The following is a 60,948-nucleotide window of genomic DNA, read 5'->3' as shown; positions in this document are numbered from 1 at the left end:
GCGACGGCACCCAGTAGTCATGTGGCACAACATCGTGCTCCTGCGTTAGCACTCCGATGATCACCCCACGGCGCGGCAGCAAACACACCACCATATTGACGCGGGCTTCCTGATTGGTGCGAGGCTATAGCCGTTGGAAAATTAGGCACAATTTTCATGATCAACTCCAGAATATAAAACATGATGACAGCAACTACTAACATGTGAAACTCGAACATACTAGATGCATTAATCAACATGAGTAGTAGCAGCGCAAATAGTAAAACATCCATCGCTAAACAGATCGAGATATGTCGCACGCACCGATCCGGTGGAGGTGGCGATGGAGGTCTAGCAGATGATGTCGCAGCAGTAACGTTGTTGACGACATGGACGATGGGTCGAAGTAGACGGCGTTGAAGACGACGGTAGGCAGCACCGCCCGACTTGGACAGAAGGCGACCCGTGATGAAGAGCTTGAGCAGTCGCGCAGAGCGCTTCCCAAAAACCTAATTCGCCCTCTCCCGTACAGGATCGCAAGGATGAGCGGTTCCGGAGACCTGCTTTCCCGTTCGCCGATGCACATCGGCATGCGGGATGGAGTAGGCTACGATGGCCCACGGTCCGGGAGCGACCCGAACCGAATAACTGCGACACGTCGTTGAGTCGAGTCGAGACGAGCGAGTGAGGAGGAGGAGGAGGAGCGCGCGTGAACCACTCATCTTCTCACTCACTTACTAGTGGTGGAACAACCCACCTCATAAGATGGTCTAACTTCCTCCCAACTTTTCATGTGAGACTAAACTTTCCACCTCTTGCCACTCCCTAGTGAGCTGCCACCAACTTTGGCTCAAACTCACAAGACTGCCACTATGTGGGCTTTGAGATTTATAGCAAAAACTGAAATCTAGTATGGGCCACTAAAAATGGCTCGGCAGCGAATGTCTCCCCCGTTTGGTGCTCCAGAACATCTTGCCACGTGCACGAGTGAGTATTTCTCCAGCTTGGGGACCAAGGGTTACCGCGGGACGACGATGCACACCATGATGAGCTTGGCGGCGAGAGTGGTTCTGGCTTCAAGACGAGTGGTGATGGCTCTATATTATACAGAGTATTCCAAGCTGTTTTTGATTGGTTTCCTAAAGCTTTTCCTCCCAAGTGACAACACGTTGTTTAGTTTTTTCATCACTAACAAAAGATAAACTATCTAGTAGATAATTTTAGTGACACTACCACTCTACCAGGATTCTGACTAGTGAAAATTCAGGCTAAATTATTTTCTAGGTAGTTGCATAAACTGAGTGACCCACTTGTAATTCTGGCGATGTGTGGTTTGACTAGTAGAAGATTCATGACAGAATGTGTTGGATATAGTACCACAGAGGCAAATAATAAAGAGTGCTTATTATTATATATCAATAGTTTATAATAGTTTTATGTCATGCCATAACTGTATCAGTCGGAAACATTAATATATGTGTGGTAGTGTAAACAAACCAGAGCCCCTAGTGAGCATTCGCAAACTAGTTCATTGAGATCAATCGATGATCGAGATTTCCCAATCATAAATACATATGTCATTAACAATGGAGTCATATCATTGAGTGAATGATATGGTAGACAGTTCCAAGTATAAGTATTCTGATGCGATCAAAATCATATCAAGTTTAACGTTATGATGTATATAAAAGCATAGTAATCTAATCCTTAAACCGTGAGATCATACCTAATCACCGTCACCGGAGACAGCTTAGACTGCATCAAATGTCACTATCACCGTGTATGTTGACATGGCTAACCCTCATGAGTCCGGAAATGTGCCCCGTGAAGTTCAGGAAGCCGCGGTGGAGCTGATCAAGGCACACGGGCAGCCAAGAACTACCGGAAGGCCGACGCACTTCAGAAGGTCATAGCGGATGCTGGATACAGGCACTTCAAATTAACATCAATTAACTATCTGCTTGCGTATGGTGTCAGCTTCTGAAACTTTTTATGACTTCCAATAGCAGGCAAGTTCCTAACCTGAGTGGTGATCAGGTTCTTGCAAAGAAGTACTGGATCAGACTAAGGTTTGTCCCGCTTCTTGTGGTCAATCGATGTTCGCGGACTGTGTTCTAGTTGTACTGCAGTTGAGATAATATGGAACGAAACAATGCAATGCAGAGGGATCGATGCACCAGAGAATTCGATGTTTTATGGTAAAGAGGCAAAAGAGGAGATAGTGAAGCTCGTGCAGGGAAGAACCTTAAAGATTTCCGTATACGATACTGACCCATACGGTCGACTAGTTAGGGCATCTCCAACCGGGCGACCCAAACCGCGCCCGCGCGTCCGGATGGGTCGAGCCAGACAAAAACGTGGCCCAGCGCGCGGACCCATCCCTAAAACGGATGGCCGCGGCGTCCGGGACGACCCAAACCCGGCCCAAATCTGGGGCGAGTTTGCGTGGCCGCGGACGCCGAATGCTGGTCGCTCGCGTCCGCCCCTTGTCCGCCCATGGTCCGCGTGTCATAGAAATATAAACTTCTTTTTCATTGGAAAGAACCATTACAAATTTTTTTAGCCTACTACTTCTATCCTAATACGTACGGAGCTGGCGGCCTCGCCGGCGACTCCCTCGCCGGCTTGCCATCGGGGCCGTGGATTTCACTCGACGCGGGCGGGCTGTACGCGTGAGGATTCCACTCCAACTTATGAGCTGGGCGGCGCGACGGAGGACTTCATCCTCCTCCTTTCCGCTCGCGCGCCTCGGGCGCGCTCGCGCTCCGCCTCCTGACGCGGCACCACCCGCTTCCCGCATAGCTCCAGTTCCTGCAGGGCGGCGTGTTCCACAGTGGTGCGCGCCTCCAGGCGGACGCAGCCGGCGGCCTGGGCCTCGTGGTTCCCGTTCCGCCGCCACATGCGCTCTTTTCGGCCGCGCTCCGCCGACGCAACAGCCTGCCGGGCGCGCCGCTCGGGCGAGGGCATCTGGATGAGGTGCCGGGCTGCTCGCATAGCGAGCAACTCGTTCTTCTGCCCGAGGAGGTCGCCTAATCGGCGGCGACCGGCCCGGCAGGTTGCCTCGTGCTCCTTCGTCACGCGCGTGAGGTCGGCGAGACGCTCCTCGATGGCGGCGTTGATGTTGGCCAGCGCGAGGTCCTCCTCGTTCATGGGCCCCTCCTCCGCGGCGGCCGCGGCCTCGTACCAGCCGTCCGCGGTCTCGTGCCAGCCGTCCGCGGCCGCCTCCATCATCTGCGCGTCCCCTCGCTTCTTCGCCGCCGGCCTCGGCAGCGACGCGGAGCGCGTCGTCGTCGGCGGCCCACCGCACCTCCACGCGCTCCTCCTCCTCCGTCCGCGGGAACCTAGCCCGGGCGGCGAGGGAGAGCTTGGCCCACGTGGCCTGCAGGGTGTTTGGCATGGCGCCGGAGAAGGTGGAGGGGGAGAGGACGGTGGAGAGGGTGTGATGAGATCTCTGGCCGCCGCCGTCTTTTATAGCCGGCGGCCTAGCGGGAAACTTGGGCGCGAGCGCGCGCCAAAGGGCTTTTTGCGCGCGCGGGAACTTTCCCGCGCGTTCCACCGTCCACCATTGATGTCTCGTCGAGGCCTGCCATGGCGCAGCGCCGCGCAAGGAAGACGAACCACGTGGCGCCTGTTTGGGTCGCTGCGTTGGGTGCAACGTGCGACCCAAACGGACACGCGGACGCGGGCCGCTGTCCGCGTGTCCGCTCGGCCACCCAAACAGCCCAAACCGGACGCGTCCGTTTGGGTCGCCCGGTTGGAGATGCCCTTAAAGATGTTGAATGCGATGGGGTCTTCGTGCAGGTAGAAAGTCATACTTTTTTGTTTGAATTTTGAACTCTCAGTATTATTATCACATTGGGTTATACATACTGAAGTTTGTATACCACTACCAGCTATGGCCAAAAGAAGTATTGAATTCTCTTTTGATCCTGGCTTCTTCTTTTAAAAGACCTCTAGCCCTGCAGTTGCATCTTTACAGTGCTAGAAATGGAATGTATCAAGACTGAAAAATGGCGTATGTATCAGCGAAACATGCTTTTGATATTGAATTATGCCACTGACAATACATACTTATAAGCTTGTTAGCAATACTTCGCGACACTCTGACTAAGAAGAAAATTATTTTTAGGTACATATTTGATGTTAAGTTCTGCAAGAAAATTCTGAATTGCCTCATCTAAAAACAACCTACTTACTGGAAGCGGTGTTTTGGAACATGGGTCCATATGGTTTCTATATTTCGAAATGCATCTTACATACATTTTAAATTTAAAAAAAAATTAAAACTAAAAGTTCGCACGTATATCTTCACGTGCTACGTGCTCACAAAGTCGTTTCATAAAAAATCGACTTATCATGTGACGTGTGTAAAAAAGACAAAATTCAGTGCTAAAAATAATGGTTTTCACAAGATAAACTTTCTCTTTTTTATATAGACCACACAAAATATTGGTTTTTCGTGAAACTTGACGAGCGCACGTATATTATGAAGATGTACATGTAGAATTTTTTGTCCAAATTTTTCGACATTTCGAAATATAATTTTTTAGTAGAGGGAGCATACGCCCCGGGAGCCGAATTGAATTTCCGCTACTTTATAACCTTCTTAACTATACTTTGTGACATTCTGACTAAGAAAGAACTAAGTTCTCATCTTGCTTTTGGAACAGGAACACATGCTGAAGAAAGGGCTCACATGGCACTACACTGCCTACGACCGACGGCCAGAGCTCGCAAAGGTAAGCAGTATGACACACCTGACAGCCCCGGTTCACTTGACTGAATCACTGGAGAGCAGTAGAGCACCCTCTGAACCCACCCTCTGAACATTTCTCCAACCATATATACACCTGAAAAGGCCTTGACGAACTGAAATTTATGTCAGTGGGAGAGCCAGGCGCGAGCGAGCGGGCTGGGCTCGTGGGCGCTGCCAAACCCTGAGAAGCCATGGGAATGGAGGAGGGAGAAGCGCATGAGAAAATGGTGAGTCAGTCAGCCGTGACCCATGGCCATGAAAAGTTGAAGACAGAGCTTGTTTGATTCCATCTCCAGAGAACAATAGCTTCATCAATGTTGTACTTGTACCTCGACATTTTCATCATGTTGTAACAGCTGATGTAGAGTGGAGCAGAAAGCATTGGGTGGTGTAAATCTCCAATTTGGGATGCAGGCATTTTTTGAGTTAAATTGTTGTAAACATGTAATCTTACGATAACAGAGTCTGATTGACATATCATCAATTTTAGTTTTTACTGGATAACATGAGTACTTGATTTTCTGAGCCCTTTTCTCCGCGGGAAATGACGCTCTTGCCTCTGTACTGGACTGAACCCAGCATCGACCGAGCCCATCCTGGGTCCCGAAGGACGCGAGCAGAATCCGCTGGTCGCCGGCGCACTCGAAGCGGCCGGGCACGGCGTCATCGTCGGCGGCGATGTCGTGGATGACAACGTCCGCAGGTGGGGCTGCCGGAGGAGCCGCCACACCGCCCGCGCCTCCGCGAGGGCCGCCCTGGCATCGGCGAGCTCGGCCCTAGCGTCGGCAATTTCTGCCCTGGTCGCCGCGAGGCGCGATTCCGCGCGCTCTGCTGCCTCCGCAACCTCCTCCTCTCCCGCCGCCTCCAGGTCCAGCTAGTCGGCCTGAAAGGCGGCGGCGACTAGCTCCTCGTCCTCCTCCGGGTGGGCGTGGCGGCACATCTGAACTACCTGATCCCAGCTAAGGCTGTGCTCGGCCATGGATGGATGCTAGGGTTTAGCTTGAGGTCTGCCCGTCACCTCCGCCGCTGTCCAGCATATATAGCCACGGCGGGGCGGGAAACGGCGTTGCCGCGCAGGTTGTTTCCCGCGGGCGCGAAACGCCGGCGAAACTTGCCAATGTATTGGACACGCGCGGGAACACCCGTCGTCGCGCGGGAACAGTTAATCGCTGTCGGCAGTCCTCGACGGACGCAAAACGCCATTAACAACCTTGACGTTGTTCCGCTAAAAAAATGCGTCCGCAACGCTGGAGGTACCCGACGCAAACGGACGTCCTGGGCCGCATGGCGTCCGTGGACCGACGCAAACGGACACAATAGGACTTTTCGGACGCCGTCGGCTTGGAGATGCCCTTACCTAAAGATTCCTCTTGGTCTAGTTCACTCATTTTCTCGTGCCATTTGGCGGCTAGAGCCTAGGAAAAAAAGGAAAACCAAATCACATGAGTGGGTCGATCTTAGTCTTCCTCTCACTATTTGTGCCATTGTTCCATATGGACAGTAGGAAAAAAAGAAAACCAAATCACATGAGTGTGCATCCTTTATGCCAATAGGGCATGATGGTGTTGCAGAGACTAGGTGTAATTGGTATCTCTGCGATATTAATATATGCTCTTTATAAAAAAAAAAAAAACTACAGTATTATGTTTCCTTAATAAAATGTGTGTGTGGGGGTGGGGACTTTTGCTCTAAGAAATTAGTCCGCGTCCCAGCTTCTAAAATTGGTGATTTCTGTCACCGACACACGGCCGAGGCTAGGTCACTGTCTCGGCCAGGGACCGGATGGAGTATGAGAGTGCAATGATGGCCTTGTCTACATCTCTGTAGATGTGTTGCTCCTATATAATTTGGTAAGGATAAGAGGCAACATGCATGTTTCGATTTATTTATCTTCTGTCTTTTCAGTTTCCATTGCTAGCTCAGGGTCAAGCTATCTCCTTCTTCCCATGATGGCATATTGGCATTGCCTAAAGATTCCTCTTGGTCTGGTTCACTCATTTTCTGGCGGCTAGAACCTAGGAAAAAAAAGAAAACCAAATCACATAAGTGGATCGATCTTAGTGTTCCTCTCACTGTTTGTGCCATTGTTCCATATGGACAGTAGTGGCCCGAGCACATCGAGTGGCGACCATTCCATCGCCAGAGGCGATAACTGTTCCCAAAGACAAATTCACAGCCACGGCAACCCTGCTGTCATAGCCGCTAGTTGTGATGAATCTGAATAAAGGGAAAGCTCTACTGTTATATGTTTATGCGATAGGGCCGGACACATAAGTGACAACAGATGCCACACAATCACGTTTTGTGGCGGCAGACATGAGACATTCATGGTCGTGTCTTGCACCGTACAAGTCAAAAGAAAAACAACGTTGGCTGTCAGGCTCCTCCTAGGACGATCGATCGTCGGCAACCGTCGTTATCCGCGTAGACTGTGTTGATCGCTAGCGGCTGCCATGTTTGACGTACGCGGGTGGAAAGTGGGTACTCACAAACCCTAAATCTTAGTACTTATGCTAAATGGTTGTGTGCATCCTTACCAGAGGTTGAGAAGTGAAATTCTCACCACTTTTTACAGCCCCCTCCCGAACCCTAAATGCCTCCTGTCGTCAGGGGCGGAGCTAGACAAAAAATAACCTAGTGCACTACAATATGGTAGGTGCAGAAATGGCAAAAAATAACGTTGTTTACCTTGATTCCAGAGTGAAATTGTCGCCCTGGTGCACTTATGTTGAGTGAACCTGTTGCACATTGTTATTTTTTTAACCCAGTTAGTTGAAAATTTCTCATCACCCTGGTGCATGTGCACCATGCAAGGCCTATGTAGCTCCGCCCCTGCCCGTCGTCGCCGCCGGTAGCGCGGGACGTGGCAGCGGCGGCGGCCTCTCCTCATTGCCGCGCTGGGGACGGCGGCCGGGATCCCTCGACGCACGCTGCGGCCGGTCGGACGTGGAGGTTGCTGGGCGGCGGCGGCCAGACCTTGGTCTGCGCTGCGGCCCCCCAGCCTCCCGTCGGCTCTTCACCGTGGCACGCCGGTGGTGGCTGGTGGTGGGCGGCGGCCAGCCTTGTTTTGCGCCATCCCCCCCCCCCTCTGGCCGGTGCGTGGAGGTGATCTCGGGCTTCTCCCATGACACGAGGTCGCGCCCGGGGTAGCAGCCTTGGGTTCGACGGTGTAGGCGGCCCTCTTCTTCGCCGGAGATGGTCGGGCTGCAGATGGTGGTGGTGGGTCTTTCGATCTGTCACCGCGTCTTGGCGGCGAGATGGAGAGGTGTGGAAGCCGGCGATGGCTGATGTCGCCGGTGGTGGGCTGGCGTTCGGCTGTGACAGTTCCTAGGGCATGTGCGGTGTCTCCGGACAACGCGATTTGCGCTTGGTGTCTCCAGCGGCAGATGTGGCCAGCCTGGGATGGTCACCGGCGTGGGGGCCCAATCTGAATAAAGGCGGCGGTCCTAGGGTCTCTCTTGGGCGAAGATGAAGACTTACCTGAGGTTTGCTACTATCGATATGGCAGGAGTGTTGAGTTCCGGAAGGCGCCGCCGGTGAATGTAACAGTGCTTTTTTTTTTGCCTGCAGTTTGCTGGATCGGTGGTATTCAGTCGTGCGCATCCATGCTTTTATTCCGGCCGATTGGTTCTGGAGGGAGCGGCGCGAAGCTCTGGTCTGTGTTGGCATCAAGTGACATTTTGGTCCACGATGCAGTCAGATGAAGGGAATAACATGAAGGCCGGAGAGGAGGACTAGCTAAGGGAGGTTCAAGTCGCCGCATTGTTGACGAACTTGCTTGGTGTCCCGGGCTCCGCAATAGTCGTATGGAAGTGAGGGCGGCAGCATAGGTGAAGTTCAGTGTCCTACCTTTCAGGGTGAAAACCAAGGTCTGGCATTAACTGGTTGTGCATGGCAATGACCTTGTTGGAGGCATTGTTTTGAGAACGGGGACTATCTTCAGGGTGAAAAACTAAGATCTTTGGTCGGGCGACGACAGCGCTGGTGCACAGTTTCCCTTCTTGGAGGCGTCGTTTCTGGAGATTCTATATTTCAGGTGTTGTTTTGGTGGTGGTTGTATTGTTGTTGCTAAGCCTAGGATGCTATCGCGGGACTTTTGTTTCTTAGTTTATTTTATTTTTTTTGGTTGTGTTCATCCGTACTATCATTAGGGTGTTGTGTTGTTGCAGAAGCTGGATGTAATTGATATCTTTTGATATTAATATATTCCCTTTATAGAAAAAGTGTTTGACGCGGGTTGCAGTATGTTTGGCGCTAAGCTGAAGAAAACTAGAGAAGGGTAGTCATGCCAGGGGTTTACTGAAGACAACGTCGTTCCTTCGATTAGATGCGGATCATCATGGACATGTTTGGTTGCCTGGGCCGAAATCGTGCATGCCTGGCGCAGCCAGATGGGCGCTCCTGCGCGTTTGGTAGCATGTGCTGCACCGCCCGAACAGAGTTGCAAATTGTTTGGATGCCTGAAGACAACGTTCCATCTATGTTCAGCCACATCACATGTGTTTGGTGCCATTTTAGGCACCCTGACAACAACTTCTCCTCACCACATTTAAATATGGTGACCTTACCATCATATAACGGCACACAAACAGCTCAAACACGATTATAAGCACAGCAAACACTTATACACAACGAACAGAGTACTTCACACGTCCTAATCTAGCGTTAGAGTGGTAAGACGCTTGCCTAAACCTGGGGGCAGACTCCCCAGGTCCAAAAGTAGTGTTCAAAAGCCTCCTAGAGGCCAGCACAACAATGAGATATGCACAAAAGTAATGTTTATCAGCCTCCTAGAGGCCAGCACAACTAACAGGATCAGACATAAACATAGGAGAGCAGCAGCACCTTAACGGCGAGGATCCGCAAAGGGCCCTCGCGGTGCCTCTTGCAGCCGAAGACGCTGGAGCAGGACGTCTCCTTCCTGAAGAAGGCGAACTTGAAGTCGTCATCCCGAGGGGTGAAGACGAGCGTGTCGTATACGTGCATCAAAATCCTGGCGCAGAACTCGCTCCAGGACTTGATGAACCCGACGCACTGCCATGTCCACTGCAGCTGCACCTTCCACTCGCAACGGTCGCCCAAGTACAAGCAGACCTTCACCGGGGGGTCATTGTTCTTGAGCTTGTACTTCCTGATCAGGGGCTGCTCCATGTACGGCGGGACGGCGAGGGCACGAAGGTCGTGGCTCTCCACCTGTACAAAGAACACCAACATACGCGGATTGGCAGCGTGCCCCAGGTCAGCAGGACGGCCGACGTGAAGCATCGGCGGTGTGATCTGGTGGTGGGCTTCCATGAACGCTACGTTGGGATCACACAGCTGCACACAGACGGCATAGTCGATAGCGTCCAGTATTGGCCCGTCCGAGAAGAATTCTAGGAAGGGCCAGTTCTGCACAAGCACAAGGAAGCAATGCTAAGTTCAAGCAGTCAATGGCATGGACAAGCAAGCAATGGCATGGACAATCACAAGCAGGCAATGGCATGGACAAGCAAGCAGTGGCATGGACAATCACAAACAGGCAATGCCATTGCCAAGCAGAAGCAATGTCATGGACTTGACATTGTGCCAATGCCAAGAACAAGCATTGTGAAGCCAATCATGGTGCTTGAGCTTGGCATTGCCAGGTGCTTGAGCTTGACATTGTCAAGTCCATGACGGTGCTTGAGCTTGGCATGGCAAGCATAAGCACATTGCAATGAATCCTATGTACATTCACATCTACAATGTCATCTAGTCGACGTAAACAAGTGACAACGAGATTGAGTGAAGGTACTTACGATTGGGTGGATCGACAGCGCCTCGCTCTGAGGAGGAAGATGACCAAATCCGGGTGGAGGAGGAGCGCCGGAGCCGGTAAGTAGGTCCTCAGCTCCGGCAGCGGTGCAGCGGTCGGGAAGCCGGGCGCCGATGGTGCTGTCGTCTGGCGCTGAGCACGAGGTTGGGTGAACCCCGACGGCGGCAGGACGGGAGGCGCGCCATAGGGGGCAGGCGGACGCGGCATGCCCCATGGCATCGCCGCCTACATCGGGGTGGACGCGAACCCCGACGGGGGCTCCATCTCCCTGCTGGAGCTCGGTGCACCGCCCGCCATTGCGGCCTCCCTCGCCGCCGAAAACCCTAGTGGGGACGGGGCAAAAAACCCGTCCCTGATGGATCCGCCGATCGAATCCCGGCGGCTTGAAGAGTGATACGTCTCCGACGTATCGATAATTTCTTATGTTCCATGCCACATTATTGATGTTATCTACATGTTTTATGCACACTTTATGTCATATTCGTGCATTTTCTGGAACTAACCTATTAACAAGATGCCGAAGTGCCAGTTGCTGTTTTCTGCTGTTTTTGGTTTCAGAAATCCTAGTAAGGAAATATTCTCGGAATTGGACGAAATCAACGCCCATGGGCCTATTTTTCCACGAAGCTTCCAGAAGTCCGAAGACGAAACGAAGTGGGGCCACAGGGTGCCCAAACCCTAGGGCGGCGCAGCCCAGCCCCTGGCCGCGCCGGCCTGTGGTCTGGGGCCCCTGTGCCCCCTCCTGACTTCCCTTCCGCCTACTTAAAGCCTCCGTGACGAAACCCCCAGTACCGAGAGCCACGATACGGAAAACCTTCCGCAGACGCCGCCAACGCCGATCCCATCTCGGGGATCCAGAGATTGCCTCCCGCACCCCGCCGGAGAGGGGAATCATCTCCCGGAGGACTCTACGCCGCCATGGTCGCCTCCGGTGTGATGTGTGAGTAGTCTACCCCTGGACTATGGGTCCATAGCAGTAGCTAGATGGTCGTCTTCTCCCCATTGTGCTATCATTGTCGGATCTTGTGAGCTGCCTAACATGATCAAGATCATCTATCTGTAATTCTATATGTTGCATTTGTTGGGATCCGATGAATAGAGAATACTTGTTATGTTGATTATCAAAGTTATATCTACGTGTTGTTTATGATCTTGCATGCTTTCCGTTACTAGTAGATGCTCTGGCCAAGTAGATGCTTGTAACTCCAAGAGGGAGTACTTATACTCGATAGTGGGTTCATGCTCGCATTGACACTCGGGACAACGGATGTAAAGTTCTAAGGTTGTGTTGTGTCGTTGCCACTAGGGATAAAACATTGATGCTATGTCTAAGGATGTAGTTGTTGATTACATTACGCACCATACTTAATGCAATTGTCTCGTTGCTTTGCAACTTAATACCGGAGGGGGTTCGGATGATAACCCGAAGGTGGACTTTTTAGGCATAGATGCAGCTTGGATGGCGGTCTATGTACTTTGTCGTAATGCCCAATTAAATCTCACTATACTCATCATGATATGTATGTGCATGGTCATGCTCTCTTTATTTGTCAATTGCCCAACCGTAATTTGTTCACCCAACATGTCGTTCGTCTTATGGGAGAGACACCTCTAGTGAACTGTGGACCCCGGTCCAATTCTCTTTACCGAAATACAATCTACCGCAATACTTGTTCTACCGTTTTCTCGCAAACAATCATCTTCCACACAATACGGTTAACTCTTTGTTACAGCAAGCCGGTGAGATTGACAACCTCACTCGTTTCGTTGGGGCAAAGTACTTTGGTTGTGTTGTGCAGGTTCCACGTTGGCGCCGGAATCCCCGGTGTTGCGCCGCACTACATCTCGCCGCCATCAACCTTCAACGTGCTTCTTGACTCCTACTCGGTCCGATTAAACCTTGGTTTCTTACCGAGGGAAACTTGCCGCTGTGCGCATCACACCTTCCTCTTGGGGTTCCCAACGGACGTGCCAACCACACGCATCAAGCAAATTTCTGGCGCCGTTGCCGGGGAGATCAAGACACGCTGCAAGGGGAGTCTCCACTTCTCAATCTCTTTACTTTGTTTTTGTCTTGCTTATTTTTATTTACTACTTTGTTTGCTGCACTAAATCAAAATACAAAAAAATTAGTTGCTAGTTTTACTTTATTTGCTATCTTGTTTGCTATATCAAAAACACAAAAAAATTAGTTACTTGCATTTACTTTATCTAGTTTGCTTTATTTACTACTACTGAAATGAGTAATCCTGAAGTTGAAGTTCGTACGTTTAAGCAACGAGGGGGAGAATGTTTGAGAGATGCTTGGTATAGAATTAGTGATGCCCATAATAGATGCACTAAGAAACACTCCACCATTATTTTACTCAGGAATTTTTATGTTGGTATCTCTAGCTGGAATAGATATGTTCTTGATAGTCTCGCAAAAGGTGACTTCCTAAGTACTCCTGCATTAGAAGCTAGTTGCATTATTGAGAGTTTATTTGGAATACCCCCTGTTGATAAAGTTAAAACTGAAATCTCTCTTGAAGATGTTATGAAAAAATTGGAAACCATAGAGAAAAAATTTCCAAGTATTGAAGCTGAATTGGAAATGTTACTTGATAAAACTGATGAACTTGATAAATCCTTAGGAGGAATTGATGAAAGAATTAGTGTCCTAGGAACTTGTGTTGACCATGATGATCAAATCAATAGGATTGATGAACTTGAAAAAGCTATGGGAACCTTGGGTTCAACATTTTCTTCTCTTAAATATAAGGAGAAAGCTTATGTGGGTAAGGAGCAAAAGTTTATGTATGTCTCTAAAGTGCCTAAACCAAGGAAGTATTATTATAGGCCTAAAATTGACAAAGCCCTTAGTACCACTGCGGATGGGGGAGCTCATAATAACGATACACCACCCTCCGATAATACTTGATACACACTTTCTGCGCCTAGCTGAAAGGCGTTAAAGAAAAGCGCTTATGGGAGACAACCCATGTTTTTACCTACAGTACTTTGTTTTTATTTTGTGTCTTGGAAGTTGTTTACTACTGTAGCAACCTCTCCTTATCTTAGTTTTGTGTTTTGTTGTGCCAAGTTAAGCCGTTGATAGAAAAGTAAGTACTAGATTTGGATTACTGCGCAGTTCCAGATTTCTTTGCTGTCACGAATCTGGGTCCACCTCCCTGTAGGTAGCTCAGAAAATTAAGCCAATTTACGTGCATGATCCTCAGATATGTACGCAACTTTCATTCAATTTGAGCATTTTCATTTGAGCAAGTCTGGTGCCATTTTAAAATTCGTCAATACGAACTGTTCTGTTTTGACAGATTCTGTCTTTTATTTCGCATTGCCTCTTTTGCTATGTTGGATGAATTTCTTTGATCCACTAATGTCCAGTAGCATTATGCAATGTCCAGAAGTGTTAAGAATGATTGTGTCACCTCTGAATATGTCAATTTATATTGTGCACTAACCCTCTAATGAGTTGTTTCGAGTTTGGTGTGGATGAAGTTTTCAAGGATCAAGAGAGGAGTATGATGCAACATGATCAAGTAGAGTGAAAGCTCTAAGCTTGGGGATGCCCCGGTGGTGCACCCCTGCATATATTAAGAAGACTCAAGCGTCTAAGCTTGGGGATGCCCAAGGCATCCCCTTCTTCATCGACAACATTATCAGGTTCCTCCCCTGAAACTATATTTTTATTCCATCACATCTTATGTGCTTTTTCTTGGAGTGTCGGTTTGTTTTTGTTTTTGTTTTGTTTGAATAAAATGGATCCTAGCATTCACTTTATGGGAGAGAGACACGCTCCGCTGTAGCATATGGACAAGTATGTCCTTGGTTTCTACTCATAGTATTCATGGCGAAGTTTCTCCTTCGTTAAATTGTTATATGGTTGGAATTGGAAAATGATACATGTAGTAATTGCTATTAATGTCTTGGGTAATGTGATACTTGGCAATTGTTGTGCTCATGATTAAGCTCTTGCATCATATGCTTTGCACCCATTAATGAAGAAATACATAGAGCATGCTAAAATTTGGTTTGCATATTTGGTTTCTCTAAGGTCTAGATAATGTCTAGTATTGAGTTTGAACAACAAGGAAGACGGTGTAGAGTCTTATAATATTTACAATATGTCTTTTATGTGAGTTTTGCTGCACCGGTTCATCCTTGTGTTTGTTTCAAATAAGCTTTGCTAGCCTAAACCTTGTATCGAGAGGGAATACTTCTCATGCATCCAAAATACTTGAGCCAACCACTATGCCATTTGTGTCCACCATACCTACCTACTACATGGTATTTTCCGCCATTCCAAAGTAAATTGCTTGAGTGCTACCTTTAAAATTCCATCATTTACCTTTGCAATATATAGCTCATGGGACAAATAGCTTAAAAACTATTGTGGTATTGAATATGTAATTATGCACTTTATCTCTTATTAAGTTGCTTGTTGTGCGATAACCATGTTCACTGGGGACGCCATCAACTATTCGTTGTTGAATTTCATGTGAGTTGCTATGCATGTCCGTCTTGTCTGAAGTAAGAGAGATCTACCACCCTATGGTTAAGCATGCATAATGTTAGAGAAGAACATTGGGCCGCTAACTAAAGCCATGATCCATGGTGGAAGTTTCAGTTTTGGACATATATCCTCAATCTCAAATGAGAAAATTATTAATTGTTGTTACATGTTTATGCATAAAAGAGGAGTCCATTATCTGTTGTCTATGTTGTCCCGGTATGGATGTCTAAGTTGAAGAATAATCAATAGCGAGAAATCCAATGCGAGCTTTCTCCTTAGACCTTTGTACAAAGCGGCATAGAGGTACCCCTTTGTGACACTTGGTAAAAACATGTGCATTGTGATGATCCGGTAGTCCAAGCTAATTAGGACAAGGTGCGGGCACTATTAGTACACTATGCATGAGGCTTGCAACTTATAAGATATAATTTACATGATGCATATGCTTTATTACTACCGTTGACAAAATTGTTTCATGTTTTCAAAATCAAAGCTCTAGCACAAATATAGCAATCGATGCTTTTCCTCTATGGAGGACCATTCTTTTACTTTCAATGTTGAGTCAGTTTACCTATTTCTCTCCACCTCAAGAAGCAAACACTTGTGTGAACTGTGCATTGATTCCTACATATTTGCTTATTGCACTTATTATATTACTCTATGTTGACAATATCCATGAGATATACATGTTACAAGTTGAAATCAACCGCTGAAACTTAATCTTCTTTTGTGTTGCTTCAATACCTTTACTTTGAATTATTGCTTTATGAGTTAACTCTTATGCAAGACTTATTGATGCTTGTCTTGAAGTGCTATTCATGAAAAGTCTTTGCTTTATGATTCACTTGTTTACTCATGTCATATACATTGTTTTGATCGCTGCATTCACTACATATGCTTTACAAATAGTATGATCAAGGTTATGATGGCATGTCACTCCGTAAATTATCCGTGTTATCGTTTTACCTCGCTCGGGACGAGCAGTAACTAAGCTTGGGGATGCTAATACGTCTCCGACGTATCGATAATTTCTTATGTTCCATGCCACATTATTGATGTTATCTACATGTTTTATGCACACTTTATGTCATATTCGTGCATTTTCTGGAACTAACCTATTAAGAAGATGCCGAAGTGCCGCTTGTCGTTTTCCGCTGTTTTTGGTTTCAGAAATCCTAGTAAGGAAATATTCTCGGAATTGGACGAAATCAACGCCCGTGGGCCTATTTTTCCACGAAGCTTCCGAAGTCCGAAGACGAAACGAAGTGGGGCCACAGGGTGCCCAAACCCTAGGGCGGCGCCGCCCACCCCTCGGCCGCGCCGGCCCGTGGTCCGGGGCCCCCGTGCCCCTCCCCGACTTGCCCTTCCGCCTACTTAAAGCCTCCGTGACGAAACCCCCGCACCGAGAGCCACGATACGGAAAACCTTCCGCAGACGCCGCCAACGCCGATCCCATCTCGGGGGATCCAGGAGATCGCCTCCGCACCCCGCCGGAGAGGGGAATCATCTCCCGGAGGACTCTACGCTGCCATGGTCGCCTCCGGTGTGATGTGTGAGTAGTCTACCCCCGGACTATGGGTCCATAGCAGTAGCTAGATGGTTGTCTTCTCCCCATTGTGCTATCATTGTCGGATCTTGTGAGCTGCCTAACATGATCAAGATCATCTATCCGTAATTCTATATGTTGCGTTTGTTGGGATCCGATGAATAGAGAATACTTGTTATGTTGATTATCAAAGTTATATCTACGTGTTGTTTATGATCTTGCATGCTTTCCGTTACTAGTAGATGCTCTGGCCAAGTAGATGCTTGTAACTCCAAGAGGGAGTACTTATGCTCGATAGTGGGTTCATGCCTCGCATTGACACCTCGGGACGAGTGACGTAAAGTTCTAAGGTTGTGTTGTGCTGTTGCCACTAGGGATAAAACATTGATGCTATGTCTAAGGATGTAGTTGTTGATTACATTACGCACCATACTTAATGCAATTGTCTCGTTGCTTTGCAACTTAATACCGGAGGGGGTTCGGATGATAACCTCGAAGGTGGACTTTTTAGGCATAGATGCAGCTTGGATGGCGGTCTATGTACTTTGTCGTAATGCCCAATTAAATCTCACTATACTCATCATGATATGTATGTGCATGGTCATGCTCTCTTTATTTGTCAATTGCCCAACCGTAATTTGTTCACCCAACATGCTGTTCGTCTTATGGGAGAGACACCTCTAGTGAACCGTGGACCCCGGTCCAATTCTCTTTACCGAAATACAATCTACCGCAATACTTGTTCTACCGTTTTCTCGCAAACAATCATCTTCCACACAATACGGTTAACTCTTTGTTACAGCAAGCCGGTGAGATTGACAACCTCACCGTTTCGTTGGGGCAAAGTACTTTGGTTGTGTTGTGCAGGTTCCACGTTGGCGTCGGAATCCCCGGTGTTGCGCCGCACTACATCTCGCCGCCATCAACCTTCAACGTGCTTCTTGACTCCTACTGGTCCGATTAAACCTTGGTTTCTTACTGAGGGAAACTTGCCGCTGTGCGCATCACACCTTCCTCTTGGGGTTCCCAACGGACGTGCCAACCACACGCATCAAAGAGCCAGGACGGCGGCCCTCCGGGTTGCGACGCCGGTGGGCCTCGTGCTCGCGAACGGCGATGGTCGATTCAACACCGACACGCGGCCAGCATCGATCTGCGCCGCCGAGTCGCCGCCTCCGGCCTCGTACTCGCGGACGAGGCGCATGAGCGCCTCATTGGACCTGCTGGCCGTCGGCCGCACGGCTGGATCCGTCGGCGCTGGAGAGGATGGCGGAGGAGGAGGCGGAGGAGGCGAGGAGGCCATGGCGGCGGTTGATAGGACAGGGAGATGCTCTCTGTGCCAGGAGTGAATGGGGAGAGAGAAGGAACGAAGCGGTGACTGGAAGTGAGGAGCGAGGACCAAGACAACGCGCTGTCTCCCACGCTTCTCCACGCGTGCAACCGTTGCACGCGGGCATGCAAAATGACACGACAACGGGCCTGACCCCGGAGAAACTGCTGATTCAGGCGTTCCTCCAGGGCCTATCCTAGGGGTGCTTTGAGAACCGGTTGGACCACAACGCGAACCTCTTACATGCAACCAAACGGTCCATGCGAGCCAAAGGGCCCCAGGTTTGAGGATTACCAACGCAAGACGCCCAACATAGCTTGTGATGAGATGACCAACGGCCGCTAATTCTGGATTGCATTCACGCTGCCATTTGGCGTGTTTTTTCGTGCGAAAGCATGAGTCAGTTAGGTTACTCACAAGTAAGTTTTGCATCTGAGCCGTGCGTGTGAAGTGACAGTTAGGTTACGAGTTCAGGTAATGCCTCCTCTTAAAGTCAAATTAAGGCAGGCTAGCCTTGATCCAGCTATGTGTTCATGCACCAGCAGGCAGGCAGGCAAAGCTATGTGTCCAGCTATATGTATACACTACGCTTTGATTAATTTTGCAGATAGCCGCGCAGGAGTGTGATTAGTGCAACGCAGTGATTCGATACTCGATTAGTTGATTCGGTACTCGACTAGATCACACGAATCAGCAATGCTCTCGATTAACACCTTGATGGATTATGCTAATGTCGCAAGATGCAGCAACTAAAAAACAATTAAGCTCCACCAACACAAACTGATGATGTCGCTGGGGAACTTAACGGCCAGGAATGATCACGTGACTGATGCCATTTTGTTCCTTCTACCACTTTGCTTCGACCGGTCGGGCTGCAACTTATGTTGCCGAGCCGTTTGGTGACAAGTTATCTGTGGAGTCCTGAATAGCATAGGAAACAATCCCTGAAGACTTCTCTTGTCACCACGAACTGAAGTACTCCCTCCGGTTCATATTAATGGACTCAACTTTATCTAGATTCGTATGTATCTTGTTAACTGTTTAGACTAGATGCATATGAATCTAGATAAAGTTGAGTTCACTAATATGGACCGGAGGTAGTAACTTTTTTTTAAAACGGACATAAATTAAAGTTTTTCCCCACCATTAATTAGGTAGTTATGACTAATGAAAAAAGGTAAAAACGATTATAAACGGAACTACTCTCCTCGCAAAATCTAACTAAAGTAAATTATCAAGTGGATAATTTTAGTGACACTACCAGCGTTCTGACTAGTGAAGATTCAGGCTAATTTATTTTCTGTGTAGCTGCATAAAGTGAGTGACCCACTTGTAATTCTGGCCATGCGTGGGACTAGTGCAGATTCATAACAGAATGTACCGTCCTGTTGTTCAGATCATACTTGGGAACTCACGTTTTGTAGTAGACTACAAATCCGCAAGGAGGGGTCCATCCCCCCCCCCCCCCGCCCCCCCCGGCCCCCCTCCCCTCTCTCTTGTAGCTACAGTACATGAGTGCCTCCCACCGGAGACCGGGCCGATCCGACGGCCTCTCTGCCGGCGTAGCAGGTCGGAGATGGCCTAGGGGAGGCGCCAGAGTTAGGTTAGTGTATATTACTAGTAGATCTAGGTTGTTTAGGCTCTATGCCGATGTGTGGCGCTATGCCGGGAGGTGGCTGCTAGATCTCTTGGCCGAGATCTATAGCTGGCCTGCGGCCCTCTTCTCCGCCGAGATGCTCCAGTGGTCGGAGTCGGTTGCGGTGAAGATTTGGGCGGCGGGCTACTCCACAAATAAAGGGCCTCTATCTTGTGCCAAGCTCAAGTTTCTCTGGGTGGTGTATCTCCTTTCCCTGGCCGGCCGTGGGGGCGAGGGGGGATGGGGAGATGCAGCTGTTAGGGGAGCTGCGGCTTGGCGACGGCAGGGAACATCTGCTGCGCCAGAGAGCTTCTATGCTCTCGTTTCTGGAGTTCTTCAGCAGAGGACCGAAGCCGGCGGCTACCTCCGCCCTACCTCTGCATATCATGGTCAAAAGGCGATCCTCCTCGGCCTCGCTTCGATGGTCTATCTTCCTCCAGGCTTCAAGCCGACGCGGAGGATCTTCAGCTCCTGCTGCTGGGTACTATTCAGTGGTGCTGGCCCAAGTGGTGCGTCCCCGGTGTTGGTATTCCTGGCATGGCGGCGGAGCTCAGCTCACGGTGGTGGAGAAGGATCTCGAGGACCCGCTTGCTTTTTATCTTGAGGGCTTGCTGTAATTCCTGAGATCTTTTCTCTAGTTCCTACTTTGTTTGTGGACTCCCCTGTAATTTGTTTATCCACCGCTGATAAATGAAGCAGCTTCTGGGTTCTTTTGGGCCCGTACCCGTTCAAAAAAAAAAAAAAAATCAGCAAGGAAGGTGTACATCTGTCTGCTGGTAACTTAGCCACTTGCATGCAGTCATATCTGTTGTACTGATTCTCTTCTTTTTATGCCTTGGGCGAGATGTGAAAATATAGAAAACAAACAACCTGCTTAGTGCAGGAGTTGACAAACCACAGGAGCTGACAAATCACACGTGCAGCTGCGAAAGAAGAAGAAAAATTAATCACACAAGTTGCAATATCCTACAAATATGTTTGATCGCCACTACATTGCATGTGTACATCATCCATTTTTTTTTGTTAAGCAGGCCAAGGTCAAATATAAGTATCAACGAAAAAACTCAACCCCCCTCCCGTCGCCCCCCCCCCCGAGGGCGGCCGGGGCGCCGCCTCCCCACGCCCGCGCGCCCCTCCCCCTCCCCTTCCCTCGTCGCCGCCGCCAGCGGGAGCCACCGAGCAAATCCCTGGCGGTGCTAGCGGCGGCGACCTCCCTCTCTCCCGCGCGCAGGGACGCACCGTCGGGGCGACCTCGTTCCAGCGGCGGAGGAAGGCGCCGGTCCTGGCCCCGGCTGCTGCGGGCTCCCGCCATGGAGTACCTCGTGCCTGGGCGCGGTGGTGGAGCCTCTAGCCGGCGCCGCCGGTGCTGCAGGGGGTGCTCGTGGGGACGGCCAGATCTTGGCCCGCGGGCCTAGATCTGGGCTTGGTGGGCCCGGTCGCCCTCACACCCTTGCCTTCCCCATCGTGGGATGTGCATGTCGTTGTCGCGCGGCTAGGGTTGATGGTGTCGGCTGAGCAGCGAGTTGTTCGCCCTGCGCGGTGGCCGGGGTCCGGTGGTCCTGCTCAGCTGTGTCGGAACCATGGGGGGATCTGACTGTTTTGTCGCGGGCGACGTTCTTGCAGGCCATCCAGGATTGGGTCCTTGGGCCTGCGCGTCCTCGCCATGGTAAGCAGCATGCTCGCTGCCACAACTGCTCTCACGGCTTTTGTACGCTTCCCCTCCGACCAGTTTGGTCGTCCTCGTGTAGGTGCTGACGCTCTGGGGATGGTGGGGTCGTCGGGTTACCACCGATCTAGCGTCGTCGACGTCTAATCTGGGTCTAGCCGGGCATTGCCAGCCAGTCTGCATTCACCTTGCGCTGAGTCTAGTTGGGGCTAGTGCTTAGTGCGGCTTCGGTTGGGGGCGCGGCAGTGATTTCTGCTTTGTCTGCTCTACGCCCTCGCGATGGCATCCGGAACTTTGATCGCATTTTTGGACCTCAGCGAAAGTTGCACATGGCAGTGGCCTGTGCCGGTGACGGTGGCACCTGCGCGTGTCACTCCCTTGTTGAAGGCGTCCCGATGATGTCTCTCCTGTTTGAAGTGATGGGTTTCGTCCCTCCGCCTCAATCTGCTCTCCTCGGGGGCCTCTCTTTGGGCATGCCTCTCTGGTAGTGTCTTGTGGATCACCCTGTGATCTCTTGCTGGTGTTGCAGCCCTCTCGCAGCGTCGGCTTGGCTGTTTTTACATGGCTTGATGCGGTAACTGATGTCCTCCCTAGCGCCTTGGGGGGCTTTGCTAGGTCGGCGTCTGGTCGTAGCCCTTGCCGGTGTGCTTATCCCAATGCCAGGGGATGATGTTGTGTTCCAGGACCTAGCTCGAGCTCCAGGGGTGGTGCTCTAGGGTCTGGGTGAAAACTTTGCAGGACCTTCTGTCTCTGCCGGTGACGATGGCGCACTCTTGCGCCATTCACCTTCTTGGAGGCGTCGCCGCAAGACCCCCCTCCCCCTCCTTTGGCTCCTCAAGCTCTGTTAGGTGGTCAGCTCGTCGTTGAGTTCCCCGTGGATTGCAGTCTTGGTGCGGTGGAGGTTTGTTGGTGCGGACATGGTCGTGATTGCTCCGGTGCTGCAGAAGACAAAGCTCTCTTTTCATGGTTCAAGTTGGCGTTCCGGCGGGCTTGACGTTACCTGTGTTGTCTTCTGTTTTGTGTTTCGGTTTGCGCTTTGCGCTTTGCGCGTGTATGTTGTAACTTCAGATGTAACTCCTAGCCGGTTGTTGGTTTCGTTAATTCAAAGTCGGGCTCACTTCGAGCTTTCCGTCTAATTAAGCAGGCCAACAACCGCAGTGGATCTCAAGATGTAGAGACAGAGATCTGTACTTGCCGGTGCCTGCTTCCAAAGAATAAAAGAACCCTAGTGAAATTGCCATCATCGTCGTTCCAACCATGCATGCACATCGTTATCATCATCATCAAGAATCAGTTAGCATGAACTGAGCTATACAAATCATCTGGCTGACATCCGAAGCGCACTAGCACCTGCATTTAATCTAATCTGCACCATTAGCTTCTGAAATTGCCAAAGGGTTTTTTCTGCCACCGACACACGGCGGCCGGGTGTGGGTCACCGTCGGCGTCGGCCAGGCACCGGATGGAGTATGAGAATGCAATGATGGCTTTGTCTGCCTCTCTGTAGATGTACGTGTTGCTCCTAGTCTAGTCCTGAGATATAATTTGGTACGGATAAGAGACATCGTGCATGTTTCCGTTTATTTATGTTCTAGCTTTTCAGTTTCCCATTGCTAGCTCTTGGTGAAGTTATCTCATGATGGCAGATTGGCATTACCTGAAGACTCCTCTTGCTTGGTTCACTCATTTTGTTGTGCCATTTGGCGGCTAGAGCCTAGAAGAGAAGAAAGCCCAATCACATGAGTTGATCGATCATCAATAAGTCTTCTCTCTCACTATTCGGGGCGCCTATCTTGATTTCCTAACTGTTGCTTCATGGCGCTATGTCAACGTCAACCCCGGAGCCTAACAGATGGACAGTAGTGGCGAGAGCGCATCGAGCAGCGACCATGTAAGATACTCCACCGCGACAGCTGAGAACTGTTCCCACAAGCCAATTCACAGCAGTAAACCCTGAGCTTACGGCGTCATAACCGCTTGTTAGGATGAAACCAAATAAATGTCATAGGAAAATTCTGATCTTGTTGTACAAGGAAGGCGACTAGTTTTCGATCGACTGAGAAGTAGCTTAGTTCTTCTTAGTCGGTTAGTTATTGGTCAACCGGCAGTTTGTCACTTTTTTTTAACAGAAGGCCGTAGCCCTGCCTTAAATTAATAAGGTCGTTGCTGGCAAGATGATACAAGATGCTGAAAACTAGCTAACAGGAACCGAAAACTACAAGCGAAACAAGAAAAGGAGTGCAACACAGGTTGAGCTCCGAGACCATTGTCCAGTCTTGTGATCCAACTAGAGAGGCGTCGAAGCTGGTGAAGAAGACCGTCATAGAGGGAACCGCACCATCGTCAACCTCCAGAGGCCAAGCAAAGCCCAGGCACCATCCGTTTCCACCTCCAAAGAAAGCTCCCTGCTTTCTCGCCCCGGTCCGGAGGGCACCGTACCTGTCGGAGGTAGATCGCTCTCCCTGAGCATGCATGGATAATGGAAGTTACAACCATGGAGAAAGACTCCGAGCACTCGCCTCGCCGCGCCGTCATCCACGAACATCATAGCCACCCGCAGCAAAAACCACCGAACCGGACCAAGCTGCCAGGAGTAGGCGAAGACGATGCATACCAACCTCCGCCGAGCTCATCCACCCAAACCCACTATCTCAAAACGGCGCCTCCAACGAGGGAACGGCACCACCCGAGCGCCGCCACCGTCCAAGCCAAAGCTTTGGGTTTTCACCCGAGATAGATAGGGCAGGGAGGGAGGGGATATCACCTCGATGTCGCCTTCAGGAAGGAGAACGGCGCCATCAGCGTCATCGACGTCGCGGCCACCACTGTCGGCCAAGGGTTTCCCCCGGTCCAGAGCCCACATCCGACCACACCCCGCAGCCACCGGAGGCAGTCCGGGGCCGGGGAGGTGCGACGAGCACCGCAGGGAGGGGAGCCTCCATCTTCGGATCCGGTACCCGAGAGGCCCATCGGGGCGACCTCCACACCACGCCCACACCCGCCGCCCCCTTCACCGCCCGCGCGGCCGAAGGGAAGAGGACCGCGACGATCGGCACCGGCCGCCCGCCGTCGGGCCGGCGGTGCCCCACCCGAGCGCCACGGAGTCCGCGGCCCCGGCTCGGTCGACGGAGGCCAACAAGCCCCGGCCACCACCTCCCGGGCCGGCAAGGCCACGCCGGAGAGGGGAACGAAGGGGAATCGGCCGACCTCGCCCAGCGGCAGAGGCCACCCCCGCGCGGCCGTCGTCCTCCCTACAGCAGCGCACGGGGGGCGGAGGAGAGATCCCCGCCACCCCCATCACCGGGGTCGCACGGCCTTGACGGCGGCCGCCTCCGGGGGCGACAAGGGGAGAGGAGGGGGAGGGGGAAGGCGGCGGCGGCAGGATTAGGGTTTCCCCCCCCGGTCGCCTGGAGGGTCGCCTGCGGGCAGTTTGTCACCTGCTTGCAACATCCGGCTACGTTAATCACTGAGGCAAATCAAACTGCCAAGAACACTTTCTCTTAGTTGTAATCCACTTGCAACTGAAAAAATTTAGTATGCAAATTACCCAATGTATGATTCACGATATAAATCTAACGGTTCTCAACAATTCAACATGACCTCTAAATTAATTATCGACCGTCCGATAACCAGCGAAACCGTATTATTTATGCAGGTAGGGCCGACACACTTGCGGAAACATATGCTACACAATCACGTTTGGTGGCGACAGGCATGAGACACTCGTGGTCGTGTCTTGCACCGTACGTGCTGCGCGTCTCGTCAGGGTTCACTGAACTTAAGAATGGTTCCCGCAGACAGGGCCGTCCTTCGATTAGATGCGTGTCATCAGGTTTCAGTATCACAATTCACAATTCCCCACGGAAGACGCCGACCTAGCTCGTGATGCGATTACCAACGACGGATACCTAACTGGTAACTCACGCTGCCATTTGGCGTGTTTCTTCGTGTCGATCAAAAATAAGTTTTGAATATGAGCCTTGCGTGTGCAAGCGACAGTTAGCTTACGAGTTCAACTGTCTGTTCATCCTGGTCAATATGAGAGCCGTGCGTGTGCAAGCGACAGTTAGCTGATGCGACTAGCTAGAGCTTGATCCAACCGTGTGTCCGTGCATCCATGCATATGCGTCTCCTTGTAGGCAGGCTGGCTGCATGCCAGTGTATACACTGATTAATTACGCAACGCAATAATTCGGTGCTTCGATTAGCTGGACTTGCGTACGCTGATCTAGATCGCACGAACGAGCGTGCTCTCGATTAATTGGTCTGCGCAGGCCGTCAACAGCAGCAACCTACGCTGCGCAGCTCGATTAATTATGCTAATGTCACAAGATTCAGCAACTAAAACGACCCAGCTCTCAACGACCACACAGACACAGATGAATGTCACAAACTGTGCGACGGAGCGGCCGGGAGGCGGGATCACGTGACCCCGATCCATGGCGCGGCGGAGGATCCGGGACCGGGAGCGTCGCCTCCTCCATTGTCGCGCGCAACTTTCCACCACATTACCTCGTTAGTTTATCCTCCGTAATCAAAGGCGGTCGTCGTCGAAGCTTCCTCTGCGTCGCTAGCTAGATGGCTAGCATGCACTATACTCTCCGTTAACTAAACAGGGTCAGGGAGCTATGAATTTAGAAATGAGATGTGGTTGTCCTACAAGATTCAACACCTAGCTATTTTTTTTTTGAAATAGAAGGTGGTATTCCATTAGAGTGACACGTGACGGGTACAAATTGCAGACATGTCCTTTACAACACTTGCCCTAATGAACCTAGTATTTGAGGATAAGGCCTGCAAATTTACAAAACACACCCCAGAACAAAAGTTCAAAAAGCAATCAGGTCCTGGAGCTTCACCGCCACCGCTCGCCGGCATCCTCGAACGCCACCAAGGAATGGAGAGAAGCCGCTCGAAATCTTCCTTCCGGCGAGAACCCACCCCTGCTGGCTATCTCCAAGCCGCCGGGAACGAATCACTTGGCAGCGAGGAGGCGTCGAGCTCCAACAGGGATAGGGAGAAGCCTCCGTCATGGAGGTTGAGAAACAGCCGCCTTGCCGGCTGTAGATCGCAGCGGCCATGGTGCCGGCTGCGTAGTTGTGCTTGACGAAGAACCACCAAAGATAGAGCTAGCGTCGTCTGGTCGAAATAACTGTTAAGCTTCATGCACTAGCCACTTGAACCAAAAGTCTGAACTGATGGAAAGGGCTAGGCAATCCACATATACACTTCACAACACCCCCACTCGCGTGTGACGGGAGAAGAGAAAGTCAACACGTGAAAGAAGAAGAGCACACCGAAACAGGGTATCAGCGGTGGCTAAAGAGGGGGGCAACAACAATTTTTAGGCTTAATTGTGAAAACCATGTGAAAGCCAGGATTTGAACTCGAGACCTGGGGCTCTGATACCATGTTATGGCAATATGCTTGTTGTATTACCAGGGGGCCAAAGGCCACAATATATAGTACATGTACAGGTGCACATATGCAGAAAGCCCCCTAACATATGGGGAAACTACAATATACATATATATACATCTAACACCCTCCCCCCTCAAACTCATGGTGGATCCACAACACTGAGTTTGGAGAGTAAGAAATCATGCTGCGCTCGAGTCTGTGCCTTTGTAAAGAAATCCGCCAACTGCAAATCTGAAGGCACATAATGAACCGCAACAACATCATCCTGTACCTGTGCACGTGTGTAAAAAACATCAACACCTATATGCTTGGTCAGCTCATGCTTGATCGGATCACGTGCAATACTGATAGCACCTGTACTGTCAGACAAAAGTGGAGTGGGTGTCGTAACAAAGACCCCAAAATCTGCAAGCAACCACTGTAACCAAGTCACCTCAGCAATCAACAAAGCCATAGCCCGCAACTCAGCCTCAACACTCGAACGGGAAACCGCGACATGTTTCTTCGTCTTCCAAGCAACAAGCGAACCACCAAGAAACACACATAGAAGCGTAAAGCGAACGACGATCCGTAGGATCACTCGCCCACGTAGCATCCGAATAGCACCGTGAGCCGGAGAGAGCTGGAACGGGGAAAGAAAAGGCGACGAGTGATCGTGTCACGAAGATAACGAAGAACACGGAGGAGATGACTATAGTGAACAGTGGTAGGAGCTGAGACAAACTGACTCAGAATATGAACAGGATAAGAAATATCAGGATGAGTGACAGCAAGATAAACAAGACTCCCAACAATATGGCGATAACATGTGGGATCATGAAGAGGATCACCATCAGTAGGACGAAGCTTAACATTAAGCTCCATAGGAGTATCGACTGTGCGCTCATCCCCAAGAGCAGCACGAGCAAGACAATCCTAAATGTACTTTTCCTGAGAGATAGAAAAGCCATCAGAAGTGGAGGAAACCTTAATGCCAATAAAATAGCGAAGAGGACCAAGATCAGTCATAAGAAACTGATCACGAAGACGGGCCTTGACGAATGCAATATACTCAGGATCATCACCAGTAATGATCATATCATCAACATAGAGGAGAAGAAGAGTACGTCCATGAGGAGAAGAGTGAACGAAAAGTGCTGGATCATGAAGATTAGGAGAGAAACCAGCAGCAGTCACCACAGAGGCGAAGAGCTCAAACCAGGCACGAGGGGCCTGTTTGAGACCATAGAGAGAATGTCGAGGACGACAAACCATCCCATCGGGAACAGAATACCCAGGAGGAGGCTGCATGTAAACCTCCTCACTCAACTCGCCATTAAGAAAAGCATTCTCGAACATCAAGCCGGGAGACAGACCAACGGCGAACAGAAGCAACAGCAAGAAGGGTACGCACGGTAGTCATATGAGCCACAGGGGCAAAAGTCTCATCATAGTCACGGCCGTGCTCCCGCTGAAAGCCACGAGCCACAAGACGCGCTTTATAGCGCTCAAGAGATCCATCGAGCGAGTCTTAATTTTATAGACCCACTTACACGTGATAGGACGAACACTAGAAGGGGGAGAAACAAGATCCCAAGTGCCGTTGCGCTCAAGCGCAGCGATCTCCTCAGCCATGGCAAGCTGCCATTCAGGATGACGCTCGGCATCCCGATAAGAAGTCGGCTCGGAAACGACAGAGAGACCATACTGACTAGGAGAGTAACGAGCTGGAGCACGACGCTGACGGACAGGCCGTGAAGGGGGAAGGTCATCAGCGGAGGACAACTCATCAGAAGAAGAGGAAGAAGGGACAACATCAGAAGGATCCGAAGCCGGAGAACGAGGAGTACTAGGTGGACTAGACGGAGGAGAGGATGGCGCCGAAGGGGGCGCATCAGGACTAGGAGGGGGAGGAGACGGGATAGCAGGGGGTGCATCCGGAAAAAGAAGAAAAGAGATATCATCCACCGGGTAAGTACCCGAGGTGGGACGAGGATAGAAGGGACGTGTCTCATCAAACGTGACATCACGAGAGATGCGCATCCGACGACCAACGGGGTCCCAACAGCGATAGCCCTTATGCTCATCACTGTATCCGAGAAAAACACACTCAACAGACTGAGCGGTCAGCTTGGTGCGATCGCGAGGAGGGAGAAGAACATAGCAAACGCAACCAAATAAACGAAGTGGCGAGTAATCTGGAGAGCAACCAGAAAGACGCTCGAGAGGAATGCCACCTTGAAGGGCAGCAGAAGGCTGAATGTTAATGAGGTAAGTCGACGTAGCGATAGCCTCAGCCCAGAAATGTGGCGGAAGAGAGGAAGCAATCATCATAGCACGGGTAGTCTCAAGATTATGACGATGCTTACGCTCGGTGACACCATTTTGAGCATGGGCTCCGGGACACAAGAACTGGGCAAGGGTGCCCTGCTCAGCAAGAACACCACGCAGGTGCTGGGAGATATACTCTCCTGCAGAGTCAGCACGAAACACACGAATAGGCGTGGAATACTGAGTACGAACCATGGCTGCAAAACGCTGATAAATAGAAAGCACCTCACTGCGAGAGTGCATAAGAAACAACCAGTGTATCGCGAAAAATCATCAATAAACAAAATATAGTATCGATGACCCCCTTTCGAAGGAAAGGGAGCCGGACCCCAAACATCCGAATGAACTAAATCAAAAGGTCGCTGAGATACGTACGCACTAGTAGGATAGGGAAGCTGAATCTGTTTGCCTAGCCTACAACCCCGACACGAATGCAAAGACACATCTCCCGAGACAGACCCCGTAAGACCACGACGAACTAATGACGATAAACGGGAGCCACAGAGGTGACCTGACTCGATGATGCCACCGCTGAAAAGATCCAAGTGACGAAGCAAGAACCGCAGGAGAACCGGCGATGAAGTGTCAGCAGAAGGAACGCGAAGCCAGCCTAACTCCCAGAGCCCCGGGGACTCAAGGCTGCGAGGGCCAGCTCCAACCAGGGCCTGTGTACGGCGGTCCTGAACAGCACAAGAATCAGCGTCAAGAATGACGCGACAACCAGAATCAGTAAGCTGACTAGCGGAAAACAGGTTCATCTTAAGACTAGGAACATGAGAAACATCAGGAACATAGAAAGAGGTAGTAGAAAGGGTGCCTCGACTGGAAACGGGAAGAGAGGTACCATCAGCCGTGATAACACGAACAAGAGAAACAAGAGAGCGAAGAGCAGAAAGAATAGAAGACGCAGAGGTCATATGAAAAGAAGCTCCAGAATCCAGATACCACGGGGATGACGTACCTGACTGTGTGGAAGGTGGTGGTCGCGCGGTGCCGTAAGAGCCGAGCACGTAACCAGCAGTACCCATCGAGGAAGAGCATGTACCAGCGAGCAGACCACGAAGACCACGGATAATGTCCTGATCAGATAGCGCAACAGCAGAAGATCCTGAAGAACCAGCATGACGACGAGTATGCTACGGCAGGCGTAAGCTGGGATCCCTCTGCCAGCAAGTAGAGACAGTGTGGCCAGTCCTACCACAGTAGGTGCAAGGAGGTGATGTCGAACCACGAGGCTGCTGGGGCTGACGCTGACCCTGGAATGGAGGAGTAGGAAGTATCGGCTGTGCCGGAGGCCGCAACAAAGCCTGCGGCATAGGAGGTCCACGAGCAGACGACACTGGAGGGCCACGAGCAGCAAGAACAGCGGGAACCTCAAGAAGACCAGCACCACGAAGACGAGTCTCCTCAGCACGAAGCTCAGCAAGTACCTCAGAGAGCGGAACACGACCACGGGCAAGCAGCTGGACCCGGCGCGGCTCAAACTCCTTACAGAGCCGCGACAAGAACTCAAAAACGCGCTGAAACTCCGGATCCGTGCGCACAGTCGACAACGAGGACAGGTGGCACACACAGCCTGTACGGAGAGAATCAAGCCGACGCCAAATAGCAAGCACTCCGAGTGTAGAACTCATCAATAGTAGAATCACCCTGCTGAAGGGCATGCTCCTGGCGGACCACAGATAGGTAGAGAGCATCCCCAGACGGCTGATAGCGCTGACGAATAAAAGCCCACTGAGCAGCAGCAGTGGGAAGACCCATAAACTCAGCCGCATACTGAGGCAGAACACTTGAGGTAAGAACAGCAGCAGCACGAGCATCCTCATCTATCCACTGAGTGTACTCAGTCAGATCCAGCCGGTAAGTCGGAACGGCAGTAGAGTGGTCCTGGACCTTCTGGTCAAAATCAGCCAGAGCAGTGTCATCAGCACTCTTGGCTGCACCCTTATCCGCCTGAGTAGCATCATGGGCAAGGGCAACATGTGGCGGTGCAACATGCACCGTAGGAGCAACGGGGCGCGGCGGACAGGAGACCTCGCCAGAGAGCACACCCCAAAGACGAAGACCGCGCATGTGGACGCGTATGAAGGCAGCGAAATCAGGGTAATTCGCGACATCAAAGATCACCGGGCAGCGAGGGATCGCAACATAGCCCGAGGAAGACATAGCTCTTTCTCTTTTTTCGCTTTTTTCCACTTCAGATGGAAGTCAACTGCACGGCCACGCGCAAGGAAATCGATCTCAGCACGGGCCAGGGAAATCGATCGGCCACGCGCGGGATCGGGCAGGGAGCACGCGGCCAGGGACGAGAGCAGCGAAGGGCGGCGGGGGAGACAGGGCGGCGGCCGGCGGGAGTGACGGGGCGGCGGCCGAGAAGGCAGGGCGGCGGCCGACAGCGGGGAAGAGGTGGCTGGCGCGGGAGAGAGGCAGCCGGCAGAGGAGATGGCGATGGACGGTGGGAGAAGGCAGGGTGGCGGCCGGCGGGAGAAGGCAGGGCGCCGGCCGGCGGCGGGGAAGAGGCGGCCGGCGGCAGGGAAGAGGTGGCCGGCGCGGGTGAACAAGCCAAGACGCACGCACAGACTAGAAAAATAGGACCAAAAATTGCTCTGATATCATGTTAAGCTTCATGCACTAGCCACTTGAACCAAAAATCCGAACTGATGGAAAGGGCTAGGCAATCCACATATACACTTCACAACAATAACCACATCGCCCTCTCTTCTGTCCTCGCCACCATGGCCGGACAGAGAAAGAGACAGGGCAACACCTAGCTATATAGGTTCATGCCGCCGTTTGACCACGACTTGAACCTAACCCTAGGAATTCGGAAAAAATCGAAAAAAATATGGAACCTCCGCATTCCGTCATCTAATGTGACATAGTATCTAGCTAAAATAGCAAAATTGGAATATTTCAAATATTCTAAGAAATTGTTCACAAAAATAACCTTCTATGTTGAAAGATTCATGGTGTTTAGGGAAAATGAGCTAGGTCACGACCACCACCATGTCATAGTATGAGATGAAGGGCCCATATTATGATGTGTGTATTTTGGGATGAAAAACAATGTTGTCCTTGGGGTTTCCACCCTCTTCGCCCACGAAATCCATTTTCCATTTTCCCCATGCCGAGAAGTATTATTTTCGTGAAGCATCTAGTAAGAGTCACCGCTTTGACTACAAATTATTTAAAAAATCCAGCTTAGAAATGCGAACTTTCAACATCTTGATGATAAAATAGCCGAGAAGTTTGCCTCTAAAATTTTGAAATACGTAAACATGACCGGCCGAAGAGGGTCTTGGTTCAGGTCATCCTCACTCCCAAGCAATCTACCTTTATCACTTCTATTGATCTTCCAAATGAGGTATTAAAGAGAATAATTGCTCTTCTAATAGCTTCTTCTATGGGCGGGAGGGGACAAAGTGACCCGGGAAAATGCAAGGTAAATTAGGATAAAATTTAATTAAACTTGGTGGGCTTGGTATCTATCGTCAAGACCAGTTTGCCGCCGCTCTACTAAGATGATCATGATTTGAATGGGTTGATGGCACAAAGATGGGGATTGGGCTTGGCAACCTTTGCAATGAAAATGATCGAGAGCGCTTTGTGGCAGCCATGATATCGATGGCCATGCTTGTCAATGGAGAAAGGGTCAAATTTTGGAACTCATGTTGGCTTCATGGCATTCAGCCCAAGAAGTTATTTTTAGATAAAAGGCATGATATACCTTGATTTAATTTAATAAAGCCCACAGATCCACTGAGTCATAATGTTATTACATGTTGCGACATACAACTTAATTAGCCAAGGTTCAGAAAGTTCCACCTCACTGGACAGCTAAAACAGAATCGAACTCCCTAATTCTACCATGGGGCACGAGGTTATGGCGTCGAGCTTTGCTGGATTATTTTATGTGTCGATGTGCATGAGCTCGTTTTCCATCCACAACTTGGTAGCTTATTTTCCGCTTAGATGCGCTTGAACTCGTTTTCATCCACTCCGGTCCCTACTTGTCCCGTGACTTGGATGTTGTTGCCCATAACTGCATAAGAATCACAATTTTATAGATGATATTAGTAGGATGGTTAAGTGTTTTGGCTCCCAAAGAAGATTACGCCTAAAATATTCGCAAAGTCTAAAAGGAAGAATTGCACGGTTAGTAAGGTCGTTGAGAACGTTTTTTTGGGTCAATCAAATATATACTCAAGTCAGTTTTTGACATGGAACATATCCAACAATATGTCACGATATGGGAATTTCTCTTCAATATCCAACTTGACCAAAAAAAATCCCCCTTAGTATCTTTTGGAAGTTCACAAATTAATGATGGTAAGCATACCGCCTCATCGGCCTACAAGATGCAATTCAAATGGCTCATCTCAACATCCTTCAATGCTTTGGCTTGGAAGGTTTGGCTTCCCAAAAACCTAAGTTCTTTGCTTAGTTGGTAATGCAAAATAGGATTTGGGTGGTGTTATCACCAGAATTTGACCGAGTCAGAGGTGGGCCGCGATCAAGATGGATTTGAAGAATATACATGGAAGAAAAACGTGAATCGGCCTGTTATGCAAAGTTTGGGCTAGTTTGCCCATGTATCTGTATTATAGTAGATCGCATCATTAGATTAAAAGATAGAGTTTTACCCGTGCACGATTAGGTGCACGCCTAAATTAGAAAGTCCCCTGGACTATAAATATGTACCTAGGGTTTATGAAATAAACAACAACCAACGTTCAACCACAAATCAATCTCGGCGCATCGCCAACTCCTTCGTCTCGAGGGTTTCTACCGGTAAGCATCATGCTGCCTAGATCGCATCTTGCGATCTAGGCAGCACAAGCTTATTTCGTTGTTCATGCGTTGCTCGTACTGAAGCCTTGTTGATGGCGAGCAATGTAGTTATCTTAGATGTGTTAGGGTTAGCATTGTTCTTCGTATCATATGCTGTCGTAGTGCAACCCTTATACATCTAGCCGCCCTTACACCTATCTTAGGTGTAGGGGTGGCACCCCGCTTGATCATTATTTAGTAGATCCGATCCGTTACGGTTGCTCCTTGTTCTTCAAGGATTAGTTTAATATCTGCAATAGTTAGGCCTTACAAAGGGTTGGAGGATCCAGCGACGCGTAGGGTGTCGTTTGCTAGCCCTAGACAGGATGTTCCGAGGATCAACCTCGTGTTGGTTTTTAGGCCTTGTCTAGGACCGGCTTACGATCACCGTACGTGACCGCGAGGCCCAATCGTGAGTAGGATGATCCGATTATGCGGTGAAAACCCTAAATCGTCGTAGATCGCTTTAGCTTTATCTTGATCAAGCAGGACCACCATATATTCGTGCACCTTGTACGAATCATGGGTGGATCGGCTCCTTGAGCCGATTCACAGGATAACCTGAGAGCCGATCGAGGCTCGTATTTAATGTTTACGTGTATGCCATGCAGGAAACTAAGCGAGGCATCTCCATCACCTTCCTGACCAGGTATAGGTCAGGTGGCACGCCCTTGCACCAGCATCGGACGTGTGTACCAGAGGCTTTGCGGGCCGTCGCTCGGAGGGACCAGGGCCAGCCGCAGCCCTAAGTTGTTCCCGGCTCTCCTGTGTTGCCCGTCGCTGCTCGCCGGTGGGTTTTGACCGCAACACATTCTGGCACGCCCGGTGGGACAAGCTTCGACATCAACCACATCGCCATCTACATCTGAGATGGCGGACGGCACTCCAGTCACGTACGAGGATCTGACCGATGAGCTCAAGAAGAAGTATGACGAGGTCAAAGCAATCCTCGAAGCCGACCTCATCGGCTCTTTTCAGAGAACCCGTTCACATGGCATCAGGTGGAAGGGGTTCTCGCCTGATGGTGCGCTCGTTGGGATAGACCTCTCTGCCCCGTCAGAAGAACGCACCGAGTCCCTACGTCAGGAGATCAACTACATGGTGGCTCACTCGCCGCACCGCCACTCCGAGAACTCTGGTGAACACTTTGGAGCGTGTCGCTCTCCGGGTGATCCGAGGAGATCATGAGGCACCGTACTCTCCGTCGGGACCAGCTCTCGGGACACACCAAGGAGAGATGCCACTCCGAGTCCCGTCCACCGCTGCCATTTGCGTTGGCAGCACCGGAAGTGCCGAATTCACCGGCATTCGTCGTCTACAAGATCGGTGGTGACCCTAGTGACTCGCCGGTTCTTGCATGAGGCGCCTAAGGAGATCCCTCACGGGTACATGTGCACATACGTGCCGTACCGCGGTAATCGGGCGCTCACAAACCGAGGCCGCGACAGGCGGAGGGACTCGCGATCTTGAGGCGTGGCTAGCTAAATATGCCACCCCGACGAACCTCCAGAGCTCAGCTCCGGCAGTTGGCTCAGAGCTGGAAAAGCAAGCATGGCTGGCTAAGTACGCCACCCCGGCGAATCTTCAGAGTTCGACTCCTGCAGCCAGCACCGCGGATCAGATCAGTACGATCCTGAGGGACCAGTTCGGCATGGTGCCTAAAAGGAGGACAATCTGCTATTCCAAGCCGTACCCCGATGAATACGAGTTGGTCCCGCTACCACCCAAGTATCGGCTCCCTGACTTCTCCAAGTTCAGTGGATCAGATGGTTCCAGCTCCATCGAGCATGTGAGCCGATATTTGGCACAGCTAGGAACGGCCTCAGCGTCGGATCCACTACGCGTGAGGTTCTTCGCACAGTCCCTCACGGGATCGGCTTTCGGGTGGTACACTTCGTTGCCACCGGACTCGATCCGGACTTGGAAGCAGTTGGAAGAACAATTCCACATGCAGTTTCACTCAGAAGCTTCCGAGTCTGGCCTTGCCGATCTAGCACAGATACGTCAGAAGCGTGGAGAAACTGTGGCAGAATACATCCAGCGCTTCAGAAATCTAAGGAACCGATGCTATTCGGCTCGTGTGACTGAAAAAGAAGCAGTCGAGTTGGCAGTGGTGGGCCTTGCCTCACAAATCAAGGATATGGCTTCCCAAGCAGACTACCCTTCACTAGCGCACATGGTTCAGAAACTGTCAGCATATGAACAGCGCCATCCGGACTTGTACCAGGACAAATTCAAGCGTGCGGTAGTCCTGGTTGAGGCAGATGAAGATGAAGGCTTTGCGGGAGACCAAGAGGTAGCAGTGGCTGAATGGACTCGGGGGCAACCCCGTGTCCCGCAAATGGGTTAAGCCACCAGGTCCGCCCAGAGGGTTTGATTTTGACGTGACCAAAACTGAGCAAATCTTCGACCTCTTACTCAAGGAGAAGCAGTTGAAGATACCCGAAGGCCTCAAATTCCCCACGGTACAGGAGCTGAACGGAAAGCCATACTGCAAATGGCATAACTCGCTCTCCCATGCCACCAACGACTGTAGGGTGTGGCGTCAGCAGATCCAAATGGCGATAGAACAAGGACGTCTGATTTTTAACCAGTACGCCATGAAGGTCGACACTCACCCCTTCCCCGCCGTTAACATGGTGGAGTGCACTTACCACCGAAGGTTGCCAGCCAGGATCCTCGTTCGGTATCAACATGGTAGGACCTGGGCACCACTCGGCAAGGATGGAGACGAGGGCAGCTGCTCTCGTAGCAAGGACACAGAGGAGGCCGCTCCACGCGATCGGCTCCGTCATGATGGCAAGCGCTACGTCACAGAGGGAGAAGTGAAGAATATAAGATATCAGCGACCCCTCTCTGATCACCTCCTCAATAAGTATGTGAGTCAATATAGCCAACGCCGACGATCCAGCGACGATGATGATAGAGACCGTCTGGCTAGGGACGCCAGGAGACATCGTCGGCATGATCGCGATGAGGAGGAGTACGAGCGCCATGCCAAGGAAAAGTCGAGGGAGCAGGACGACGAAGATAGGCACTGGGACTGCCCCTTCTTCAGACACTGCTGGGATTCAGGAATGAGCCGATTGCCTACAATCGGCAATTGCCCAGAATGCAACCAGAAGGAGAAGGAGGCAGCTAACGTGTCCGTGTTCAAACGTCTAGGGCCTCTCCCACCACAAAGCAAACGCGCTGTGTCCCCTCGGATGGAAGATCTCGAGGATTCGGAAGACGAGGGAGAAGAAGAAGAAGACAGGTACCACCGTCCAAGGTGGTGCCCTGATGGACTCAGCCGTTCCCAAAAGCGTAGGGTTCAGCGATTGCGCGGCTTGGAGGAAGCCGAAAGGTTATACCTGCACACGCTAAGAAAGGCGCGGCCTGATCTGGCCGCGAAAATTCAGCGGACCCTGGATGAAGAGGGTCGACCACAAAAAATGGAGTGACGCCCCAAGCAAAGGAAAGCCGATGATGAAACATCGGCTGGCACAAACATGGTGTTCATCCTTCCTTCGGAGTTCAGTACTCCAGGATTAGACGAGGCACCTGTGGCACAACTTGACTGCGGCCCACGGCCGGTTATCTTTGAGAAGCCACGAGAAAGAAGCTACGGACATCTGAAGGCCCTGTACTTGCGAGGTTATATCGATGGGAGGCCTGTCAATAAGATGCTGGTGGATACCGGAGCGGCAGTCAACATTATGCCATACTCTATGCTACGTCGGTTGGGACGCTCTAGCTCGAATCTAATCAAGACCAACGTGACATTGAGCGATTTCAACGGCCAAGCGTCTGACGCACAAGGTGTTCTGAACGTGGATCTGACCGTAGGAAGGAAAACTATCCCTACGACGTTCTTCATCGTCGATAGCAAGAGCACCTATGCTGTTCTGCTAGGAAGAGATTGGATCCACGCCAACTGTTGCATTCCCTCCACGATACACCAATGCATAATACAGTGGGATGGAGATGAGGTAGAGGTCGTCCAGGCCGATGACTCAGCTCGAAATTTCAACGGCTGGCATGAACGCGTGGGAAGCAGACGAGGCCAAGAGCCCCTCTCGGGTATCAATTTGGACGATCTGCGAGCGCATCGACGTGACGAAGGGCAGGGTTAGGCTGGTCTTATCCACCGGCCTCGACCGAGTAGCAAGAACAAACCGATGAGAAACGTGGTGAGGCCGATCCTTTGGATCGGCCCCAAAGATCTATGAAGGAACGTTACGAAACCTTCATTGAGCGCTTCGATCAATATGGAGGCCGATTCCAGCAATCGGCCAAAATTATCCTTACCACATGTTCTGCTTGTGTTCAACATCAATCTATTTGGCAGCGGTTTTACGACGGCTGATGAGTTAAGAAGAATCAACATTGGTCCTACCAAAGCCGACGTGCAAATACGGTGCCTTGGCTAGACTACAGAGCCGATATCTGCAGTTACCTGTCAGCTTCGGCTCGGGGGGTACCTAATCAGATGAACATGTGCAGGTGAACATGTGTGCAGTGAAATATTGGGGACCGATAGGAAAAAATCGGCCAGTAAAAAAAAATATATATATTTATATACTCATAATGGGTATACAGCCGATGCGCATCGACTCAAGAGGTACAGCTGATATAAGCAGAAGTCCGATGAAGCAGTTGTTGAGTTACAAGGAGAGGCTCTACTGGATGAATTCCTTCTCAAGACCTCCAACTCCTTCTGCAAGACTTCAAGTTCAGCAGTGCCAGTGTAAGCATGCAGATCAGATTAAGGATGAGTCCAACAAAGGGAGCATACCTATCCTAGAAGCATGAGCACAGCCGATAACGAATCAAGCGGCTATGGCATTTTTGCCTGGCATGGATTAAGGTGGCGGCTTGGTCGATGTCACTTTCAGAGGTTGTTGCGTCCAGGGTCTCGGAGGGTATCAGAATTCAAAACATCCTCACCGGAAGTTGCATCAGTCTGCCAAAGATGAGGAGCCGAGCTGATCAGTAAGGCGCAAAGGATTGAACTAGGAGGAGTCGGAAAGCCATTATGTTAAGGCTTCTTAAGTTCAAGGTACGAATTTGCTGATCTTTCCGAACCCTTTCAGTGCGTCGGTTCTTTGGGCGTAAGCTTCCCTGCCACGTTTTGATGGGAGCTGAAGAGGCTCGGGGGGCAGCTCGCCCTGAAAAATCTTTGCTCTGGAGAGCCGATTTTGTTGGAATCGGCTGGTTTTGCATTATAACTTGGAGGCCGATGGTAACACATTTGGCCGATTCATCACTGTTCTCGCCTTGGATGAGGCTTGGGGGGCAACTCGCCCGAAAAGTTCTTGGCCCTGGAGAGCCAATTTGGTTGGAATCGGCTGGCTCTACATCGCAATTGTCCTGAAGAGTGGTGCTTTTGTTACAGAGTTATCAGTTTCAGCATCCAAGCTGATTCAGCGACAGTTCCAGGGTTCTCTTAAAGACGCCTGCTCAAGACCAAATCGCAGGCCTGCTGCGATCGGCTGTGCCAAATGCTGTCGTCATCGGCCTGTCTCGCAGATTATCGTAAGAGACCGATGCGTTGCCATCAGTCATTGAGCATTGATTAGGCTAACAGTCGACAAAGTCAGATGAGGAAAAGTCGGCTAAATCAGCATAGAGGACATCGGCAAAATCAAAGGAAGTTTTCATTGATAATAAGATTTCTTACAATAAGAAGCCGATTGTTCAACAAAAGGGAACAGATTACTACTGCTAATCCTATGCTAGTAGATCCCTACTCTAAGGGCTGTTGCTGTCTTCGCCGTCGCTGGGGTAGCTGCCGTCATTGCTGCTGTTGACGAGTTCCTCGTTGCTGCTACTGTGACCTTCAGCGGAGGCTTCTTCCTCGTCATCATCATCGTCCTCGTCTGACCAAGCCCAGCCCCGGATATGTTTTGGCGGCGGTTCGTCGGAGGAGGTGTCGTCCTCCTGTTCCTTCTTCATGTCGGAGGAGATGTCTTCGTCTTCGTCATCCTCTTCTTCTTCTTTGGTGACGGAGGTGAATTTACCCCGGAAGGGAGGGTCGTCGTCGTCGCTCTCCGCCTCCAGTGCTCCGTCAATCAGGAACCGGAGGTCATCCTCCCCGTCAGTTAGGGGCATGGCCCCATCGGACCAGACGAGGTCCTCGCCCTCTGGCACGAAATCAAAGTCCCACTCCCGCTTGTCCCAATGCTTGGGAGCGCGCCGGTTGTACGCCTCCATCTGGTTGTGCTCTGGAATCGACTCGCTTGAGGAAGAGGATTGGAGAGAAACGGAAGAGGAGGAAGAGGACGTCATGGCTATGGAAGGAGAGGGTTTTTTGGCTGACGGCTAGTCTGGAGCGGAGGGATGAAGAGGTGAACTGTTCGATGCTGTAAATAAAAGGGGATGGAATAGAGATTTATTGCTCGAGCAGTTTCCGAGGAGGTGGAGCCAAAATTGTCAAATCGTGCAGAGAAGTTGAGAAGGCAAATCATTATGATGAAGAATACTGCGACGGTTCTGACCTGCTACGACATGACCCGACGAAGAAAAAGCAGAGTGATTTTGGAATTATCAATTCCAAAACCAGGGGGCATGTGTTATCACCAGAATTTGACCGAGTCAGAGGTGGGCCGCGATCAAGATGGATTTGAAGAATATACATGGAAGAAAAACGTGAATCGGCCTGTTATGCAAAGTTTGGGCTAGTTTGCCCATGTATCTGTATTATAGTAGATCGCATCATTAGATTAAAAGATAGAGTTTTACCCGTGCACGGTTAGGTGCACGCCTAAATTAGAAAGTCCCCTGGACTATAAATATGTACCTAGGGTTTATGAAATAAACAACAACCAACGTTCAACCACAAATCAATCTCGGCGCATCGCCAACTCCTTCGTCTCGAGGGTTTCTACCGGTAAGCATCATGCTGCCTAGATCGCATCTTGCGATCTAGGCAGCACTAGCTTATTTCGTTGTTCATGCGTTGCTCGTATCGAAGCCTTGTTGATGGCGAGCAACGTAGTTATCTTAGATGTGTTAGGGTTAGCATTGTTCTTCGTATCATATGTTGTCGTAGTGCAACCCTTATACATCTAGCCGCCCTTACACCTATCTTAGGTGTAGGGCGGCACCCCGCTTGATCATTATTTAGTAGATCCGATCCGTTATGGTTGCTCCTTGTTCTTCAAGGATTAGTTTAATATCTGCAATAGTTAGGCCTTACAAAGGGTTGGAGGATCCAGCGACGCGTAGGGTGTCGTTTGCTAGCCCTAGACAGGATGTTCCGAGGATCAACCTCGTGTTGGTTTTTAGGCCTTGTCTAGGACCGGCTTACGATCACCGTACGTGACCGCGAGGCCCAATCGTGAGTAGGATGATCCGATTATGCGGTGAAAACCCTAAATCGTCGTAGATCGCTTTAGCTTTATCTTGATCAAGCAGGACCACCATATATTCGTGCACCTTGTACGAATCATGGGTGGATCGGCTCCTTGAGCCGATTCACGGGATAACCCGAGAGCCGATCGAGGCTCGTATTTAATGTTTACGTGTATGCCATGCAGGAAACTAAGCGAGGCATCTCCATCACCTTCCTGACCAGGTATAGGTCAGGTGGCACGCCCTTGCACCAGCATCGGACGTGTGTACCAGAGGCTTTGCGGGCCGTCGCTCGGAGGGACCAGGGCCAGCCGCAGCCCTAAGTTGTTCCCGGCTCTAGCATCGGACGTGTGTACCAGAGGCTTTGCGGGCCGTCGCTCGGAGGGACCAGGGCCAGCCGCAGCCCTAAGTTGTTCCCGGCTCTACTGTGTTGCCCGTCGCTGCTTGCCGGTGGGTTTTGACCGCAACAGGTGGTGAATAGACATGATGCCCAAACTGTGGAAATTGACCTCTTTGCAACCAAGAGCAAGAATCAATGATGCATCTTCTTTACAAGTGTAGTTTCTGATATATTTGAATTTGGAAGGAGATTTTTTGCTTGGTGTGGTATCCGTGACATGGCTCCGAAGCTTTGGGTAAATGAAACCTCCGTCAACGATTGGTGGACCACACTTGCGATTCAAGCTAGGAGGGAAGTAAAGGAAGGCGATGGCCTCTCTAATCATGCTCATCTTTTAGAAACTTTGGAAAGAGCTAAATGCTAGAGTGTGCCGCCGCACATGGTCATCAATAGAATCAAAGATGAGGCAGAGCGGAGCCATGCAAAAAATAATGAGCAATGTAATTTGGAGACAGGCGATTTTTTTTAAATAATACGAATTAATTATTTAATTGTAGGACTATCACGCGTTTTCAAATATTTCCAAAAGTGTGACTCGGTCGGCCTGCTGCAGGCCGATCGGACAGCAGCAAACCGACTGGGTGTCGGCTGCTGTGCTCGAATAGAATGTCAGCCTCGTTGGTCGATAGCTGACCAACTGGAATGCTAGAGACCAACTGGGCTGCTAAAAACCAATTGGCTTGCTAATACCCGATTAATTGTATGGATGTATTTCCTGCATTCGCATGACGCTTAGGGTTACCAGGAGTATTGCTACACCACACTGATACGTAGTTCATACATAAAGTCTGATACATAATGCATACATAAATATCTGATACATAGATACATAAATATCTGAGATTATGGACGGCGTCTGGGGTTTCGTGGGGGCGGCGTAGCACGAGGTGTCCAACCGAACCTGTCCGGAGCCCTGGTTATGCGAGCAGGGATCCAGGAACCGGACTCGGGGTCGTACTGTGTCTCCTGTGTGGGCTCTGGTGGAGGAGTCTGCATACCGACATAGTTCTGCTGCGTGCTGTAATACTCCATGTGCTCAGGATCATGATCACTAGCTCCCCATGAAGGATTGGACGCAGTGTGCTGCGTGTATCCTGTGCCACGAAACATAAGTTATGTTAAACTAAGTGGAGTATAGTTTATATGGAACACAATATAGAATACTACATACCCTGTGTGTATCCTGCTCCTCCCATGAAAGGGGCTTGCTGCTGCTGCCACTGGTCAAAAGCAGCTTGCTGCTGATAGTAGTGCAAGTCGTCGAAGGAAGGAGTGTGATGCTGATGCTGCCACGACGAACCTCCTGCCTGGTCAGGAGGTGGTGGTCTGGGTGTCGCCGTCGGCGTGAGACGAGGCCGTGATCCGTGTTGCTGGTACTGATAGTCGTCGACGGAAGGAGTGTGATGCTGCCACGACGAACCTCCTGCCCGGTCAGGAGGCGGTGGTCTGGGTGTCGCGGTCGGTGTGAGATGTGGCCGTCGCTGCTGCTGTGTGGAGGGTCGCGGTGGAAGGAGGTGGCGCTGAACGACGTCGGAACTACGGCTGCACGTGATAGCCGAGTAGATCCCGCGTAGCTTGTCCTCGAGTCGTCTCAACCAGGACACATGTTGGTCACGCTGCAGAAGAGGCGCACTGGACACTTGACGTGTGTACCGAGCGACTTCATCCTGTAAGTCTGCAGTCAGCTGACCCTGAAAATTGATGGTAGCATATAAATCGTAGAACCCAATAGATAAAAGACAAGTATGATGGTGGAATAGAAAGTTATACGTACCGCATGCTGTCGACTACCGGCTGTGGACTGAGTCGGGTACATATCGTGCATAGACGTAGGTGGCGCCTCAGCTGGATCAGGTGGCTGGATGAGGCGCACTCGCGTGGCTGCAGTGTACCTCTGCAGATATGCGTCAAACACCTGTTGGTCAAACTGCTCATCGTTCGGCCAGACGTGTGTTGTTGCGCCATCCCACTCAGCAACATACGAGCCAACGCGCTGAAGCCACCATGTCGAGGAGTGGCTAGTACCCTTCCTGTTGTACCTGCAGAAAATAATTGTGTCGGTTAGCCGAACCATGATGAACAATCTTAAACTTAGCGATGCTCAGAACTTACTTGTGGACGTAGGCAGGGAGAGGTGCTATCGGTGGTGGAGGATCGACCAGCTGCCGATAGCCGAACTGCCTCATGATCCTCTGCTGGGCCATTATCTCCACGGACACATCGAAGATGATCTTCGACTGTGTCATCCAGTACGCACAATCTCTATAGCAGAGGTTAGAGATCCCGCCGGGGTACCTTGCATGCACGGCGGCAGCCATATAGGGCTGCCAGATCACCGCCCTATCATCGAGCACGTCGAATTGCTCGGTGAACGCAGGGTAGCAGTTCCTGACCTGGTCGCGAGCAAATCGTCTCTGCGGAGAGAAATAGTCAGTACTCGTGCAAAACTATAAATTACGAAGGAACTATGTTCTACAGTCTACATACCTCGCGACGTGTCCAAAGTATGCCGAAAGTAGGCATATCGATGTGGTCCGGATCATCCAACTCGTTTGCCCCGAAAGGGCGCTCAGCATCTATGTCTGGCCGACCAATCGGGAACCTCTCCCAGGACCACAGCTGCAAGAACAGTGGGCAGCCAAGAAGCCCAGACTTGGGGGAGACAAGTGTACAAGCATTGCACAAACCTCGGTATGCGGCTGCTAGAACCGCGGAACCCCAACTCCGTTGTATGATGTCGTCGGCGGTTTGTGCCTCTGCTATCTCCAGTGCAATGGGGATGAAGCGCCTGCTGATGGTGGTCTGATGGTTCTCTGTGAACATGACCTTTCCAAGCAGCCATAATATGTACGCCTCGAGACTCCTAGTGATCTGTGCCTCACTCATCGGCGGTGTGAACTGTGAAACCTACAACCATGAAAAAAAGATGTTAGTTATAACAACGCAATAACCATAAATAAATTTGTTATAACAATGGTTACCTCGAAGTTGAGTAACCAGTCACACTTTGGACCGTGGTCCTCACAGAGAAACTCAGTCTGGCCCGCACGAGTTCCCTCAAAACGTGCAGACATTTCTTCATCCCAAAGCACTGGTTCTGCCAGCGGGCCTATGGGCTGACCCGCCAACGGTAGGCCCAGTAAGAAAGACACGTCCTGGAGAGTAGGGGCCATCTCTCCCCATCAAAAGTGGAACGTGTGTGTCTCGGGCCTCCACCGATCCACCAGGCTGGTCAGTAGGGAGTGGTCCTGCTGAAGGCGCTTGATCGGTGTGCCTACTCGCTCACCGATGACCTCTGACCTAGTGGCCTCAACCAACCGTGCAAAAGGTAGAAGTCCAGCCCACTTCAACCTACAAATTCATATAAGAATCCAATTAGTATGTGCCAGTACTTCAAATTGAATATACCAAATAAATCGCACATACCTCTGAACCCAACCAGGGTGTATCTGCCAGTTTTGATTACCCCCGCGTGTCACCATTGGTGACAAGCTATTAGGGTTGGCCTCTAGCTTGGCCGCACGGTGCGCCCGCTCAATGTCCCTATTGAGCAATGATCTTCCTGCCATTTCTAGCTTTCTCCTTCTTCTTATGCATGTACTCCATAATCTTTGAACAATACGGTGTGCCTGGGTTGTTCACCATATGAATCTGCGCCTTCTCGCGTCTCTCTCTGTAATATTTAACTGTGCCCATGAAAATACCCTCTACTATAGCTGTAAGTGGCAAAGCCCTGTTGCCTCTCAGCACAAAGTTATACGATTCTGCGAGGTTGGTTGTCATGACACCGTATTGATACGTCTCCGACGTATCGATAATTTCTTATGTTCCATGCCACATTATTAATGATATCTACATGTTTTATGCATACTTTATGTCATATTTATGCATTTTCTAGAACTAACCTATTGACGAGATGCCGAAGAGCCAGTTGCTGTTTTCTGCTGTTTTTGGTTTCAGAAATCCTAGTAGGGAAATATTCTCGGAATTGGACGAAATCAACGCCCAGGGGCCTATTTTCACACGAAGCTTCCAGAAGACCGAAGAGGAGACGAAGTGGGGCCACGAGGTGGCCAAACAATAGGCCGGCGCGGCCCAGCCCTTGGCCGCGCCGACCTCATCGTGTGGGGCCCTCGTGACGCCCTCGACCTGCCCTTCCGCCTACAAATAGCCTTCGTCGCGAAACCCCCGCATCGAGAGCCACGATACGGAAAACCTTCCAGAGACGCCGCCGCCGCTAATCCCATCTCGGGGTATTCAGGAGATCGCCTCCGGCACCCTGCCGGAGAGGGGAATCATCTCCCGGAGGACTCTACACCGCCATGGTCGCCTCCGGAGTGATGAGTGAGTAGTTCACCCCTGGACTATGGGTCCATAGCAGTAGCTAGATGGTTGTCTTCTCCTCATTATGCTTCATTGTCGGATCTTGTGAGCTGCCTAACATGATCAAGATCATCTATCTGTAATACTATATGTTGTGTTTGTTGGGATCCGATGGATAGAGAATACTATGTTATGTTGATTATCAATCTATTATCTATGTGTTATTTATGATCTTGCATGCTCTCCGTTATTAGTAGAGGCTCTAGCCAAGTTTTTGCTAGTAACTCCAAGAGGGAGTATTTATGCTCGATAGTGGGTTCATGCCTCCGTGAATCTGGGGGAGTGACAGAAACCTCTAAGGTTATGGATGTCGTTGCCACTAGGGATAAAACATTGATGCTATGTCCGAGGATGTAGTTATTGATTACATTACGCACCATACTTAATGCAATTGTCTGTTGTTTGCAACTTAATACCGGAAGGGGTTCGGATGATAACCTCGAAGGTGGACTTTTTAGGCATAGATGCATGTCGGATAGCGGTCTATGTACTTTGTCGTAATGCCCAATTAAATCTCACAATACTCATCATATCATGTATGTGCATGGTCATGCCCTCTCTATTTGTCAATTGCCCAACTGTAATTTGTTCACCCAACATGCTATTTATCTTATGGGAGAGACACCACTAGTGAACTGTGGACCCCGGTCCATTCTTTTACATCGAATATAATCTACTGCAATACTTGTTCTACTGTTCTCTGCAAACAATCATCATCCACACTATACATCTAATCCTTCATTACAGCAAGCCGGTGAGATTGACAACCTCACTGTTTCGTTGGGGCAAAGTACTTTGGTTGTGTTGTGCAGGTTCCACGTTGGCGCCGGAATCCCTGGTGTTGCGCCGCACTACATCTCGCCGCCATCAACCTTCAACGTGCTTCTTGGCTCCTACCGGTTCGATAAACCTTGGTTTCTTACCGAGGGAAAACTTGCCGCTGTACGCATCACACCTTCCTCTTGGGGTTCCCAACGGTCGCGTGCTGTACGCGTATCAAGACTGTTTTCTGGCGCCGTTGCCGGGGAGATCAAGACACGCTGCAAGGGGAGTCTCCACATCCCAATCTCTTTATTTTGTTTTTGTTTTGCTTTATTTTATTTACTACTTTATTTGCTGCATTAAATCAAAACACAAAAAAATTAGTTGCTAGTTTTACTTTATTTGCTATCTTGTTTGCTATATCAAAAACACAAAAAAATTAGTTACTTGCATTTACTTTATCTAGTTTGCTTTATTTACTATTGCTAAAATGGGTACTCCTGAAAATACTAAGTTGCGTGACTTCACAACCACAAATAATAATGATTTCTTATGCACACCTATTGCTCCACCTGCTACTACAGCAGAATTCTTTGAAATTAAACCTGTTTTACTGAATCTTGTTATGCGAGAGCAATTTTCTGGTGTTAGTTCTGATGATGTTGCTGCCCATCTCAATAACTTTGTTGAATTATGTGAAATGCAAAAGTATAAGGATGTACATGGTGACATTATAAAATTAAAATTGTTTCCTTTATCATTAAGAGGAAGAGCTAAAGATTGGTTGCTATCTCTGCCTAAGAATAGTATTGATTCATGGACTAAATGCAAGGATGCTTTTATTGGTAGATATTATCCCCTGCTAAAATTATATCTTTGAGGAGTAGCATAATGAATTTTAAACAATTAGATACTGAGCATGTTGCACAAGCATGGGAAAGAATGAAATCTTTGGTTAAAAATTGCCCAACCCATGGATCGACTACTTGGATGATCATCCAAACCTTTTATGCAGGACTGAATTTTTCTTCGCGGAACCTATTGGATTCAGCTGCTGGAGGTACCTTTATGTCCATCACTCTTGGTGAAGCAACAAAGCTTCTTGATAATATGATGATTAATTACTCCGAATGGCACACGGAAAGAGCTCCACAAGGTAAGAAGGTAAATTCTGTCGAATAAACCTCTTCCTTGAGTGATAAGATTGATGCTATTATGTCTATGCTTGTGAATGATAGGACAAATATTGATCCTAATAATGTTCCGTTAGCTTCATTGGTTGCTCAAGAAGAACATGTTGATGTAAACTACATTAAGAATAATAATTTCAACAACAATGCTTACCGGAACAATTCTAGTAACAACTATAGGCCATATCCTTATAATAATGGCAACGGCTATGGTAATTCTTATGGGAATTCTTACAACAATAATAGGAACACACCCCTGGACTTGAAGCCATGCTTAAAGAATTTATTAGTACACAGATCGCTTTTAACAAATCTGTTGAAGAAAAGCTTGGGAAAATTGATATACTTGCTTCTAAAGTCGATAGTCTTGCTGCTGATGTTGATCTTTTGAAATCGAAAGTTATGCCTAATGAAAATAATAATAATAAAATTGTTACTACAGCAAATGCCATCCAAGTTAGAATTAATGAGAATATAAGATTGATGGCCGAATTGCGTGCTAGGTGGGAAAGAGAAGAAAATGAAAAAGAAGATAATATAGCTAAAGTCTGGACTATTACCACCACTAGCAATGCTAATGCTACACATGTTGCTGAACCTCCTACTAATAATGGTAAAAGAATTGGTGTTAGCAATGTTTCCACTTCAAATGCAAAGCGCGAAAAAATGCCTGAAACTGCTAAAACTGCTGAAACTGCCTGTGATAAAACTGCTGAAATTTTTTCCAACATTGGGGATGATGATCTCATTGCTTTAGATTATAATGGTTTGGATTTTGATGATTGTCATATCTCTGAAGTTATAAAGTTCTTACAAAAACTTGCTAAGAGTCCTAATGCTAGTGCTATAAATTTGGCTTTCACAAAACATATTACAAATGCTCTCATAAAAGCTAGAGAAGAGAAACTAGAACGCGAAACTTCTATTCCTAGGAAGCTAGAGGATGGTTGGGAGCCCATCATTAAGATTAAGGTCAATGACTTTGATTGTAATGCTTTATGTGATCTTGGTGCAAGTATTTCTGTTATGCCTAAGAATATTTATAATATGCTTGACTTGCCACCATTGAAAAATTGTTATTTGGATGTTAATCTTGCTGATAATTCTACAAAGAAACCTTTGGGGAGAGTTGATAATGTTTGCATTACTGTTAACAATAACCTTGTCCCCGTTGATTTTGTTGTCTTGGATATTGAATGCAATGCATCTTGTCCCATTATATTGGGAAGACCTTTTCTTCGAACTGTTGGTGCTATTATTGATATGAAGGAAGGTAATATTAAATATCAATTTCCTCTCAAGAAAGGTATGGAACACTTCCCTAGAAATAGAATGAAGTTACCTTTTGATTCTATTATTACAACAAATTATGATGTTGACACTTCGTCTCTTGATAATACTTGATACACACTTTCTGCGCCTAGCTGAAAGGCGTTAAAGAAAAGCGCTTATGGGAGACAACCCATGTTTTTACTACAGTACTTTTATTTTATATTTGAGTCTTGGAAGTTGTTACTACTGTAGCAACCTCTCCTTATCTTAGTTTTGTGCATTGTTGTGCCAAGTAAAGTCGTTGATAGTAAGGTTCATACTAGATTTGGATTACTGCGCAGAAACAGATTTCTTTGCTGTCACGAATCTGGGCCTAATTCTCTGTAGGTAACTCAGAAAATTATGCCAATTTACGTGAGTGATCCTCAGATATGTACGCAACTTTCATTCAATTTGAGAATTTTCATTTGAGCAAGTCTCGGTGCCTCTTAGAAATTCGTCTTTACGAACTGTTCTGTTTTGACAGATTCTGCCTTTTATTTCGCATTGCCTGTTTTGCTATGCTTGATGGATTTTTCGATTCCATTGACTTTCAGTAGCTTTGTGGAATGTCCATAAGTGTTAAGAATGATTGTGTCACCTCTGAACATGTAAATTTTGATTGTGCACTAACCCTCTAATGAGTTGTTTTGAGTTTGGTGTGGAGGAAGTTTTCAAGGATCAAGAGAGGGAGATGATACAACATGATCAAGGAGAGTGAAAGCTCTAAGCTTGGGATGCCCCGGTGGTTCACCCCTGCATATATCAAGAAGACTCAAGCGTCTAAGCTTGGGGATGCCCAAGGCATCCCCTTCTTCATCGACAACATTATCAGGTTCCTCTAGTGAAACTATATTTTTATTCCATCACATCTTATGCACTTTGCTTGGAGCGTCGGTTTATTTTTGTTTTTTGTTTTGTTTGAATAAAATGGATCCTAGAATTCATTGTGTGGGAGAGAGACACGCTCCGCTGTTGTATATGGACAAATATGTCCTTAGGCTTTACTCATAATATTCATGGCGAAGGTTGAATCTTCTTCGTTAAATTGTTGTATGGTTGGAAACGGAAAATGATACATGTAGTAATTGCTATAATGTCTTCGATAATGTGATACTTGGCAATTGTTGTGCTCATGTTTAAGCTCTTGCATCATATACTTTGCACCCATTAATGAAGAAATACATAGAGCTTGCTAAAATTTGGTTTGCATAATTGGTCTCTCTAAGGTCTAGATAATTTCTAGTATTGAATTTGAACAACAAGGAAGACGGTGTAGAGTCTTATAATGTTTACAATATGTCTTTTATGTGAGTTTTGCTGCACCGCTTCATCCTTGTATTTGTTTCAAATAAACCTTGCTAGCCTAAGCCTTGTATCGAGAGGGATACTTCTCATGCATCCAAAATACTTGAGCCAACCACTATGCCATTTATGTCCACCATACCTACCTACTACATGGTATTTCTCCGCCATTCCAAAGTAAATTGCTTGAGTGCTACCTTTAAATTTCTATCCTCTACCTTTGCAATATATAGCTCATGGAATAAATAGCCTAAAAACTATTGTGGTATTGAATATGTACTTATGCACTTTATCTCTTATTAAGTTGCTTGTTGTGCGATAACCATGTTCTTGGGGACGCCATCAACTACTCTTTGTTGAATATCATGTGAGTTGCTATGCATGTTCGTCTTGTCTGAAGTAAGGGAGATTTACCACCAAAATGGTTAGAGCAATGCATAATGTTAGAGAAGAACATTGGGCCGCTAACTAAAGCCATGATCCATGGTGGAAGTTTCAGTTTTGGACAAATATCCTCAATCTCATATGAGAAAATTAATTGTTGCTACATGCTTATGCATAAAAGAGGAGTCCATTATCTCGTTGTCTATGTTGTCCCGGTATGGATGTCTAAGTTGAGAATAATCAATAGCGAGAAATCCGATGCGAGCTTTCTCCTTAGACCTTTGTACAAGCGGCATAGAGGTACCCCTTTGTGACACTTGGTTAAAACATGTGCATTGCAATGATAATCCAGGTAATCCGAGCTAATTAGGACAAGGTGCGGGCACTATTAGTATACTATGCATGAGGCTTGCAACTTGTAAGATATAATTTACATAACACATATGCTTTATTACTACCGTTGACAAAATTGTTTCTTGTTTTCAAAATCAAAGCTCTAGCACAAATATAGCAATCGATGCTTTCCTCTTTGAAGGACCTTTCTTTTACTTTTATTGTTGAGTCAGTTCACCTATCTCTCTCCACCTCAAGAAGCAAACACTTGTGTGAACTGTGCATTGATTCCTACATACTTGCATATTGCACTTGTTATATTACTTTACATTGACAAAATCCATGAGATATACATGTTATAAGTTGAAAGCAACCGCTGAAACTTCATCTTCCTTTGTGTTGCTTCAATACCTTTACTATGAATTATTGCTTTATGAGTTAACTTTTATGCAAGACTTATTGATGCTTGTCTTGAAGTACTATTCATGAAAAGTCTTTGCTATATGATTCATTTGTTTATTCATGTCATTTACATTGTTTGGATCGCTGCATTCATTACATATGCTTACAATAGTATGATCAAGGTTATGCTGGCATGTCACTCCAGAAATAATCTTTGTTATCGTTTACCTGCTCGGGACGAGCAGAAACTAAGCTTGGGGATGCTGATACGTCTCCGATGTATCGATAATTTCTTATGTTCCATGCCACATTATTGATGATATCTACATGTTTTATGCATACTTTATGTCATATTTATGCATTTTCCGGAACTAACCTATTAACGAGATGCCGAAGAGCCGATCTTGTCGTTTTCTGCTGTTTTTGGTTTCAGTAAATCCTAGTAAGGAAATATTCTCGGAATTGGACGAAATCAACGCCCAGGGGCCTATTTTCACACGAAGCTTCCAGAAGACCGAAGAGGAGACGAAGTGGGGCCACGAGGTGGCCAAACAATAGGCCGGCGCGGCCCAGCCCTTGGCCGCGCCGACCTACTGTGTGGGGCCCTCGTGACGCCCCCTGACCTGCCCTTCCGCCTACAAATAGCATTCATCGCGAAACCCCCAGTACCGAGAGCCACGATACGGAAAACCTTCCAGAGACGCCGCCGCCGCCAATCCCATCTCGGGGGATTCAGAGATCGCCTCCGGCACCTCGCCGGAGAGGGGAATCATCTCCCGGAGGACTCTACACCGCCATGGTCGCCTCCGGAGTGATGAGTGAGTAGTTCACCCCCGGACTATGGGTCCATAGCAGTAGCTAGATGGTTGTCTTCTCCTCATTATGCTTCATTGTCGGATCTTGTGAGCTGCCTAACATGATCAAGATCATCTATCTCGTAATACTATATGTTGTGTTTGTTGGGATCCGATGGATAGAGAATACTATGTTATGTTGATTATCAATCTATTATCTATGTGTTGTTTATGATCTTGCATGCTCTCCGTTATTAGTAGAGGCTCTGGCCAAGTTTTTGCTAGTAACTCCAAGAGGGAGTATTTATGCTCGATAGTGGGTTCATGCCTCCGTGAATCTGGGGGAGTGAAGAAATCTCTAAGGTTATGGATGTGCTGTTGCCACTAGGGATAAAACATTGATGCTATGTCCGAGGATGTAGTTATTGATTACATTACGCACCATACTTAATGCAATTGTCTGTTGTTTGCAACTTAATACTGGAAGGGGTTCGGATGATAACCCGAAGGTGGACTTTTTAGGCATAGATGCATGCTGGATAGCGGTCTATGTACTTTGTCGTAATGCCCAATTAAATCTCACAATACTCATCATATCATGTATGTGCATGGTCATGCCCTCTCTATTTGTCAATTGCCCAACCGTAATTTGTTCACCCAACATGCTATTTATCTTATGGGAGAGACACCACTAGTGAACTGTGGACCCCGGTCCATTCTTTTACATCGAATACAATCTACTGCAATACATGTTCTACTGTTCTCTGCAAACAATCATCATCCACACTATACATCTAATCCTTCGTTACAGCAAGCCGGTGAGATTGACAACCTCACTGTTTCGTTGGGGCAAAGTACTTTGGTTGTGTTGTGCAGGTTCCACGTTGGCGCCGGAATCCCTGGTGTTGCGCCGCACTACATCTCGTCGCCATCAACCTTCAACGTGCTTCTTGGCTCCTACTGGTTCGATAAACCTTGGTTTCTTACTGAGGGAAAACTTGCCGCTGTACGCATCACACCTTCCTCTTGGGGTTCCCAACGGTCGCGTGCTGTACGCGTATCACGTATCTAGCTCCATGTGTGTCGTGCAACAAGGACCACCTCTCCGTAGGCTCGTGCTCTATCCACTGTTCAAAGTTTTTAATCTGCCTTCCCTCCCTTGCTTCTCCTTGTTCCGGGCTGGTCAAATCCTGACAAATCACACAAACCTTGGGGTTCGTCGTAAACTGGTGCTTCTATCGCTGCTGTTTGTGCTGCAACTGCCTGCATATGTGCTGCTATATATGTTTGCATCTCGTGCTGCTTTCCTCTGCACAACTTGTTGCTTTGTGAACTCCTGGAGTTTGGTACGCAAAAAAGTATACTTCCACTGCTGGTTCTGGATGCACAGCTTCTTGAAGAGATTCATAAGGTTCTTGTTCCTGAATTGTGTGTAAAAATTGGCCCCCAGGTGGCGCATGCACCAACGGCTCTGAATATCAATCCATGGCGTTTCTTGCCCTGGCTCTTTCAGTGTCTTATCAGCTTTCAGTATACCTACATGCCTGTCATGAAGGATGCAAACATTCGGCGTGTCCTTCACAATTGAAATCTTCAACTGTCTGAAGAACCATAACCAGCTTTCGGTGTTCTCACTCTCCACGAATGCAAAAGCGAGTGGCACGATTTGATTATTTCCGTCCATTCCAATGGCGGTCAAGATTTGACCCTTGTACTGACCGGTGAGAAACGTGCCGTCCACACATAACACGGGTCGACAATGCCCGAAAGATTCGATGCAGACACCGAACGAGAAAAAAACTCTATGCAGAACCCTGTAAGTTGGGTACTCCGGCAAAAACAAGTCCTGGATGTTTATATATGTGTCTGGGTTCCTCTCCTGTAGTGTCCGCAATAAACGAACAACTGCGTCGTATGCGTCTCGAAACGAACCAAATCTCATGTCCAGCGCCCTTTGTTTAGCCCTCCAAGCCTTGCCATAAGAAATGTTGTACAAATGATGCTTCTTCACATTCTTAATTATGCCCCTTACTCCCATGGCTTGCCCTTCCACTATTCCAGTGTACAGCAGCCGAGCTATCAGATTAGACGACAGGTTGCAATGGTCGTTGCGGATACTTGCAAGCTCACAAGTGTGTGCCACAAAGTCGCTCACACGCCATGTTGTGTCATACTTAGGAACATACCCATGCACCCTTCCGGGACAATTGATGTCATGGCATTCCATCGTCAGGTATTTTCCAGATGACACGGTTGTTCTGAGCAACCTTTGAGTCGCCATTGCCCACTTAACTATTGCATCCTGCATATGTCGCTTGGACGGAAACATAGCCCCTACGGCGACATTATTCTGGTGATACTCCCAGTTAGAATCAAGGCCATCGTTGATTGTCATTGCAGATGAAAAGTTCTGATTCCATCTGCTAGGAATAGGCACCTCCGCGCCATCATCAGACCCATCGGAATCATCAGCATCACTTTCACCTTCTGTGTCTTCTTCTTCCATCAAGTTCTGCATGTATCCATTTTCTTCGTCACCATCAACCTCACCGTCTTCTCCTACGTAACCATCACCCTGACCACCATAAACATCTTCCGCATGACTGCTCTGTCCAGGCTCGTAACCACCGCCACCACCGGGTGACCACCGCCACCGCCCGGTGCTTGACTGCTATGGCCTGATTCGTAACCACCTCCTCCACCATAACCGCCTTCAGGAGGCGCTACCTCCTTCGCCACCGGAAGAACTAATGCCACAGGGTTAGTTCCTCTCCTATCAGACCCTTTTAACCAGCTCACCCACTTAGAGGTATCATCTACAGGCCTCAGATACCATAAAATGTTTGATAACGACTTAGTCCATAATGCATGCACACTCACTGTATGCACTTCAGGATTAAGCCCGAAACATTCTGTCAACCAGTCCTTCACCTGCTCAATTGTCCATGTTCTAGGGCAGTCAAATTCATCTCTACATACTTGAAGTCACTCAGATCAACTCCCATCTCATTTGATCGGACACTACCCAAACCATAGTAAAATACTATCTTCACTACATCTGTCATCTTTGCTCACCTAAAAAAAATTCCATCCGCGTCAACAAACGTAACTACTACACAGCACATAAATACACTAACACCAACAGCACCCCACATTAACCTACACAGTTAACACTACTATGCAAAGATTAGGGTTTACCTTTGTAGCGTGAGCAGCCTCTCCAACTGCAGTAGCACGAGCAGCACGAACAGCACACAGCAGCTCAGCACCACCACGAACCAGCAGCAGCTCAGCCCCTAACACCACCACCAACCTCCACCACTTCATCACTATTGCTGCTAAATAGCACCACCAATCGTCTCCAAAACCTAACCCATCTGTAGATCGGGCTTCCCTCAACTAATAGCAACAAAATGGTGAAGTTTTATCGGCTAAATCACTAGGGATCTGCAAAAATGGTGAAGTTTCGAGTTGTTCTTGCGTGCAGGGAAGAGAGAAGGGAAGAAGAGAGGAGGAAGAAGAGAGAAAAGGAGGCCAGCGTGTCTCTGCGGCAGCGCGTGGAAAGAAAAGCCGCGCCCGCGTGTCCGGCCATGCACAGCTTTGTATGCTGTTGTCCGATCGGCCTGCAGCGGTCCGACAGGGTGCTGTCGGCTGGGCAGGTACAGCGGCCACCTGCAATCGGCCCGCTATCGTCCGATTGGCCCACCGCTGTCCGATCGGCCTGCGGTAGTCCGACCGGGTCACACTTTTGGAAATATTTGAAAACGCGTGATAGTCCTACAATTAAATAATTAATTTGTATTATTTAAAAAAAATTCGCTTGGAGACAGTAGGCTCCATTTGAAATCCTGGAGTTTGTCTTAGGCAAATTTTTTTTTTGAATCTCAGCAGGAGAGCTGCTGGTTTCATATATAGCAGGAGAAAGAACTGTACAGAAAGCAAAACGGTGGTGACCCACCGCCAGTTTAGGGTCTACTCTCGCCTTACAAGGTGTCGCGCACCGGCGAGCACCCAACTATTAGCCTCGTCCGCAATGAGGTGGACTAGCCCCGAAACACTCAACTCCTTATTACAAAAAACTCGTCTGTTCCTCTCACGCCAAAGTTCCAACGCCACAAGGATGGTCAGCAAGGCGGCCCGGCGATCGGTGCCTGCGAGCTTGGATACCGCCCAGGAAAGGGCTAAGTCGTCGGCGTCCGGGGCCCGAATGGCCGGGCAGGAGAGCGAAAAGGCGGAGCGCTCCCAAACTTCCCTAGACCAAGGGCACTCAGCGAAGAGGTGCGCCGGGGTCTCCAGGTTCCGCCGGCAAAGAGCGCAAAAGTACTGATTAGGCATCCTGAAACGTAGTAGCCTATCAGCCGTGAAGACCCGGCGCTGCAACAAAAGCCACATGAAGAACTTGCACTTTGGAGGTGCCCAAGCCGGCCAAATATGGCGTAGAGGGGACTTCGCGCTCCCGTCAAATTGCAAGGCGTAGGCGGAGGAGGCGGAGTAAACCCCAGAGGCGGACTTCCACCTGAAGATGTCCTCGACCTGTGGGTCAATGTTGCACCCACGCACCACCTGGCGAAGGGCGACGAAGTCCAACAGCAGCTGAGGGGAGACCCTCCCACGCAGGTCAGTGAGCCAGTGGTCATCATCTAAAGCATCCGCCACCGTCCTGTTCTTGCGTCTTGAGGCCTCGAAGAGCAAGGGCCACTGCCTCCTCAGTGGTTCCCCGGCCCAGCTATCGGACCAGAAACTTGTCGCCATGCCATTACCGACGGTGACTTCGGTCATGGAGGCGAAAAGGGCCCTGTCAGCCTTGGAAGGTTGTTCCAGCAGCCCCCTCCAAGGTTTGTTCGCCCCAATCTTCGTTTGCCAAAGCCATCGCAGCCGCAGCGCATTATTGAAGCTTGTCTTAGGCAATTGTTCTAAAACTTTCTTAATTGAAATGTCAAGTCTTTTGTCTCGTTTTCCTTTTTTAAAAAGGGTACCGGTACGATGACAGACTTTTTCCTATGTCTAATGCCTAGCTTGTTCGATAGCGTTTCGATGAGTCTGGTCCATGTTTTTAATTCACTGATGACATTCAATTCGCATGGGCAATCCATGGCCGGCTAGACAAGAAATGCACCAACTAACCTTCACATATGCCACGGTACTGCAGTCATGTGCATTCACAGTACCAACGCACTGGACACAGTGAACGTTTTCTTGCACTGCTCAAGTGCTCATCATCCAAGTATAAATGGCAGCACTGTGAATCTGTGATGATGCAGTGGGAAAACCTGTGACTGTGACCGTAGAGAAATCCAAAACAGTTACCACTAGGAAGTAGTGTTTTGGCTCATACACCACATATAAATCTTAGTATTAAAAATGTTTAAAAATAAATTTTAATTTTTAAAAATCAATTTTGTGTGGTATATGCAAACATTCTATATCTGCATGTAAGTTTTTGGAGGAAATAACATTTTACATGACCTGTGTAAAGAAGGCAAAAGGTGTTAGTACGCATATTGGGGCATCAAAATTTGTCTTTTCAACACGGGATATAAGAAATATTATTTTTTCCAAAAACATATGTGCAAACATAGGATGTTTAGATGTACATATGAAAATTTATTTCAATTTTTTTAAATGTGTTTTCTTATAATGGGTTCATATATGCAACCTGTGACCCAAATTAGATTTCTCTACTAAAAACAAGTATCTTTTTCCATGCACAAATCAGGTTGATTAGTGAGAACAAACATGTGATTGGGTGGTTAGGAGGGTAGTGGTACTCCAACCCACCAGAGTTTGAACCCCATATTCGACACGTTAGTGTCTTATAAAAGGTGAAATATTTTTTTAGTGCGAGACGATGTTTTCTTCAATAGCGGAGCGTCTGCGATCAAATTTCATAGACTCAGTCTCTCGAAGATGCTCGTAAAGATAGGCTATTTGTGCGTTTATAGAGGTGAGTTACGGGCGTGAGTATCTCCGTTTGTGTTTCGAGAAAAAGCTTAGATCGATCAGCAGCCATTGTTTTTCCTCAAATTTTAATTAGTGCGGGAAAGTGTAGAAATCAGCACGTGGAAACCAACCAGCTGCAGGATTTCTTTTCTGATTTCTCTGCTATTCTTAGTTTATTCAATGAAATCAGGACATGTCTCTTTCTATCACTGTGGAGGCATTCATTTCCCAACTAACACAAGTAGGAAGAGATCAACGTACGTTCCAAGATTAACACAAATACAATTGTTGAAAGGAAGATGGTCAAATGCAAATGCAAATGCAAATGCAATGCATGGCATTGTCCAGTGTAGCACTGCACATGACCTGATCTGATCTCAAGTTCTGAAAACGCGTACAGTATAGCCATGCTCATTGATTATTTCCATATACACTGGTAGTATTACAAGCTCAACCGAAACACACTTAGAAACAGATAACACCAGACATCTTGCAGTGCGAGTTTAATTAGCTTTGACACTCTGTGCCTGCACCGGAGCGGTGCCATGGCCGCCACCGACGGACCCCAGCGCGCTCCTCACCGTCATGGCGACGCGGCAGGCCTTGAGCGCCCGGAAGCTCTCGCCACGCACCCCGAAGCACGCCAACGCCGCCGCCGCCGTGTCATCCTCGTCCGAGAACGACGACGCCGAGGACGAGTGCATCCTGCTGCTGCCGTAGCCGCGGCCGCCGCGCATCGACGAGCACGACGAAGGCGCGCGCATCCTGCTGCTCCCGCCGCTACGCATCGACGAGCACGCTGGCGACTGCGCGCCGCGGAAGGACGAGAACGTGGTCGACGCTGACGACGAGGACGAGGACGACACGGACGAAAACGACGACGTGGGGGACCCAGACGGCCTGGTCCGGCGCCTCGCCATGGCGAACCTCGGCAGGATGTACCCTAGGATGCCCACCTTCTTTCCTCCACCACCGCCGGCCTTGCGGCTGCGGGGGTCCTCCTTGGCGGCCGCGTAGTAGGACGGCGGTGGCGTGAGGGGCGGCATCGTGGCGTCGGAGGCGGCGTCGTTCTTGGGCGTGCCCGGCTGCGACTCCCACAGGAACGGCACGGCCCCAGCGGAGGCCACGCCGTAGTAGACCCTGAAGGACGGCGCGGCGCCTGCTGAGCTGTCCCTCGTCAGCAGCCTGGACACGGAGAAGACCTTGCCGCTTCCCTGCTTCGGCTGGATCGCTGCCGCCTCCTCCTCCATCACCTTGCCGAGGGTGGTCGCCATGGGTTGATGGATGGTTGGAGGTGTCTCTGGGGAGGAAAGGAACTGGACACTGAGATTCGCAGCAAGCGAGCGAGTGTGGGGTTTTATGCTCGTCGGCAGCAGGGGCTGTATTAATAATGGAGCTGTGCTGCCCGTTTGCACGTCTTCCCTTGCTGTTCGGCTGATTATTTTTGTTACTGCCCGGCTGTCCAGATCCTAGGGAGAAAGAGGTGACCTTTGACTTTACTCTGTCTGGATCCACAGGCTTAACAAAATTAATTTATACTCTTTAATTAATTTATTTATTAGAGTGGAGTTTTTTCATGGCTCATGAGCAAAAGTTATAACGTACTAGCAATTATTCACTGTCAACTTTTGTTCCATCTAACGTAGTTACTCTATTAGTATACTCCATTTAATCTACTCATTCTAGGCCCCGCATTAATATACATTCTAGATTTTAGCCAATAAGAACACACAAAATGAATCGGTTTTGCTCTCTCTATTGGGTGTTATTCTTTCAATGTAGCTTGCATTAGTTGTTAACCCTTCTAAGTAGTACTAATAAATACATTTTATCTGATTTTTTCTAGAATATAGTTTAAAACAATGAATGGAATACAATTTACGTGATGTAGAATCAATATCACTGAAATCATAGTTAAGTCTAAATACGACAAATCATTTCTTGTCACATGAACCACACATCTAGAGAGGAAATGATGCTTGAAGCCTTGTCGTATTTCATCAATAAATATGCATTTCAAATTTCCAAACTAATATTATACAATTCAAAAATCAACTTAGTCATAAAATCTCAGTCGGGGTAAACTTTGACAGGTCAATAGATATTTTAGGCGCACTGTTTTTAGAACCAAGTATATATGACTGTAAAATATCTTGTTCTTTGTATGAAGCAGTTCAATGGAGATATCTACATCAACCTCCAAGAAAAATATCTAACAGGGGTAATGCTTTGATTGTGTGCATAAATGGACTCTCATGTGGCCTTAATGGTTCATATGACTTTGAGAACGCATGTACATAAAAATGTACACATGGGATGTCATTGTATGTCCGATCCTACAAGAACCAACAAGGTAGGAATACATAACAGATAATGTTTTGTTGCACCATAGAAAATATGCGTGACTTTGTTTGAAGGAACAATTGCATGTTGTTACTTGTAAGAACTAACCCATGGCAAAAGTTCCTATGATATTCAATCCTACTAACCAAGCTAACTTTATAGGGAAAACCCATAAGAAATAGAACACTCCAAAATTCCAATGAGAATCTTGTTAACCAAGGCCCATACACATTTATGAGACTCAAACTAGTAATTTTACTAATATCTCACATATCGTCACTT

General features: G+C 48.8%; 1 protein-coding gene and 1 pseudogene across 1 annotated transcript; one reads left to right on the top strand and one right to left on the bottom strand.

The window, feature by feature from the left end:
• The first annotated feature begins 1,303 nt into the window (after window positions 1-1,303).
• LOC124664060 lies at window positions 1,304-5,028 on the top strand (annotated as a pseudogene).
• A 53,677-nt stretch (window positions 5,029-58,705) lies between these two features.
• On the bottom strand, window positions 58,706-59,657 carry LOC124668618 (YLP motif-containing protein 1-like). The gene has a single exon (XM_047205729.1). It carries the CDS (start codon window positions 59,595-59,597, stop codon window positions 58,827-58,829), a length of 771 nt encoding a protein of 256 aa, XP_047061685.1. The 5' UTR covers window positions 59,598-59,657; the 3' UTR covers window positions 58,706-58,826.
• Window positions 59,658-60,948: the final 1,291 nt, after the last annotated feature.

The sequence above is a fragment of the Lolium rigidum genome, chromosome 6 (assembly GCF_022539505.1).
Source record: "Lolium rigidum isolate FL_2022 chromosome 6, APGP_CSIRO_Lrig_0.1, whole genome shotgun sequence".
Taxonomy (NCBI): Eukaryota; Viridiplantae; Streptophyta; class Magnoliopsida; order Poales; family Poaceae; genus Lolium; species Lolium rigidum.
The sequence above is the reverse complement of the archived record's forward strand: the minus strand, read 5'-3'. Positions and strand labels throughout refer to the sequence as shown.

Bases quoted from the DNA above. Each gene is read 5' to 3' on its own strand.
- LOC124668618 (XM_047205729.1), bottom strand. From the start codon at position 59,597: ATGGCGACCACCCTCGGCAAGGTGATGGAGGAGGAGGCGGCAGCGATC.